Below are 64,743 nucleotides of genomic sequence, written 5' to 3' on the forward strand. Positions count from 1 at the left end.
CAGAGTCATATTAAAGAATGACAATGTTCTTTAAATAAGACCTGACTTTTAGAAGTCTGCTGTCTGGCCCAATGCTATCTTTCAGTGCTTAGATACAAAACTTTGTGTCCACCACTTTCTTCTGTCAGGATTTTCAGATGTAAACCATCAGGAAAAAAATATTTATATGTACCTTAGTTTAGTAATGTATTTAGCACCAACTGTTCTGGACCAAATTCTGTTCATTCTACAATCCAAATTTTCATTTTTCCCCACAAAAACTAAGGCAATATCTTTATTTAGCACCTTGACTATTTTATTCATTCCCAACTGAAGTCCCATGTCAAAGTAAACTATTCTGTTGAAACTTATGTCTAATTGGAAACCCTTTCCAAACTAGTACCTCCTTTTTCACAATATTTCCCCATATTCTTCTTAAATCTCTCTAATTATCTCTTATCTTCTTTATTCTTTAAAAGTTGTCCTGGTTTTGATATTGGTGTTCTGACAAGAGGAGAAACACACAGGAATTTTATTAAGTGGTGAGATAGGAGTTCGATAATTGTAAAATTAGTTACAATGTTTCACACACTAAACATACACAATATTTGCCAGACTGTACATGGGCAATGACATTTTATTTCAATTGTTTAAAAAAATCTCAATATTTGGATTTTGTGCACAGAAATTTCACAGCATAAAATGTCTGAGATTACAGATTATAAACACTGTGATGTTGGAGGATCTACAAAGTTTGTGAGGCAGTGTCTGCTCCACAACGGCTGCAGAAGGCACCTAGTTTTTGTCACAAAATTTGAATTTTGTGCATATGATACATTCCATGTGTCTGACACACACAGATTTGTGTTATTGAGTGCAATTTGTATCTTGCTAACGGTCTTGTAGTTACTCGAATGTCACAGCTACTGGCTAGAATCTGTCATTTGATCCATTTAAAACACTATCTTCCTTTCTAATGTTGGGAAAGGATATTAAAACATTTTGGTCGTCGCCCTCATTCAAAAATTGAATCAAAGTCTCTCTTACACTGTCAACTGAAGAAATTAGTAGATGTACCCAAATGCAACAAGAGGTTGAATAGAATTCATTGCACCGAACCAGATTCTGGACCCCTCAGGCCAGCTCCACCAGCTGATTGTGTGATAATCTCCTACCCCAGGTAAACAGGAATAATGAGATACACTAATGAATTTGTGCTGTTGCCAGGCATAGGAAAGAGACAGACATCACTAGGCAGCAGCATTGTTCTATGGCTAAAAGTTTAAATGAAGAAACCCAGATGAATGTCAGGGATGTCTCAGCAAGAGAAATAGCAGTGCAAATGAATAATCTGATGACACTAAATTTGAGTTTAAGAGCTTGTAGCTTCTGGAAGAAAGGAGGATGACAGATGGAAGTAAGGAGTCCCATCATTTGAATTATTGGTAAACAATAAGCTGAGTCCAAACATGTACAGATAGGTTTACCGTCAACAATATTGCAGGACAGAAAAGCACAAATTCTGCTGGTCTGTATTTGTGTTGTTGTAGTACCACATACTCAATGGGATAGTACAGTCTCCAGATTTCATTGAATCAATTGCACAGAATATGTGCAAGTCATATAAAGCTTTCTGATACTCTTATCATAAAAATAATCCAATATGTAACATGCTGGGCTACAGAACAATGCAAGTCAAAATATGACACATTCATTATTTCAATGAACTCATTACTTCACTGAACTGGCTGCTTATTTGTCCTTTCTAGTTCACTCAAGGTGCTGCCATTAACAAGACATTCTTCAGATGTCCTTTGCCCATCTCTGGAACCGAATGTTCACCATAGTCCATCATGTTTACACAGATAATATAATGAGGCAAAGCAGAACATCTCCCTGCACCAATAAGTCCATCAAATGTCACTATTGGACAAAATCACTGTGGTCAGGATGGCTGTCAGGAGGTTAAATGCAGTTCGGGAAAATGTAATGTTTAGATACCAGAGGTCAGCCTCAGTCTTGCACACACCATGAGACAGGATCCTGCTTTCAGTCTTCAATTCTTCTCACCAATCCCTCCCTTTTGAAACAAGAAATGATCCCATGTTTGCGCCACTGAAATCAGTCCCTTCAGTATTCTTCTTTATTGGCCTCATCATCTGGTACCCCAGCATCCTCTTCATTGGCTTCTTGGTGAATGAGTTCAGGATCTTCATGGTCATCCTCCATTTCCCCTCCATTGTCCTCCTATCCCAAGAAACAAAATAAGATGGAACAAATGCAATTGGAATAGTGTCAAGCCCAAGTCCATCCAATAGTAATAATGTGAATGTCAAAATCTGAATGAAATAAGGAACTCTTTTTTAACTGATCCTCTTCTCAAGGACTGTGTACTTTACACAAAAACACCTCTTATATTCAGACGCTTGCATTCTAAGTTTTACTCCAGTCCATGTTACAGCAGACTTTATAAATCAAAATGGATTTACCATGGAGGAGGTCATTTGTCCTGTCCCACCTGTGTTATTCATTACTAAAGCAATCAAACATTAATTCCAATATCCTCTGTACACCCCAGATACCTGTATCTTACTCTGCCTCAGCTCATCAGTTTTGCCAGAAAGAATGTCCTGGTCTCTACCTTGAACACAGCATAGCAAAGCATTCCACACTTCTAACTGCTCTTTACAAAAATAACATTTCTCCTAGCTGCTTTCTGTGATAATTTTAAGTTGATGGTGGTTCATCATTGATCTTTAATGACAGGAAGAAATCTTTCTTTATTGAATTTACTAAAATTTTTATTTTTACGAGCTGGATTGAACTTATTGTTAGCCTTCTATTCTCCAGTGAAAATAGATCCAATGATCTCATGTCTCCCTTTATAATTGTAATTTATCATCGCTGGCAGTGCCCAGTTCTCTACAGCTTTTCACCTACTCACACCTGAGGGAATTATCAAGGCAAATTCCTATGCTTCACATTTTATCAATGTTCTTCAGGGTCCAAATAAACTCCAAATCATAATTTTTCATCATTCCATTTGTCTATCCTAAATTATTACTACTGTCTGGATTAGAGTGGTGCTGGAAAAGCACAGCAGTTCAGGCAGCATCCAAGGAGCAGGAAAATCAATGTTTTGGGCAAAAGCCCTTAAATCAGGAATAGAGCATCCCTCTATTCCTGATGAAGGGTTTCTGCCCAAAATGTCAATTTTCCTGCTTCTCGGATGCTGCCTGAACAGCTGTGCTTTTCCAGCACCACTCTAATCTAGAATCTGGCTTCCAGCATCTGCAGTCATTGTTTTTACCTAGTTGATTATCACCACTGTCAATTTTATCAACCTGTTTATTCTTAATTTTTTTAAACAATCTTTGTTGTTTGATAAATACCTTTGTGTCACTTGTAATTTTTAATATTGTAGTCCTTGCATTCAAATCCAAACTAATGCATGCAGAGAGCAAAGCTGGACTCAAACCAACACTGACTGCTGGTGTACACCACGTTCAATCCTTATTCATTCCAAGCAACAGTCATTAGCAAAATAGAAACAGCAAGTGTTTAGAAAAAAAAAAATCAATAGGCCTGACAGCATCAGTGGAGAAAGAAACTGAGTTCACGTTGAGTCTGCTATGACTCTTCTTTGAGTTTCAAAGAATACCTGCTGAGTTTCTGCAGCTCTTGCTGTTTACACATCAGATACCCAGCATCTCCGGGATTTTATTTCTGACTCATTAAGAAAATTCTGGTTTCCTGTCAGCAACTCCATCCATGCATCTGCATTTCCTCATACCATGCATGATTCTTTATAATGTCTTATGCCAATCGATATATTTCTCATCTCAACTTCTGAGCTGAATCATGTTGCTGTCATTATTTCCCAAGTGTTCATGTATTCTGACACCTGTTACCTGCTTGACTTCATTTTTCAGGACTAACTCAAGTACAAGGATCTAGGAAGTAGTTTTTAATGCATTCTAAACAGTGTCCACTATTTGGATCACCTTTATCACAGGCTATATTACTGTCCTATTTCTCATCCATATCTCTCTGAAAGATCCATAGGTTCTCCACAAATCCCAAACCACAATCATAGAGTCATATAGCACTGAAACAGACCCTTCAGTCCAACCAGTCCCTGTCAAACATAATCCCAAACTAAGGCAGTCTCACCTTCTGCTCCTGGCCCATAATACCTCCAAACCTTTCCTTTTCACATACTTACCCAAATGTCTTTTAAATGTTGTAATTGTACCCACATCCATCACTTTCTCAGGAAGTTCATTCCATCTTCTGTGTAAAAAGATTGCCTCTCAAATCTTTTTTAAAATCGCTCTCCTCTCACCTTAAAAAAATGTACCCCTTAGTCTTGAAATTCCCCATCCTGGGAAAAGACAACTACCATTAACTGGATCTATACCCCTCATTATTTTATAAACTTCTCTAAGGTTGCCTTTCAACATCCTACACTCCAGTGGAAAAAGTCCCAGCTTATCTAGTATTTCTTTATAACTCAAACCTTCCATACCCAGCAACATCCTCGTAAATCTCTTTTGAACCCTCTCCATCTTAATAATATCCTTCCTATAATTGAGTGACCAGAAATGGACAGAGTATTCCAGAAGAGGTATCAGCAATGTCCTGTACAAACTCAACATGACTTCCCAACTCCTATTCTCAAAGGACTGAGCAATGAAGGCAAGTATGCTAAATGCCTTTTTAACCAGCCTGTCTACATGTGACACAAACTTCAAAAAGCTATGTACCTGAACCCCTAGGTCCCTCTGTTCTACACAAGGCCCTACCATTAATTATATCAGTCCTACCTTTGCCTTTTGTACCAAAATGTATCTCCAATTGTTGGAGAGTTTGCAATGCATACCAAGAACATACTGTTTTCCAGCTGAACCTTTTAAATCCCATGTTTTACTAATCCTAAATGTTCCATATTTTAATAATATTCCAATCCAATATCCCTGGCACAACTTTTATCTCCTGCATTATTCCTTTCTGTTTACCATGGGTCACTGGCTTATTAGCAACAATTGGTATTTTTCATTCCTGAAGTCTGTCCAGATTATCTAAATGCCTGTTTATGAATAACAGCACACATTTCTGGGACAAATCTTCTCAATCATCCATTTTAATCATTTCTTACTTCAGTTCAGCCAAACTCTTATTCACAGCATCACTTATCAATATCACGGTCCTCAGTCATTACAAATCATAATTGGTTTAAAATCACAACCAAACCATGTTGAGGGATTGGGAGTGACTGAGTTTCTTTTTCTCACTTATTTCAGAATTGGAATTTATTAATTGGATTTTAACATTTCTGAACTCATCAATACAGAGGCAGTGTCCAGCAAATTAAAGCAATAAAGAATTTCAGATACAAAATATCTGAAAGTGCTAAGCCATCTATTTATACCATACTAATTCACAAAATATGCTAATTGGATTTGAGCTGGACTGCATAAGGTTCAGGTGGGTGGATATTCAAATTAAAAGGAATTTACTCCTAGATCTGCTAAAGATATACCCTTTTCCTGAGACCCACTTTGATCACAGTTGAAGCACTAGATTTAAGAAATGCAAAGAGCCAGATAAAAACAGTCCAACCACAATTAATTCTTTGTGAAGAATTCTTAATAAATATTATCTGTATTGGTTCGCCTGTTGAACGTGGAGTTCCGATGGCATGATCATGGGGTCTGACTATAGCCAAGGTGGTTCATGATTATTGCTGGTGCCTCCAGAGAAAGTCTACCTCAGCCAACAGAGCAAATCCCCTGTCAATTCACGTCACTAGCCTTTGACTGAAAAAAAGCCTCTAGGTATTGCTTACATTTTCTGTCTCCACATCTTCCTGATACTCGTCCACAGCCTCATCTCCTTCCTTACTTGCAACGTGAACCCCCTGGAGTTAGAAAAGGAAGATAAGAAATTTTAAAACATACTTCTCCACACTCACTAAACTGGAGCGATTTATGATCTTCTGTATGCCAGGAGGAGCATTAACCTTTGCTCTTTCCACTGGCTAAAGTTGCAGAGAGAGGTTTGGGTTAATAGCGCGCGCGCAGTATGGGATCTGGGAGAACTGGAGAGTGGCAACTGGCGAATACAAGCGAGGAAGGGAGTGAGGGTACCAGTTAGAGAGAGTGTACAGACAAGGAGTAGGGGGATGGGGGTTGGGGAGGTGGACAGGAAGACTCACAAACAAGCAAAGGGAAAAAGGATATTGCCACACGTTGATTACTCTTTTTTTTTTCTCAACAATTTGTGGAAAATAAACTTCAGCATTGCATATTTGTCACCATTTCCAGCACAGCTTTCTGAACAGATAATGAATCAATGGTGATGAACTGCTGCCTTGTCTCAGATCCAAGATGATAAATGAATGAGACATTAGCATTCCATGCAGCTAGTGCCAGTGTAAGTGCACAGACCTGCTACGTGAGGCTCTGCATGCAGCTGTGTGCAATGTTTCCCACCTGCTCCCCTGCCTCCTGCATGCTGCAAAGGCTCCATCCTCACCAGATTACATTAGTGAAGACAGAAGCTCCCTCTGGGCAGGATCACAGAGCTTCAGGCAAACCTAAACACTTCACCCAAACCTACAGCAAACACGGCAGCGCCAGAGGCAGATATGACATGGAGGAAAAGGAGACATCCTGTACACAATTTCCTTTCGTGAGAAGTTAGGGATGGAGAATAAATTTAGGGTAGGCAACGTTCTAATAGTTTTATCGCAAGATTATTAAACTGACAGGCAAATCCCATCAGGTTCACTAATGTCCTTTAAGGAAGGGAAAACTGTCATCCTTACTTAGTCCAGTCTAGATGTGACTCCAGACCCACAGCAATGTGGTTGATTCTTAACTGCCCTCCGGGCAATTAGGAACAGGCAATAAATGCAGGCCTGGTCAGTGACACCCACACCACATGAATGAATATAAATACAGACCTCCCCAATGATTCCCACACCCCCTGAATGAATGAGTAAAAATACACAATGGTGAACATTGACTTTGAAAATGTTTCTGCTCTAGGCTTTCACCTACCCTTGGAATGGATTTAATGAGGAGCTGCTGCTCCTTCAGTCCTGGCACCTTCCCCGCAAAATCTGGCCTCTCAAGTTCAGCTTCCTCAAACTCATCTTCTCCCTGGTTATTGGGATCCTGAGCTGGATCCTGATCGATATCTGGGATCTGAAGAGATGGCAGGTTAGAACTGCACTTAATGATCGAGAGCAGGAAAAGCAACGATGGCTTTCTGGCAATATGTCTGTTGACAGCCCACTCTCCCAGAGATATTTGAAGAGGTTTCAAGAACATTGCCGCCTTGACACTAAAGTCCAAGACATGTCTATTTTTCCTTACGACTCTGTAGAATGAGATGCACCAATGCAAATGCTGTTGTTGCTGTGACAATCTTGAACTAGGTTGCAAGGAATTAGGTTGCAACCTGGTGAGAAGGCACAAAGATCTAAAAAGGGTTAATAACGAGGTACGCCTTATGTACTACCCACTATAATGCAATAAAATACGTCCTGTTTCATACACAAGCCTCTTATCATTAGAATTCCAAGTGATATTTCTTGACCATCCAAGTGCAAGCAGTCCCTTTAGATCCCTAACAGGATACAGGATAGTGGCAGTAAACCTATCAGATAGCTCACAGGACACGATGAGAAGTGGTGAGGCTTCATCTCATAACAGGATGTTGTGGCTACTTTCAGTTGAAGGAATAAGAGAGGAGCTCGGTGTCTAAGTGGATCCCAGAGAAGATTCTCAGAGAGGAGGAGAGAGAGGTATTAAAATTGATGAGGGGCTGTACCACAGAGACACCATGTAACAATGGTCTGGACTTTCTTTGGTACAAAGTAAACTTCTCTCTGAGATTTGAGGTTACATCATGGTGTAAGTGAGTCTGTGACTGGTTCAGCAGATTCTCTGACTAACCAACCACAGAGAAGGCTCATTTCAAACATCTCAAGTGATACCACCACAACAACATCAACCATTTACATAGCACTACCTTTGAAGCACTACAACATCTCCAGGTGTGGCATACGACATGCTAGTGAGTCACGTTAGGAGATATGAGGAGGCTAGGTGACCAAGACTTTCACAGGAGGCTTCAAAGAGGCGATTGAACTAGAGGGGTAATTCCATTGCTTTAGGGCACTCTGAGATGAAGGCTTGGCCCTCAGAATGTGGACTGATATTAAAACAAAAATCAATGTGATCAGATTTAAACCAAAACTCAGCTATGGTAAATATAATAAGTAGCAGCAGAGAACTGCTTTTTAATATGAAAATACCTAATATTTTAGCAGTGAAATGGGTAGATAGTGCAGCATTTCAGATCCTTTCTGCCTCGTTCATTCTAGCTCCTGCAGTTTCTGTATTTCAGGCAACTTTTCACGTGGGTGAGTTTAGCTCATTGTGGGTCTCAGGGGTGGCTTCTCGTCTAATTTACCTAAATGAGCTTCTGATGGGGAGTTCAGGAGAACAAACAGAGAACTGTTCCACAAATTGGTTTCGCTGCTGGATTCATCCTGTGTTTCACTTACACCTTCACAAAGATCTAAAGAACAGACCTTCTTTAAACTTAAAACAAACAAGAGAACTTTGTGAATAATGCATGAACAAGTGAATCTCTAACATATTTTCTGACAGTGATCTCTCCAAAATTACTGCAGCTTTCCGATTCTGCTCACTTGCACAACCGCAACCTTAATCATTTTAATCATGACCCACAGCCAGCCAAGTCCTACATTCTGGGAACTCCTCACAAAAGCATTTCTCTCCTCCTTTCAGACTCTTCTGAACCTTCTTTGCAGGGGAGAGACAGGCCCAAAATAATTTAAGATGGTCCTGAGGAGAGATTTCTTCTTTCAAAGGGTGATTAATCTTTGGAATACTTTACCATGAGAGTTGTACAGACCGGGTCTGTGGGGTATATTTGGGGCTGAGTTACTTAGTACTTTTTGATCTACAAAGGGGGAGTCACAATGGGGTAGGGACAGCAGGCAGGAAAGTGGAGCTTAGCAACAACTAGAGAAACCAAAGGAACGCAGCAAGTAGGTGGATAGTAGGCCATTTAGCCTTTTGAGCTTGCTCCACTGTTCAACCAAGTCATGGATGATCTTCAACCTCAATGCAATTTCTCTGCACTGTTCCCTCTCCCTTAATATCCATGATCATATTGAAAGGAGAAGCAGGCTTGAGGGGCCAAATGGCCTACTCTTTCCCACTTCTGTTTCTCAAGTTCTTCAAAATCTTTTTCAGCAAATTTTCATTCACCTGTCCCGGTACCTCCTTATGTGGCTCGGTGTCAAATTTTGTTTGACAGTACTCTTAGTCCTTCATCCCCTAGTCCCAAAGCATCACGCCTTGGGACACTTTACATTAAAGACACTAATTAAACACAAAGTTGCTGTTCCTGGTCTTTTATTACTGAAGTGTATTCCTGGTTCAAACTGACATAACTTCGCTGAAGTTCCATGGCAGCTGCTGCTGCATCTGAGCTTGTGACCCCAAACTTTCAGCTCACCGGCCCACCCAAGATCCCGACCCCCAATTTGGAAAGCCCTGGAACAGATTTTTAACACAGTCAGGGTACTCACCAGTGGTTCCTGTGCAATCATCTTATTCCTAGAAGTCATGGTGTGCATTAAGAGCTTTTCAGCATCATTTTGATCTGCTGTATCCGACTCATTGTCTAAAAATAAAGACCAAAACAGAAACAACCAGATTGCAAACCAACAAAAGCCCAGCAGGTGGCATTACAAGTGTATTCTAATGGAGCAGGCAAAGAGGGGAAGCCAGAGGCCAGGATTAGGGAAGCCAGAGGCCAGGATTAGGGATGAGAGATCTGGGCTTGTATAGGGGGAGGGGAAAACATGGTGCTGGGTGTTTTAACCAGGAGTGGAAATTGAGACAGAGGCAGGGAAAAGAACGAGGGAGACAGGAAGGGAAATGAGATGACAGAGTGGAGCAGAAAATAAGTGACTAGTTCAGAAAAAAAAAGAGAGGAGGGAGTGTTGAGTTTGTCATAAACGTGAATTCAGTTTGAAGACATTCTTACTAATCCAATATGTTGGGAGAGACTGAAATGGCAAAGCTCTGTAGAAATTATGTACAGGCTGGACAGTTTACACCTGAACCCAACTGGGACAGAGTTCCTATTTCCTCAGTTTCAATTCAAAGAGTAAGGTGCTAGAGCTGCTTCTTGGAATGAGGTGAACAAAAAGAGGCCAAGCGTCAATGGGGAGAACTTTTGGAGGGATAGTAATCACATTATCATAAGGCAATAGTGCACAACAATATCACAAATGGCACCAGCACAGATCCTGGATTTAGAAATCAGGCACTTTCTTTTTGTAAGAATGGATTATGAGCAGATAAAGGATTTTTTAAATATGGTGTGCCCATGTCATGATTCCTGACAGATAAAGATTGCAGTTGCTATATAGCATTCAGAATAATACTTGGGGATGAACTTGACAAAACAATCTAGTGAGAAGTTACCTTCAGTGGCCAATATTGATATACACGACATTGTGAAACAGCATAGAATATATCCAGCTATAGGAAAATTGCCACTAGAACCTTTGCAAACGTATAAATTGCTAGCTAGAGTGTGGCAGAGGCATCAGATTGATTGCACAGAATTTGAAGGGCTGTCCATTGCGATTGATAGTCAAAGTGGTTGATGGATTTCTGATTAATAGAAAAGAACTTGTAAATTCCAGGTGTTTTGCACAGATTAATTACTGCTGAAGGCTCCCAGATTACATTGTGTCTAACAGTGACTTCAAGTTTTTTTTAATCAAATTTCATGGAAATGCTACTAGGGTAGCAACATATCATTCAGCTTCAAATCAAGCAGTGGAGTGCAATGTGTAAATTGTTAAACTTGCACTTTGTTTCAATTTGTATCTAGCAATTGTTTTAACAATCTTCAGATTTCATTAAACAAAACATTTGCTAGTTTGAGATTAATTTATTGTAACACAACTTGCACCATGACTGGCTGAACGTCAGCAGAACTGCTTCTTAGAAGATAGCAGAGCACAATGTTTTGTTCCTGAAGCCATATTTACAACAGTCAGTAGATGAAAAACAATCCCAACAGAAAGAATCATGACATGAAAGAAAGATATCTTAAGTTGAACTCAATTTAGTTAAATTGAAACATCAAATATGGGTGTAATGGCTACCAAGAAGAGTCATGAAAAAAACTGTGACCCTCACACAATTTAGTCAAGATGCTTGGTAATGGAAAAAATTAGATTTGTACATTTTGATCAAAGTTTTATTTTAAGAGGTTCATAAAGAAAAAGGCAGTTGGGAAGAATCAAAGGAATATTATGGATAGTTGGGCTTTGAGAATCACCCTCATATGGTCACGTGTGCACAACAGAATAAATTGTTGGGGTTTGAATTTCTACAGGCTGTACTTTGTCTTATGTTTATTGTGCAAGGATATCACAGTGGCTGCCATTACTTAAGGGCATGCGATCAGCAGAACGGGGGTTCTTTTAAGTCAATTCAATAATTGATGGGGAAAAAATAAGATGGGCAACTTCTTAAAGGAGATGAAAACTGAAAACTAGATATTCAGGGGTAAGGTGACTTTTCAAAAGGACAGGCGGGAAAGAAAGGATGTTGGGGTAGCTCAATTATTTTGGGATGGAGTAAGTCCAATTATCTTGGATCTGAAGATATAGAATCCTTACAGGTGGAGGAAAGAAGTAACAAAGGGAAGACAATATTAGTGGGAGTAGTCTAACACTGAACAGTAGCTATAGGATAGGTCAGAGAATAAATCAGGAGAGAACAAGGACATGTACAAAGGCAACACATTAATCACAGGTGACTTTTATCTTCACATAGACTGGGAAAGTCAGAAACACAAATGCATATGATTCCAGAAACACTGCATGATGTATCATTCAGATTTACACTGAAAGGAACTGCAAGTGCACAGAAAAGAACATGACTGAAACAGTTCAGCAGGAGGTGGGTGGGTGGGTTGGATGGTGTGAATGAGGATGAGGAGGAAAGTGAGGGCGGGGTCATAGTCAAAACCATATAGTCATACAGCACGGAAACAGACCCTTCGTCCCAACCAGTCCATGCTGAACATAATTCTAAACTAAACTATTCCCATCTGCCTCCTCCTGGCCCATATCCTTCCAAACCTTTCCTACTCATATATCTGTCCAAATGTCTTTTGAATATTTTAATTGTACCCACAACCACTATTTCCTCAGGAAGTTCATTTCACATGTGAACCACCCTGTGCGTAAAACATTTGTCTCATAAGTCTTTTTTAAATTTCCTCTCACCTTAAAAATGTGCCGCCTGGTCTTGAAATCCCCCCATCCTAGGGAAAAGACAACTACCATTAATATCTCTCATTATTTTGTAAACTTTTATCAGGTAGCCTCTCAATCTCCTATGCTCCAGGGCAATGACTGGCAATGGGGCAGGCAAGCGATGGGCGATTGTGTGGGAGAGAACTGTCCCCCCCCCCCATCCACCTCCTTCCTCAGTTCCCCTCCCCCAATAGCCACCCCCTGCCTCCCTCCTTTACTCCCTTTTACAGGCACTTCATTCCCTCCTCCACAGCCCCAGCAAGCTTAAAGCTGAAGCAGTTTAAGTGTGCGTGTTTGAATTTAAGCAGTGCATACTGCACATGCGTGTGGTGGGAGTTTACTCCTTCTGTTTATATAGAGTTTCAGATTTAAGTTTCTGATCTGGCATAAACAGCAGTCAAGATGTCCAGTCCTTAAACATTTTGAAGGTTTCACTGTGAGCTTTACATTTTAGATGATAAATTTTAAATGTCTAAGCAAGTCCCCTCTGGACAGTCTTTTCTGGAGATGGTAATCAATCTCAGTCATTGCTTATTCATTTGGAGTGTTTCTGGTGGAAGGCGAACTCGAGGGATGGGACTGGAGGAGATTACAGAAGTAGAATTGAAGATTGTGATATGAAATGGACACTCTGGCTCCTATACATGAAATATAAGGATCCCATGGCACTAGTCAAAGAGGGCAAAGGAGTTTTCCTCAATGTCCTGGTCAACACTGAGGCTAATAATTTGATCATTTGTCTTGATGCTACACAAGGACTTTGCACACAAACTGAATTTCATGGCTTTACACAATGGTGACAACAGTTAAACAGTATATCATTGTTTGGGAAATCCTTTGGGATCATTTTAGTTATATAATATATAATAGAGTTTTACATTGAATTTCCAGCACTAAACAGGCCACTAGTCTGACTTTTTTTTTAATCCTTTAACCTGTGTATTCAGCTTCCCTTTAAATGGATCTATTCTATCTGCTGCAAATGTGATAGATTGTTCCATAATTAAATCTCTCTCTGGGTAAAGACATTTCTCCTGAATTCTCTGTTGGACTTTTAGTGATGATCTCTAGTTTAGGTCCCCCCCCCACCGTTTACCTTAATGAAAATATTATTATTATTATATTATTAATAATATACTCAATTATGTCATCCGTTAGTCCCCTCTTTGCTTAGTAGTCAGTCAGTGTCACAGTGATGTTTACATAAACAAACTCTATTATAAGAATGGGAATCAATGGAGGTGGGGGAGGGTGATGAATGATCAAAATGTTCCATGAAAGATAACAGAAAGTCTAACATGAGATTCAAGATCGGCCAAGTATAAGAGGTAGATAGATGAGTCTGAAGCTACTGGTTATCACCACAGACAGCATTCAACTCAAAATGCACAAGCCATGAGGAAGCTGTGACTCATCTATACCAGATGTCAGTGAGTTGAATCTCCAACAAGTGTTCCCTTAAGCTGCACGGGTGAGCAGCCATGCAATCAGGAATATGCTGCACACTGGGTACACAGGTTGCCCTCAATAGCAACCCTTCATTTTAGTTACTCATAGGTGTAGCTAAGCGTCAGTCTAAAAAGGGACCATGCAGTGCAGAGAACCAGCTACATACTGCAAACATCAGCTTCCATCCTGGGGAATAGATTGCCAAGTGGTTAGTTTCCAAGTTAGAACGCTGAAGGGACCAATATCAAACTGTTAGGACTCAGATGGGAAAAGGAAGAGTAGCTTTTTCTGAGGATGCACTAGCTACCTTGAAAGAGATGCAAGTGATGGCAGTCCCAATGTCAAAAGTATCCAGCTATGTGTGTGTGCGCGCGTGAGCGAGCGAGTGAGTGAGCGAGCGAGCAGGGTAAACTGGATCAGGAAAGGACAGAGTGGGAGTGTGAGAAAGAAGAGCAAGAGGAAACACAGAAAAAGGGACACACTGTCAACCTCCTTTTTTTTTGCCTGGGTTATTGTTAAACTTATCACAGTGAATGCTGGCATGGACAGCAGCGGTCCCCTACCTGCCTCCTCCTCCTCCTCCTCCTCTTCTTCCTCCTCCTCAGGCTCCTCTCCCCCTTCACTCACTCGGTCCACATGCTGGTTGGTGTTTCCACGTCCTGGACTCCACTGCCTCCTGGTGACATGAGGTGGGACTGTTGGAGGTTCTCGATGATTCTGCACCGAGGGGATTCGGAATTGATCTGTCTGACCGCGCAGTTTAAAATCATTGCCCGTGTTCACATCATTAATAATCTCGTCCCACCTGCCAGTGAGATGGGAAGAAAGTGAATAAAATGGTAGGAACCCAATTAAACAATGCATCAGGTCCTCAGAGAAGCTGTACAGTACAGGTCACTTTTTTTCACAATCATGACGACAATATTGTGAAGGAAGAATTTGTTACCATTTCAACGTACCTATTTTTAAATTTGTCTCCAGCAATTCATTTTCTTCTATCCTACTGCAAGGTACTGAATCATGCTGTGGACAAGTCCACCTTCTGGCTCATTATTCAAATGGGGGTCTCGACGGCAAGTATCGAAAAGGTGGCTTCACACTGGAATCCAAGCTTCTCTTGGAGTGCCACAAGGATCGGTGCTGGGTCCACTACTTTTCATCATTTATATAAATGATTTAGATGTGAGCCTAAGAGGTATAATAAGTAAGTTTGCAGATGACACCAAAATTGGAGGTGTAGTAGACAACGAAGAAGATTACCTCAGATTACAACAGGATCTTGACCAGATGGGCCAACGGGCTGAGAAGTGGCAGATGGTGTTTAATTTCAATAAATGTGAGGTGCTGCATTTCGGGAAAGCAAATCTTAGCAGGACGTATACACTTAATGGTAAGGTCCTAGGGAGTGTTGCTGAACAAAGAGACCTTGGAGTGCAGGTCATAGCTTCTTGAAAGCGAAAATGAATTGAAGGCAAATTTAAAAATAGGTATGTTGAAATGGTAACAAATTCTTCCTTCACAATATTGTCATCATGATCCTGGAAAAGAGTGGCCTGTCATGTAGATAGGATAGTGAAGGCGGCATTTCGTATGTTTTCCTTTATTGGTCAGAGTATTGAGTACAGGAGTTGGGAGGTCATGTTGTGGCTGTACAGGACATTGGTTAGACCACTGTTGGAATATTGCATGCAATTCTGGTCTCCTTCATATCAGAAAGATGTTGTGAAACTTGAAAGGGTTCAGAAAAGATTTACAAAGATGTTGCCAGGGTTGGAGGATTTGAGCTAAAGGGAGAGGTTGAATAGGCTAGGGCTGTTTTTCCTGGAGCATCAGAGGCTGATGGTTGATCTTATAGAGGTTTATAAAATCATGAGGGGCATGAATAGGATAAAAGGACAAAGGACAAAGGACAAAGTCTTTTCCCTGGGGTCGGGGGGTCCAGGACTAGAGGGAATAGGTTTAGGGTGAGAGGGGAAAGATATAAAAGAGACCTAAGGGGCAACATTTTCACACAGAGGGTGGTACGTGTATGGAATGAGCTGCCAGAGGAAGTGATGGAGGCTAGCACAATTACAACATTTAAAAGGCATTTGCATGGGTTATATAAATAGGAAGGGTTTGGAGGGTTATGGGCAGGTGCTGGCAGGTGGAACTAGATTGGGTTGGGATATCTGGTCGGCATGGACGGGTTGGACCGAAGGGTCGGTTTCCGTGCTGTATGACTCTATAACATCAACACATGATTCACATCCATGTGATCACAGTCTTTCTCTCTCCTCCCAAATCAGAATCAGAGGATTCCAGCAATATTCCCCTTCTCCCAAAGCAAGCACCTTCCTGTCAGTGTAATATCAAGCATCGATCATTTATCACCGAGCCTGGGAGACAGGGCTATTTATGGTTATTTATAGATTGTAAAAAAACCCCACACTCACATGGGCAAACACACATGGAAACAATGAGATCAGAACTATCAAAGCACATCATCATATCGAATGGAGATTTACTGTGTATGAATAATTGCAGATTGTAGTGTGTGCCAGTTAGGATAGAGTTGTGGCTCTATCTTTCCAAGGAGTTGCTGGTTAGTGATCAAGAAGGCCCTATAGGGCCCCAGACATGGGCGGGGGTGGGGGGGGGGGGGGGGGGGGGGAAGAGGAGGAATTAGAAATCTATCTGAAAGAAAACACAGAAATTGCTGCTGGAGAAGCTCAGCAGGTCTGTTCTGAGGAAGAACTAGTTCAGAAATGGTTTCTCTCCACAGATGCTGCCAGAACTGCTGCGCTTTTCCAGCAATTCCTGTCTTTGTTTCTGATCTGCAGTTCTTTCTGTTTTTATTTAGAAGTCTTTGTGACTTGGGCTAAACTCCTGGCTGATCATACCAGCCAGCTTCATTTGAAAACGTTATTGCCCAATGAACGTACTCCCACATCAGGAACCACAGAACAGGATCTTCAGGCAAATCAGGTCAGCCAAGGTTCTGAAAACATGACACTCTCAGCTTCCCGAACACAATCCCAGGAGCTTCCACTAAATCAAAACTACTTGTGAAAGGTGCTGCAGCCAGTGAGAGCCCATGTTCATGAGACCCATTCCACAGGCAGGGTTAGTGTCAAAGGTGTTGTAATATCACTTTAAGAGAATATGCAAATAATCAAGGAACCTGGAATATAAAGTATCATGTGATCAGCAGCCAGTTTGTGGTATGTAGGAGTACTAATGCTTGCTAAAACCCAACAGAATACCTGTTTGTTGAGGTCTTTGAGTAAATCAAACCTACTTATAGTTTACCAACCCTGCGTGGGTGCACGATGAGTTTGGCCCCAGCAAGGCAACAGATAGGACCTATATTCCAACAGGGGTCAGTGGAGGGGGCGGCTGTCTTTGGGGGAGGTACCTTTTCACCTTGCCCGGGCGGCTGATCAGGTGATTCTCTGACTCTTGCTCATTGGTTGGAAGATGTTGTTGGTTTCCAGCAGCGGGCTCTCCCTCCAGAAATATGTGATCTTGTTCAACATGATGGGTTTGATCCACCCCATTGGCCGTTACCTTTGTATTCTGTGTCAACAAAGAGAAACACAAGATGCTCATAACCAGATTACTGGGAGTGAAGAAAACTATTGAGCACATTTCTGCACATTACTGCACCTCACTCAAAGGGTGGAATAGCCTCCCTCATGCCATCTCTCACCCAATTCTACTTCCCTCTCTCTCACAGTTTCTCACCTCTTGCCTCTTCTCGCTCACTCACACGGTCTGTCTCCTACCTCTTGCTCCTTCTCTCAAACTTTGGGACAACACAAATTAGAAAAAAACCCTGCATGTGTTGAAAACCTGAGACAAAAAAAGTAAGTTGTTGAAACACATTGGTGAATTAGTGGCAGAGAAACAGTTAAACTAATCTTTGAGGTTAAGCATCTACACCTTAAACACAGATTCCTCTTATTTCCCTGACCTGCACGAATTAACCATTAATTCCCCAAACTGGCTCATTAAGAGGAAAATTAAATGTTTATTTAATTCCAAATAAAATGTTATTGTCCATTCAGAAATTCATTGTAGGTAAATTGGTGGCTCATGAAAAGGTATATAAATGAATAAAAACGTATATTAAAAAAAGTATGGCTCTGATTAAATAATGTAAGAAACTATACTTCATTTTAAAATCAAGCATTTAGATTAATCAATGATGCAATGATATCTGTAAAAATTTGTTAAATTTCTGAAGATCCCTAGATTTGAAGCTGTCTAATCATTACAGTTTAACATGCCTACACTATTCCAAAAAGGGAGTGCTGTGGACAGTAAAACAAGATTATGCTACAAAACTGATAATTTTCCAATCAAATCTCTCTATATCATCCAGTGTCTCACACAGCATTTAACAACAGAAAGAATATTCAGACTGCATACACACTCACAAATATGGTGCACGATCACCAGGAAGTCTCTCTTCTCTTTCAGCCGAACTGAGAGTATTATTTGTTCCAACAAGTGGCCTGACGTTCAAACAGCAGGGGTTCCAAAGACCCACACATACCCCAATCACCAAGCACCCACTTCATCCCAAATCACCTTCATACCCTATATATCTTTCCAAAGAAAACAGATGGGATTGAATTAAGTAGATCACGGGAGGCCTCCCCAGGTCAGCCAGAAGTGCCTGCTCCTCAGTATCAGCAAACAATGACTTTCACTTGGCATTTTATCAGCTACACTGCGCTCACTCAAAGTTTGTAATGACGTGCTTCCCTCAGAATTCCAACAGAGAGACTGACGTCACTTGGACTGGTGACCATTCAGAGAAGGTTCACCAGATTGACTCCTGGGATAAGGGAGTTGACTGAGGAGGCAAAATGGAGTGGATCGGGTCTATACATATGGAAATTTATAAGAATGTGTGGTGATCCTATTGAACTAAACTAGATTCTGAAAAGGTGCATGTTAATTTAGTTTATTCTTTCATGGAATGTAAGCATCAATGCCCAGCATTTTCGCCCATCCTTGAATGGAGTTGCTTGCCAGGATGTTTAAAAGGCTGGTTACGAACCAACCACAGTGGGATGGGAACCTGAGGGAGGAAATACAAGAGAGGGAAACAAAGATAAAGAAATAGAAACCAGAATTGAAGCCAGGGGAGAAACAGGACAGCACCAAAGACAGCCTTAGTACAGAAATGTGTAAAAATACAAATCTAAAGTTACTGAGGTGTTCTTTCAGATAAGCTAGATAAATTAACAATGCAGTAGTTATAAATGGGTACAACATGGTTGTAATTACGTAGTCATGGCTACAGAGTGACCAAAACATCTAACTGAACATCCAAAGGTTTTCTGAGATGTTGTTAGAGAAGGATGAAATCAGTGAGAAAGGATTACGGTGCTGAAAATCTCGACGTGGAATCAGTCTGGGTGCTGCTAAGAAATGGAAAACAGGACAGATGACATAGGAAGGAGTTGTCCATAGGCTTCTAAACAGTAGTGGTAAAGTAGGGAATGGCATTAAACAGGAAATTGGAGGTGCATTCAACAAGGGTGGTACAATAATCATGTGTGACTTTAGTCTATGTGTAGATCATGCAAACCATATTAAAAGTACTACTGTGGCAGATGAATTCCTGGAATACGTAGATGGTTTTTGAGATCAGTAAATTGAGGAAACAATCAGGGAAAAGATGATCCAAGATTTGATATTGTACATTGAGAAAGGGCTAATTAAAGAATCTTGTTGTTCAGGGTTCTTTAGGGAAATGTGACTATAAAGATGATGGAATTTTTCATTGGGATAGAAAGTGGAGTAATCCAATCCAAAACTAGGATCCTAAATCTAAACAGAGGAAACAACAAAGGTATTGAAACAACTCCACAGAGGCCAGTATCCCATCACCAAGTCACTCTTTATTTATATGTGGAGAGTTCCTGATGCTGATACAGCTCTCTGAGGTAGCTCTCAGAGTAAGTGTCGAGTGTGTGGTGCTGGAAAAGCACAGCAAGTCAGGCAGCATCCAAGGAGCAGGAAAATTGACGTTTTGGGCAAAAGCCCTTCACATCAGGAATCAGAAAGGGCTTTTGCCTGAAATGTCGATTTTCCTGCTCCTCAGATGCTGCTTGACCTGCTGTGCTTTTCCAGCACCACACTCTCAACTCTAATCTTCAGCACCTGCAATGCTCACTTTCACCTCTCAGGGCAAGTGGTCCAACTATAACTAATGAAATAAATTCAGGATAGTATTTGATCCAAAAAGGAGTCTTATAAGAAGCAAACCTGAGGATTGGGAGCAGTTTCCAATTCAGCAAAGAGATTGAGTAAGAGTGGTTACATTGCATAGGGACAAACTTGCAAGGAACATTAGCTTCTCCATGAATAAAGAAAAGAAGTGAAGAGGAATGTAGGTCCCTTACAGTCTGAAATGGGAGAGCTGATAAGGGAGAACAAATAGGTGACACAGCAATTCAACAAATATTTTACTTCTGTTAAGTATGTAAGTTAGCTCGCTGAGCTGAAAGGTTTGTTTTCAGATGTCTCATCATCCTACTAGGTAACATCATCAGTGAGCGTCTCTGGTGAAGTGCTGGTGGTACATCCCACCTCTCTATTTACAGGTCTTTGTTTCTTGAGGTGGAAAATGTCATTTCCGGTTCGTTTTTTCAAGGCGAGGTAGATAGGGTCTAAATTAATGTGTTTATTGGAGTTCTGGTTAGAATGCCATTCCTCTAAGAACTCTCGTGTGTGTCTTTGTTTCGCCTGTCCAAGGATGTGTATGTTGTCCCAGTCAAAGTGGTGTCCTTCTTTGTCTGGATGTATAGAAACTAGTGTTAGGTGGGTTGTGTCTTCTGGTGGCCAGTTGGTGTTCATGTATCCTGGTGGCAAGTTTCCTGCTAGTTTGTCCAAGATCATGTTTTTTTACAGTTCTTGCGTGGTACCTTGTAAATGACATTAGTTTTGCTGGTGGTATCTGATAGATCCTTTAGGTTCATTAGTCGCTGTGTAAGTGTGTTAGGAGGTTTGTGGGCTACCATGATGCCATGGGGTCTGAGTAGTCTGGAAATTATTTCTGATATGTCTTTGATGTAAGAATCGTGTGACTATAGTTTTTGGTTGTGTTGTGTCTGCTTGTTTGGGTTTGTTTCTGAGGAAATCGGCGGATTGTGTTTATTGGGTACCCGTTTTTCTTGAAAACATTGTATAGATATTTTTCTTCTGCTTTTTTGTAGTTCTTGGGTGCTGCAGTGTGATCTCAAAAATCATTAACATTTTACTTCTGTCTTCAGGGAAAAAGTCACAAATAACTTCTCAGAACTGTAAGGGAATCAAGTCTATAATGAGAAGGAGTTACTGAAGGAAGTTAATACTGGTTTTAAAAAGATGCTGGATAAATTAAGCTGAAAAATATCCATGATCTGATAATCTAATTTACAGGGTACAAAAGATGACATCCATGGAAATGGCAAATAGCAAATGCATTGTCAGCTCCCAAAATTCTGTGGATTGTAGATTCTTGGAGGGTTGCAAATGTACTCCCACTGTTTCACAAAAGGAGAGAAGAAAAATGAGTATTACAGTCCAGTTAGTCTAATATCAGGAATAGGGAAAATGCTGGCTATATAAAGGATATAATAATATCAACAGGATCAGAAGGCCAACGTGAATTTAAGAAAGGGAAATCACATTTGCCAAATGCACTGTAGGATTTTCTTTTGAGGATGTTACTTGTAGAACAGATAACAGAGAACCACCTGATGTGGTGTATTTAGATTTCCAGAAATTTATGGATAATGTTCCACTTAAGAGATTAGTGTGCAAGATAAAAGTACATGAAATTGGGAGTAATATACTGGCATGGGTTGAGAATTGGCTGCCAGATAGGACCTAATTCATAGTGGAAGGTGATGAAGAGTGAGGTATTGCAATGCTTGTGCTCCAGGTATTCACAAAACCTCAGCAATGAAGAAACAAAATATTTCCAATTCTGCACAGGACACAAAACCACTTGGAATTGTGAATGGTGCCTAAACTGTAATGAGGCTGCAGAGTGATTACACAAGCTGGGCAAGTAGGGATATACATGCCAGATGCAGTGTGACATGAATAATTATAAAGTTATCCACTTCAGTAGAAAAACAGAATGCAGTAGCAGAGTATTATTTAAACGGTGAGAAATGTTGATGTTTAAAGAAAGTAGAATGTCCTTGTACACTTGTCACTGAAAGCATGCACACACAGTGGGCAGTTAGGAAGGAAATGGCCTGTTGACCTTCATTGCAAGAGGGTTTGTGTATTGGAGCAAGGATGTCTTACTGCAGCTTAACAGAGCATTGGTGGAATATTGTGTACAGCTCTGGCCTCTTTGGCAAGATATACATGCCATAGAGGGTGTTTTGTTTCATTCATTTACGGGGTGTGGACTAGGCTAGCATTTATTGTCATCTCTAATTGCCCAGAGGGCAGTTAAGTGTCAATCACATTCCTGACAGTCTTGAATCACACATTGGCAGATTTCCTTCTCTAAAAGGGGATTAATGAACCAGACAGGTATTTCTGGCAATCAACACTGGTTTCATAGTCACCATTAGACTCTTAATTCCAGATTTTTAAAAAGAATCGAATTCAAATTCCACCATCTACCATGGCAGGATTTGAACCCAGATTCCCACCAGGTTTTCTGGATTAAATCAGCACCACACTCTCAATCTCTCAATTTCTGAGTTAGTAGTCTAGCAGTAATACCACTAGGCCGTTACTTCCTCATAGTGCAGCAGAGGTTCATCAGACTGTTTCCTGGGTTGGCACATTTATTCATTGAGGAGAGATTGGGTACACGGAGCCTGTATTCACTAGAGTTTAGGAGAATGAATGGGGAGATCACTGAAACATATAAAATTCTAACAGGATTGTACAGACTGTTTGCAGGGATGATGTCTCCTATGTCTAGGGACACTAGAATGGGGTCACAGTCTCAGGATGTGGGATAGGCCATTGAGGACTAAGATGCAAAGTAATATCCTCACTCAAAGAATGGTAAACATGGGAACTTCCCTAACACAAAAGACAGCCAAGTCACTGAATATTTTTAAGAAGTAGATTTCTAGAGGCTAAAGGTTTAGAGAGAAAAATATGGTATTAAGAGGGATGGTCAGTTATGATTCCACTGATCGACACAGCTGGTTCGATGGACTGAATGCCCTATGTTTCTTTGTTTTTAATGTCGCTGTGGCTCTGGAGTTACATGTAGGCACGGCCAGGTAAGAATAGTAGATTTCCTTCCTTCGAGGATGTTAGTGAACCAGATTTATTTTTGTGACTATCAATGATAGTTTCATGATCATCATCACAGAGACAGATTTAATTTAAAAAGTGACAGACCCCTCCCCTCCCTGTCAGGTTTATATTATTAGAAAGACCACTGTCTTCCCTCAAGATACGCTGTTCCCCACCCTATCATCCCTCTGTACAAAACTCCATTGCAAAATGACAACTTTAATATTTCTGAAGGACCAGTTCGATCCACTCTCCCATTTATAAACTTGCTGCCACTCCACCCACTCAGTTCTTACATGCCCTTCACCCCTCCATTAAACCACAACTCTTGGACTAGTGACATTTACCCCATCTCCATTCCACTCCATCCAACTGCAGACTCTCCACCCCTGCTTGCATCAAGGTTTGAGCTCTCACCTGCCTGTCAGGCTGGAGGCTATTCACTGTCCTGGTGAATCGCAGCACTCGATTGGCTCCCTCAATCTGCAGGCTGTTCGAATCCCAGGCTGGCACGTTCCTGAAGCCAGCATGACCCTGTGGCAGCTCTTTAAGCTGGTCCTTCACCACAGTTTCTTTTGCTTCTCGCCCACCATCATGCTGGGAGGTCAGCATTTGTTCTCCCATGCTCACCAACCTGTCTCGCAACCACTGTTCCTATAACAGAGAAATTCAGCAAATGTTACAGTAAAATGGGAATAAATAGGAATTTCAATGTATATTATACACAGGCCTCCCAATTTTACTGGAGCATGGAATCTGATTCAACCTGGAGTCAGTTTACCTCAGTACAGCCTGTAGCTAAGAGATTAGGGGTTGAAGACCTGCTAAAGGATTTGGGTGTTCACTCGAGACAGGGGACAGGGCTATCACATGGAGCTGAGATCCACATGCCAGCAGCATTTTCCCCAGACTTAAAAGGCCAACGTGTAACCTTCTGCACGATAAACACCACTCTCACCATCCCAGACAGCCAACACAGCACCTACACAGAAGTCTCAGTTTGAACCCTCTGCCAGTCAAAAAGTGGGAGCCAAGGAGAGGTGAACTAAATGAGACGAACCAGTCAGTGAATAGGGAGTGGCATCACGGGAAAGTAATGGGATGAGCTGAACTTGGAATTGGCTGAAACAGCCATGTTTCCCCCTTTTTGTCACCAATCATCCTGGAGTGAAAATCTTCCCAAGATCAAAAGAAGCAAATGATGGGACTAGGCATCCTCTGTCACCTTCAGATGTCAGTTTAATTCAGTTGTTAACTCATGGTCGATGGATTTGACTTAAGCTAAGCTGACAATTCAGTGCAGCCCTGAGGACGTATTGTATTGTCAGATGCGTCACCCTTCAGATGGAATTAAGGCAAGTTGTGGTTTTGATGGATACTACAGCACTGAAGGGGTCAGGGTTAGCAGATGTTACTCTGGGAGGAGAGGAGAGATCGACAATGAGCCAAGGGCCCAACTTTATCCAAACTGCCTGTGCAACCTGAAGACAGGACATCAGGAAGTAGAATCCCATTGAAAAATATACCCAGCTTCAGATGCCCCAGCATTTTACACCAAGTCACTGCAGAGCAAGGAGGCGAAAGGAAATGGAACAAGCAAACAGGGCAGAGAGTCAAATGTTCAGCCTTTGCCTAAAGGGTAGATTGATTCCTCATTGCAGAGGTCACTTATACAATCGAGAGAAATATCCCAATTCTCTCAACACCAATAAAGGTGTGGAATAAGAAAGATGCCTAGCCTAGCCTTGACTTCACTGCCTGGATCTGGGCCTGCAATCCTATTCCCTTCTTGTCGCTGACTCAGATATGTCTCCGGGGCAACACATCAAATCCAGGCCAATCCACCCCACATGGCAAACACCGAGCAAGACAAAGTTCTTGAAAATCAGAGAATTTATTTTGAAACAAAACAGCATTTGTCTGATTCTTCCTTCAAGTTCTCCTTGTTAACAATTTTACTAACATTACCGAAAAATATTTTATACAGTGCAGTTGCCAATTTTCAGGAACTTAGTCTTGACAATAGTAGGATTGCTCAGAGCTTTGATTTGTCATTAATATTTGTGTCACTCAGCAACCTTGAATTTTGTGAAAGATTTTGTCTTAAGTTAGCTGTACCTTCTGTTCAGTGACCTGCGACTGGTTTCTGTCAGGACCCCGGGGATGTTCTTGTCGTGCCTGATTCTGTTTCTGCAGTGTGCCTGGATTCAGTCCAAGGTTTTTGAAGCTTGGCATTGCATGAAGAGCTTCCTTCAGCTGCCTGTACTCTTCCACCTGGCCCTGCAGGAGGAGTCAATCGCAAAAATACCTGACAAGGATCATTGAAAAAGGGGCTGAGGCCAAGGTTGGTATACAGCCATGTTCAAGATCAGTATTCACCACTGGACAACAGCGGGGATCTGTGTGGAGTGAATCAGCTCAGGAACTGTCATGGTGGAATCTTCCCTTCAATGTAAGCCAGATTACCAGATCACCACAGACTGAACAAAACTAACTGGCTATTTCTTGACAACCAAACGGCAGCGTATTGTGGGCCTTTGCTGAACTGTTAGAAGTCAGCTCGTTAGCACATTTGTGCAAGTGGTAGTAAGGCTTCAGATAGAAAATTGTCCTGTACACAAGGTTAGTGACTGAAAGCCTTAATGTATTGGTGTTGTTGGGATGTTGTTAAAGAGATGCTAAATTAAATACTTCTTGAGTGTCAACACTACAATGTAGATTTAAGAAGAAAATAAACAGGAGTGATACAGGATTGTAATTGGGACACATTTGCCTTCCATTATGTTCAGCATTATTAAGAAACAGAAGACAAACTGGGATAATACTTGACTAGAAGAATGACCCAATTGCTAGATATCGGGTACAAGTTAAGACTGAGTCATTGTAAGGATGTCAGGAGCATACTTCTCATTGGTCAATTATTATAAATACTTCGGTAAAAAACGATTAGTTGTTGAGCTACAGGTGCACTCCCTGGGCCAAATGTTGGAGACACTTCCTGAAAAACTGAACAAAAAAGGACACTTGCCAGAGATCTTTGCAATGGCCAAGGGGAGTTATTTGTCAAAAGGAATAGAACTTGTCAACAGCCACTAGCTGAGGGGCTCTCACCAGGAGAAAGGCAAGGTGCCCACAATGGATCACCTGCAAGGAACATTGCCAGTCAATCATTCATTGGCATTGATTTGGGGGTTGCCATAAGAAATCTAGATCAGGCTAAGAATAAAGTGTTACAGCTAAAGACAATTGCCTTAAGAGAAAGTGAGCAGAATTTATTGAAAAGTTGTTTTCAACGGACAGCAATCAGCATCAGTTGTGAAGTTTAGCGGGGGGGGGGGGAAAGAGAGAGAGAGAGAGAGAAGCACTCAACAAGTTCCTGAGAATTGAAGCTACTAATTGATTTTATTTTTATGTTAGAGTTAAGTTGATCAAGTTAAAATCTTGAAGAATGTCTTGGGTCAAGAGAAGACCACAGAAGGCTTGAGATCCACAGAAAGACAGACCAACCCATGTTGGACTTATGCATTAAACCATACCTCGATAATAGAATGTTAAGTATTAAAAACTTTATTGATGGGTAAATGTTGTTACTTACATTCTAAATTATTGATTGTCCTTTTTGCCAATAAAGTTGATCCTCCAATATTTTCTTACTCTGATGTTTTGTACAGAATCCAAATACCAATCTGTACTGCAACCCAGCACCAGAACCTCAGACCTATACTGTGACAATGTGTCCTCACTGTAAGTCTGCATCCCAATACTGCACTGGAACTGCAACACTGAGCCAGAATTCTAGCCATGCAAGATTGCGTTGGGGACCATAGCACTGCATAAAAACACTGCACTGGATCCAAGCCATGCATCACAACAAGGAGCCAGAACCACAACGTTGCATTGCAACACTGCGCCAGAACAATAGCCATGCATCACCTTCACCACACTGAAACCACAGTCATGCTTTGCAAAACTGCATCAGATCTAGAGTGATGCATTACAGCTCTGTACTGGAACCACAGGCATGCATTACAACAGCGAGCCACATCTACTGCCATGCATTGCAACACTGCATTGGAACACTGGAATGAAACTGCAATAACAAATCATAACATTTCACCAGAATAGTAAATCCTCTGCTGCAACACTGTTTTATACTGCAAACCTTTAATCACCAGGATGTATTGCACAAAGTTGCCCCGTTTCTTAGCAGACTCCAATCTGTAATATGATGGTGCTGTGCTGAGATGTGAGAGTCATGTAGAATTTAACCCTCCCCTTCCATTATCCTCTCTTCCATTGGTGTAAATTTAGGGCTGTTCAATTCATGGAACTCCCTACAGTGTGGAAGCAGGTCACTCAGCTCAACAAGTCCACACCGTCCCTCGAAAAAGCATCCTGCCCAGACCCATTCCCCATATCCTATCCCTGTAACCCTGCATTTCCCATGGCAAATTCCACATAGCTTGCACATCTCTAGACACGATGGGCAATTTAGCATGGCCAATCTGTCTAATTTGACTGTAGGAGAAAACCAGAGACCCAGGGGAAACCCATGCAGACACAGGGAGAACATGCTAAATCCACACAGTCGCTCAAGAGTGGAATCGAAACCAGAGCCCCAGCGCTGTGAGGCACCAGCACTAACCACTATGCCATGCCAACAGATTCCTAGTCTCGGACAAAACGTATTCTGTATTTGATGATTACTAAATAGAAACATGAAGTGAAAGCCTTTTGAATACCACTCATCAGGACTGACACAGCGAGAACCCAAACTTGGAAATGGAACACCAATTTATATGGCTGATTGGTTGGACCATGATTGGAATGGAGACACAGCATGAACTGTCAACTTTAGTTAACAGATAAAAAAACTCAAACCAGGCAGGTAGACTTCTGCTTCGGACCGGAGTCACAAGAGATAGACGAGGCAACGGCAGCACCTTTTTGGTGCTTAAAGAGATACCAGCAGATCATTTGGGATTTTATGGCATAAAATTCACTAAAGAGGAGGAAAACAACTGCAAACTGCCATTCCTAGATGTCACAGTAGAGTGAACAGCCAATGAAGAACTTCAAACTAGCGTCTGCAGGAAAACAATACATACGCACCAAATATTGAACTACAGAAGCAATCATCCCAACCTCCACAAACATTATTTCAATGAGCCAATACACACTGCAGCACAGAGGAACTACGCAGAGCAGAGGAAAATCACCCATACCGTGTATTCAAAAAGAATGGGTACCCATCGAACACAGTACGCCGATTTCTCAGCAACAAACCCAAACAAGCAGACAAAACACGTCCAGAAACCCTAGCCACTCTCCTACGTCAAAGACATCTTGGAAATGACTGCCAGACTACTCAGACCTCTTGGCATCATGGTAGCCCACAAATCCACCAACACACGAAAACAGCAGCTAATGAACTTGAAAGACCCTATACAGACAACAAGCAAAATTAATGTCATTTACAAAATACCTTGCAAGAATTGTAACAAACACTATATTGGACAAACAGGCAGAAAACTAGCCACCAGGATACATGAACATCAACTAGCCACAAAACGACATGACCCTCTCTCACTAGTATCCTTACATACAGATAAGGACGGACACCACTTTGACTGGGACAACACATCCACCCTAGGACAAGCCAAACAGAGACACACACAAGAATTCCTAGAAACATGGCATTCCAACTGGAATTCTATCAACAAAAACATTGAGTTAGACCCCATCTACCACCCCCTGAGAAAAAGAACATGAAATGACATCACCGACCCAAAGAAACCCAAATATATAAATAGAAAGCAGGAATCATCAGTGCTTTACCCAGAGGCCCACTGAAGGTGTTAACCTAGTGGGGTGACAAAACATCTGGAAATGAACCTTCCAGCTCAGTGAGCAAACCTACACCTGAGCTACAAATCTTCTCAAATCTCGCTACAATCCTTTGCCATCAGAATGGTTTGAGGAGGCAGAGAGTCTGCAATACCAGATTGAATTATTGGAGGACATAGCCTTCAGGATTGGCGGGGATGGGAGTACAGGGTTAATGTTCAAAACTGGGAATTTTCAAAAAGCGGTGGGCAAGTGGCCAAGTGGAACACCATGAAAGAAATTCAATCTGGTAGGATGATGGAACAAGTATCAAGCTGGATGAGCAGCAGTTTCACAAGATTCAGTGTTGGGACAGCTGCCCATGTTCATAAAACCATAAGACATAGAAGTGGAAGTAAGGCCATTTGGCCCATTGAGTCCACTCCGCCATTTAATCATGGCTAGTGGGCATTTCAACTCCACTTACCCGCACTCTCCCAGTGTGAGATATCCTTGTGAGATCAAGAATTTATCAATCTCTGCCTTGGAGACATTTAATGTCCCGGCCTCCACTGTGCTCCATGGTAATGGCTTCCACAGTCCACCACTTTCTGGCCGAAGAAATTACTTACATATTAGGCAGTCTGCCAATATTGGAGACAATCCTCCAAAGGAACTGAACGGGGGCATTGGAGGAGTTTGGCACAGAGACAAAACATGCTCAGGGTTAATAATTTAAATCAGTTCACAACAGCGATGGTTAATTTAGCAAGGGCCAGATATAGTTTCTGAGAAATTTTTCAAATCTACTCCTGCTTTACCAAACTTGCAGCAAAGTAATGTGGGAGTGGATCCAAAGTCGTTCCCAGCCAGGGAATCCTGAGAAATTAACAGGAGAAATTCACAAAAGGTCCTTAGGGGCATCTTCCAAGCCCATGGCCACTTCCACCTTGAAGGTGAAGATCCCCAGCAGGTCTCCCTCCAAGCCACTCACCATCCTGACTTGGAAATATACCATTGTTCCTATAGTGTCACTGGGGTCAAAATCCCTAACGGCATTGTCGGTCTACCTACCAAACATGAACTGTGTGGTTCAAGAAGGCAGCCCACCACCCCCATCTTAAGGGCAATCACAAAGGGCCAATGAATGCTGGCCAGCCAGTGATGCCCACATTGCATGGATGAATTTAAAAAGGTAGCAGAGTGGAACGGAGAAGACTGCTGAAGTATTCTGCCCTGCGGTAGCTATAATTGATCTGATGAGGGAGCAGCGCTCCAAAAGCTAGTGCTTCAAGTAAAACTGCTGGACTATAACCTGTTGAGAGATTTTTAACTTTACATCAAACTATAATTACATTGAATTATGCAATTGTGCTGATGAATCTACTCTCATGAGGTCCTTTCATAAAGTCAGAGTTGAGTTGGGGGGTGGGGGGGGGGGGGGGGGGGGGGGAGGAGGAGGGGGAGGAGGAGGAAATGGGCTTCTTCAGGGGAAATAATGTCACTTGTTCATCACCCCTTTACCTGTGCCTTGGCAAGCTGTTCATGCATGTCCTGATGGGCTCTCCGCAGTTGCTTGCTCTCATGTTTCAGTTTGTTGATGGCATCTGGAAGGTAAGGAAATAAAAAGACTTGTCAATGAGGAAACAGTAGCAAGAAACCAAAAGACAGCAAAGGAGAGAGAACGACCCAGGTAACAGTCCGAGTCTGATGACAGAAATTACAAGAGGCTGGTAGGCAGAGATGGAGGTGGCATGTGTTGGTATGAAAAACAAAAGAGAAAAATAAACAGAAAGCAAGTGAGCGAGAGGGGGAGAGAAAGTCACATTCCCTCCCGCTGATTCACATTCTGGCTTTAAAAAAATGCCAATGATAAAAGTCACCCTCATATTCCAATAGCTCTAGTTTCCTGCACTGAGCTTTGCTGAAACAGTTCTGTTAAACACAACAAACAGATCATCTCCATTCAAGTTCAAACAGTGAAGCCAGTGCTCAATGCTTTTTTAGATTTTATTCTGAAATCAAAAATACAAAATCTTCATAAAACAATTTGTCCTCCTTTTGGAGCTTTTCTCCTGCTGCCTAGATCCCAGAGGAAGATTCTAACAGATATAGCATCGTCACAAGGTTCTGCCAAGTCCAGTTCCATGGAAGGTCACAGTCAGCATCACGTTCTCAGGTTTACAGCAGGTCACATGAAAGTGCTTAAAAAGGAGGACGTTTTCACAAATCAATTCACATTCTCTTCCAGCCACTCCAACAGAAGGGTGCTTTAGTAAGTTTTTATACAAGTTATAAACTTGTTCATGATCAGTTTGCTGTGTTAAAGATCCCCTACATGACTACAATAACAGAGAGAGGGAGAGAATGTGAAAGACAGCATGAAGAGGAATGAAAGAGAGAGAAGTCACACACTCAGACAGGCACATTATGTTGTAGTGCAATACGTTATTGGACAGATATACACACAGCTCCAAGGTCAGAGGGCCCCAAGAGCCATGGTGAGTCAGACACTTTCCACACACCTTGTAAAGTGCCAATTTCTAGGTCTTTCTGCTGATGCAGTTGCAGGTAGCGCTGGTTGTGGGTCTCTGCTGCTTTCCTGTGTTCTAACCGAAGGCTGTTGTGCTGAAGCTGCAGATCCAGAAGCTGTTTTTTAATTTCATCGTGCTGGTTCTGTAAAAACAGCAGTCAGGGTCACATCCAGGATCAGTGTCAATATTTCACTCTAACAGCCCTGAGCATCAACTGTAGCACCTCTGCCCTGACCTGTCTGTCTTTCAGGGAAGGAAATCTGCCGTCCTCACCTGGTCAGGTAGGAGGCTGGAAGAACACAGCAAGCCAGGCAGCATCAGGAGGTGGAGAAGTCAACGTTTCGGGTATCGCCCTTCTTCAGGACGGGGTGGTGGGTGTAAGGGGAGCTGCAAATAAAGGGGGTGGCGGGGCCAGGGTGGTAAAGCGGGAATAGGTGAAGACAGGTAGAGGGCACGAACTGGTTGGTCAATGGGAGGAATGAATCCGGTTGGTGGCAGGGAACAGTGGAAGGGATGGGGACAGGCTGGGAAGAGTGTCGGGGAAGGGAAGTTATTTGAAATTGGAGAGCTCAATGTTGAGTCCACCAGGCTCTAGGCTGCCCAGGCAGAAGAGGAGGTGGTGTTCCTCCAGTTTGCGGTTTGGTTCGTTGTGGCAATGGAGGAGGCCAAGGTTGGAAAGGGAAATTAAAATAGGTGGTGACTGGGAGATCCGGTCAGCCTCTGTAGGCCTAGCTGAGGTGCTTGGTAAACCAAGCCCTGACATTTGGTCTTCCCGATGTACAGAAGACCACAGTGGGAGCACCTGGTGCTGTAAACTGGGTTAGAAGAGAGGCATGTGAATCTGTCTCAGCTGGAAGGACTGTTTGGGGCCCTGGGTGGAGGTGAGGTGGCAGTGGTTTACTAAGAGGTTTTGCATCTTTTCCAGTTGCAGAAGGTACCAGGGGTGGTTTGGGGGAAATGGGTCAGTGGGGAGAGTGGCACAAACCAAGGATTGTCAGAGGGAATGGTCCTTGTTGAAAGCAGAGAGGGTTGAGGAGGGGAAGATGTGCTTGGTGTTGGGGTCTAGTGTGGAGTTGCTGGAAGTGTTTAAGGATGATGGTTGGATGCGGAGACTGGTGAGGTAGTAGGTGAGGAGAAGGGGGAACTTTGTCTTTATTGTATTTTCAGGGAGGTTCAGAGCAGTGGAATGGGGAGTGGAGGTGGTGTGGTGGAGGGGTATCTGGATGACAGAGGGGGGAAAAGCACATTGTTCAAAATAGATGGACAGGTGGAATGCTCATGAGTGGAATGTCTCCTCATCTGAACAGATGCAGTGGAGGTGGAGGAATTAGGAGAATGGGATGGAGTCCTTGCAGGATACTGGGTGGGAGGAGGTGTAGTCCAGGTGTAGTCTGTAGGTTTGTAGTCTCCAGATGGATGTTAACTGTCACCAGACATAGAAATGGAGATGTCAAGAAAGGGGAAGGAGATGTCCTAGATGGACCAAGTGAATTTGAGGGAGGGGTAGAAGCTTTGGGCAAAGTCGAACTACTCCAGTTCCGCCTGGGTGCAGGACGCTGCACAGATGCAGTCATCGATGTAATGGCAGAAGACTTGGGGCACAGTGCCAGTGACGGTATGAAAGAAGGACTGTTCGATAAAGCCAAAGAGACATGCATAGTTGGGGCCTATCCGGGTGCCCATGGCCACTCACTTGATTTGGAGGAAATGGGAGGAGTTAAAGGCAAAAGTTATTGAGGATGAGGACTAGTTTAGCAAGGAGTCGTTACCTAGTCTGGCCTATATGTGACTCCAGACCCACAGCAACGTGGCTGACTCTCAAATGCCCTGTGAAATGACCTAGCAAGCCACTCAGTTGTCTCAATCACTACTAGGGATGGGCAATAAATGATGGTCAGCCAGAGACGTCCATACAAAAAACAACTTTACCACATCATAGCCCAGGTAACAGAACACTGAACCAGAAACTGGAATGAATGGTCTGTGATGTGAGCAACCTCCAGCAGGTACCTTGATCAGGACAGAAGGAAAGGGAAGATAATAATCAGAGTGAGATATTCAACTCCTGAAACAAGGTTCTAGTGACCTTTGCTGGACACGGAGGGCATGTGGGTGCTTGTGAGAACAGGGCAAGGGTAATCCTGAATGGCCAAGCACTAGCTCATCTCATACACCATGAATGGACATTTGGAGGAGGTTGTTGTTGTAAGGAGTGAAGAGAAAGATGTTCAAATAATGATGGCTTTTGGATTATAATTTAAGATTTAGTTAATCTGGTATTCTTGGAGACTTTTAACAAAGCAAGTATTTTGTGAAGTTTAACAGTAGTAAGGGACCATTAATATCCATCTTTGAAAAGGTGCTATTTTATGATAACACTGCCAATCTGAAGCCATTTTATAACTCTTTACACATGGCTTATTATATAATTAGCAACCAGTCAGAAATGTATGGTTGACAAAGTAATGTAGCTCAATTAAACTTTAATTGGAGTGATATTAAAACATTTAAATTATTTTAAAAACTAAGGCTAGGTTACATTTTCAAATAGCTTTTAGATTAAAGTGTGCTAATTTACTTCTGTAAGATTCTGCTATCTTGGAAGAACACAGAGTCAGATAAAATAAGCATAAAATAAGATATTATAGTCTTAATATCTCAATAATAAAACTGGACAATACTTGGTTGTGCAAATTCAGATGGCCAAAGGTGGAATGTAGATAATAAAAAGAGTCGTCTAAAAGGACAACATATGTATGCAGTCAGTCAATCTTCAACTAAAATGGTCAGGGGTCACATGACATCAGGTTATAGTCCAATCTCTGAATGAAGGAGCAGTACTCCGAAAGCTTGTGATTTCAAATAAACTGATTGGACTATAACCTGGTGTTTTGTGACCCCTGACACCAGCACCTCCACATGATTCATCTAAAATAAACTGATAATTACATCGACAAATTATAAAGTTTGCAGAAAAATTATCTGAGATGAAGTATTAATAATTTAAGGGATAAAAGTAAATGTTCCCCACAACATCCTTGCTAGCTGGTCACATGCTGGATGCTTCTAAAGGTAGAATCTGAGAGAATTGATGTCAATAAGGTAACTAGAGAAAACTACAATTTCATATCACCTGATCATGACTAAAGCTGTACAAGACTGTTGATAAATTAACTTTTTCTTTTAATAAAACTGAACAGCTTTGCTCCCCTTATCCGAGCGAAGATATCTGGCATTGAAGGCTGCCATCCAATGGCGGTGTCACTAGGCTGATACCAGGTACGAAAGGATCACCTTATGAGGGGAGGTTGAGTAGGCTGGATCTGTGCTCATTGGAGTTTAAGAATGAGAGGCGACCTTATTGAAACATACACAATTCTTGGGGGGCTTGACAGGGCAGATGTGGGAGAGTTTAGGATGAGAGGGCAAAATCTCAGAATAAGGGGTCATACTGTTAAAAGCAGAAACAAGGAATTATTTCTCTCAGAAGGCAGTGAACCGGTGGAATTCTTTACTAGAGAGGGCTGTTGAGGCAGGGTCATTAAGATAGACAAGAGACAGCAACAACACAACAAGAAAAATGAGGAGCGTGAAAGAAAAAAACCAAAACAGTCGAGTGAGATTCAGAACAGAAGGTTTTCAGGTGGAAACAACACTCAGTGTTCAATTATCACTCAAAGCTACCTCCACGGGTCATCCTGCTCCAGCTAACACTGACAGTGGGTAATGTGGAACAAATCAGTTGCAACTTGTACAATAAAAAGGCTGGTACTTTGTAAAGCACGAGCTCCAGGCAATTGCCACAGGACCCTCTGGAGTCCATGAAGGACCTTCTTTCTCAGCAACACACGATGTGTTGGGAATTAGGCTGGTATGACGCGGTTCCTAAATTCCACACGTTAATGCACTTTTCACAGAATCTCTAGTGTATAAGCAGGCCATTCAGCCCATCAAGTCTACATTAACCCTCTGAAGAGAATCCCATCCAGACTCACCACTCTACCCTATCTCTGTAACCCTGCATTTCCCATGGCTAATCTACCTAGCCTGCACATCTTTAGACTGTGGGAGAAAACCAAATCACCTGGTAGAAACTCACACAGACACAGTCACCCAAGATTGGAATCGAACCTGGGCCCCCTAGCGCTGTGAGGTAGCAGTGCTAACCACTGAGCCACCATGCTACCCATTTGAACCTTCAACAAACAGACTCAGTACAACCAATCTTATTGACACAAAATCCCACAGGGTTTGCTGTACGAGAAGAAATGCAGATTTGTCAATGGTTCCAGTAGTTAAGGTGTCACTCACCTTCAGTATCTTATGCTGGGAACTTAGCGCACCATACCGGTTCATGGCATCTTGCTGCAAGAGAATTGAACAACACCACCTTCAGAATCAGCAAATAATACAATACAAAAAGAGACTATTTGGTCTATCAAGTCTGTGGAAGATTTCTGAAGAGCAATTTCGTTTGTTCCTGATGAAGGAACAGAGCTCCGAAAGCTCACATTTTCAAATAAACCTGTTGGACTACATCCTGGCGACGTGCGATTTTTGACTTTGCCCAACCCAGTCCAACACCGGCACCAACACAACATTCCATTTTTCTGCTCTGTCTTGATTTTCCTCCAACTATTTCCTCTTACGAGCTTCTTTGGAACCCCCGGCTTTCCCAGAGACAACAGAAATAAGCACGCGCCAAATGGTATACAGAGGCACATCCTCCACAACCAACCTTTCAAATCTGGTCAATCTAGTCCTAAAATAAAACCAGTCATGATAATCATAGACTTGCCTGTGACAAATGGACTTTTGTCAGTTCGATTGCAGTGAGAGTTGCATTTGTAGTTTGAATTGTGACCTTGGATTCTACCCTTTGTTGGTCTGCCACATGGATGTGGCTAGCATAAGATGAGTGTTTAATCTGCACTCTTGATGTTGCTCTACGATTTTTACACTAACTTTTCTCAGAGTCTGCTGCTTCTTTAACTCCACCTGATTCAACATTGACTAATGTCAAGACTTTAGAGGAGTTCCATCAAACTCCTATTTATATTCCACTGGAGAGAATACTACAATTCTTCCATTGTTGCCTTCTCAGCATCTCTGACTTCTGCCAAGGCCAGAGTTAAATCATTGTGTACTTTAATCATCATTGATATATACATTTAATTTTCCTAACTAGTGGTATTGTATCAAACTTCTTCTGAAAACTTATTTCTACAAAATCAACTTTGTTACTCAATCAAAACAATGATCAAATTCATCAAAAACAATCTGACTTTAAATCATTCTTGACTTTCATTTATTACTTTTTCAACAATTATTTAATTTTCTTCAGAATTACTGCTTTCAAATGTTTTCTAAACATTTACATTAGGTTGGGTTTAATCCTCTTCCCCTTTCTCAGCAGCAGTGGTACACTGTTTACAATCCCAAAGTCCTCTGCAATAGCTCCATATCCAAGGAGGATTAGAGAATTGTGGCTAGAATCTCCACTATTTCTATCTGTACTGCCCTCAGACACCATGTGTGCATCTGATCTGGACCACATGACTATTCTACTTGGACTACTGCCAATCTTCTAAGTAACTTCTCTTTATTTACATCTTTTCCAACATCATAAGTATCTTCTCTCTTGCTGCTACACCAGCAGCAGCCCTTTCAGATAGCTTGATGGATAGATAATTGGTTTATTAAAAAAAACATCACGATGACAGGTGCAGAATTGTGAATACAATACGAATAAGTAAGTAGCAATTCAGGACAGTTACAATTATTAAAATAAATATAAAATAATAAAGGATAACACAATTATGATAATTTCAGCACATGAATAGTTACGTTATGGCTTTCATTAATTTACAGGCTAGAAATGAACAGTTTATTTTGCAATAAAGTCCATTTATCATACATTGTCAGGTTGATTTCATTGAATCCTCAAATCATTTACAAACTGTTTACGAGCTTGACAGAGGAAATGTTTATCTATTTTGTGCTAGTATACTATAAAAAGCTGCACTGAATATCATACAATGCCACCATGCACAGAATCCTATGTATACAGTCACAGACAGTCATAGCCCCCTGTTCCCCAGCCTTCCCTATGCACAGCTTCAGCTCAATCCAGATCTTCCTTGCAGCCTCGCCCTGTTTTTTTTTGTGAGCAAAGTACAGTTACACAGAAAGGGAAAGTGTCCTTGGTCAAAGGTATAAAGGTCACCAGTTCAGCTACTGTGTCATCACATGAACTCAACTGTTCCAAAATCTGCCCAAACAGAAGTTTATTTGAAGCCTCCCCATCTCCCTTGTCTGATCTCCAAACTGAATCCGTGAAACTCAATCGATGGAAATCTGCAGTTAGTTTTCAACTAGTAAAGACTGGAATATAATCTCAGACACAGTTGGTCACAATATCATTTGAGGTTTAAGGCCCATTCTGGAGTAATCAAAGTCCAGACTGAGACAACAGTATAGGACTGATAGGTAGCATCTTCGAAAATGCATTCTTAGGAACAAGCATGGACTCTTCTGTTCCACTGACCTGTTTTACTAGTCAACCAGATCACCACAATCATAATCATTTCAACACAATCTACCCACTTTGATTCTTTATTTCTGAACAATAGTGCCATAATAGTGATGAAATATGGACAATTAACTTCCAATTTTCATCATCTGCTTTTAATACCTGGGACTTCATGGACTGAAATGGTTTTGGAAATGTAAGCCAATCACAGCTTGAGCCAAGCTCAAGGAAATCAATGGTGGAATAAACAATACAATATGAACTGAAATTAACACTTATCAAAAATGACTGAAACAAGTCAGGCAAGAAGAAACTCTCATCTCCTGTTTTCAATTTACACTTCTATGTTAAGGTTCCTATGTTGGAGATGCAAGACTCACCTGCAATTGTCTTGTTTGGATACAATGAATCTAGACATCAGAATATACTGATGAACTATTTCAAACAACTGTTTTAGCAACACTTGGGAAATGGATATTTAACAGTAAAAGTGGAAGATGCTCTCTTTCTTTGCTCTTGGTCATGAGGACAAAGCACCACTGACACCACAATTTGGTTGAATATTCAAACATCAAGAACTCAAAGATTCACATCTGTTATATCATGCCAATTCACCATGGTCTCAGGTTAATGCCTCACACCATCAGAACACCCTAACAACTTTCAACTGCATATTCTTTTATCTTCCCTTTTGAATTAGACACCAACCTCTTTTTAATTTTGTACTTATGTTTGATGTCAGTCTTTTTCCTCACGGTTAAAAAATAATAAATTTCCTTTCTCACTTGAGAAAAACCCTGTAATCAGCTCTTTAATATTTCTGGTGAACTACATTATTACCTTGAAAGTGGAGTCGTAGGTCGATAGGATAGTTTAGGCGGCATTTGGTATGCTTGCCTTTATTGGTCAGAACATCCAGTATAGGACTTAGGAGGTCGTGTTGCAGCTGAACAGGACATCGGTTAGGCCACTTTTGGAATATTTTCTGCAATTGTGGTCTCCCTCGATTGGAAGGATGTTGTGAAACTTGAAAGGGTTCAGAAAGGATTTAAGGATGTTGCCAGGATGGTGGGATTTGAAATACAGGGAGAGATTGAAGAGGCTGGGGCTGTTTCCTCTGGAGCATTGGAGGCGGAGGGGTGACCTTATAGAGATTTATAAAATCATGAGGCGCATGGATAGGGTAAATAGACAAAGGTCTTTTCCACAAGGTGGGGGAAGTACAGAACTAGAGGACATAGGTTTAGGGTGAGGGGGAGAAGACTTAAAAGGGACCCAAGGGGCAGCTTTTTCACAGAAGGTTGTGCGTGCATGGAAGCAGCTGCCAGAGGAAGTGGTGGAGGCTAGTACAATGACAAAATTTAAAAGGCATCTGAATGGGTATATGAAAACGGTATGGTAATCCTAGAGATCCAGGATAGCCGCCTAGGGTCACAGGTTCAAATCCTGCTATGATTCAGGTGGAATGTACATTCAATTAATTAGTAACATCTGGAAATAAGAGCTAACCTCAGTCATGGTGGCCATGAAACTAGCTACAACTGTAGTAAAAATAAATCACCTGGGCTCACTCTTTGGAGAGGGAAACCTGGTCTGACTCCAGACCCATAGCAATGTGCTCAACACTTAACTGACCTCTGGAATAATGTACAGGTGGGTGAATGTGTGGAATGGGGGGGGGGAAGGGGCGGGGGAGAGGGCGAGGGCGGAGGGGGAAGAGAAGGACTTGTATGATGATGGATGGAGACACAGAGAAAGAATGAAAAGAAGAGAAAAGCACATAGGCTGGATCCAAGAGGTTACTGTTTGTTGGTTCAATATCTCAGGTTACTGAGAGTCTCACAATGGAATCTATGTTAGGATAAAACAAATCCCAAATCCTTCTACCTAAACAGCACACCCAGAATTGGCAGTGAAACGGAGTAGAGACGTTGGCAGAGAAATAGGGAGAGAAACAGGGAGAGAAACAGGGAGAGCTAGAGGAACAGGCTACAGGGAGTGAGGGGTCAGTGCCATGCTCCAGAATCAGTCCTGTGCTCTCTTACATGTGGGAGACCTTGTGGCCAAAGGACTTGTCCTGACTTTCTCACAGGCTGCATTAAGCCCAGTATCAGTTCCTGATTGCTCTGGTTTGTGGTTACTCCTCAGCCAACCACAAGATAATCTGTTAGAATCCCCAGGACATTTCCTCCCTTCGAAGGTCTGGATTTGATTCCGGTCACAGAGACTCTGTTGAACAGCTGTCAAGTTTACTGGTTTGTTTCTGTGTGCAGTCTCCCAAAAACCAGAATCTCCTTCAGTGTGAGGCAAAGGCCCAGTTCACTAAAAAAAAATGATTCAGAACCCCTTGAAGATTTATTCAGTTCGAGGGCATGCAGCTGCTCTGTGCACCACTAGGTGTCTGTTATGTAAATCTCTGGCTTAGCAGTGTGCTCATAGCCACTACTACACCATCGTTCAACATTCAACCACACACACAGTCCCATCAGAGAGAAATAATGATGGAATAAACTAGGCCTGAGCCAGAACAAGTTCAAAAGAAGCACAGCAATACCTCAGATTTGAACTGCAGTTGAGCTGGACTTCAATCACTGCTTAAATATACACCTCCCATTCTACATTCCATCATTACAAAAGGAGCTGGGAATGAACAACAAACATTGGGCAGATGACAATACAGTGAGAATCCTCTGCTCACACATCGGCATGAGCACTAGTTTAAAAAAAAATCAGCATTCACACTGTCTCGATGTGAATTCCAGAAGCAGTGCCAATCAAACTTGAAGATTCTTTCATTTAATAAACAAAGCTCACTAGACCTACCAATGACCTATTTATAGTGAAGTCACATTACCTCAATGTCACTTCTGTGCCAGATATAAACTTCATGGGACATGTCCGAGTTTTTAAGGGCTTTTGAAGTGCAGTGATATGTCCCTGCCTCTGAACCAGGAGTTCAATTCCTGTCTGCTCCAGAAGTGTGTCAATAACATCACTGAAAAAATTGATGTCAAAATATCTTCAACCAAACTGGAAAGGGTTTAGAAAAGATTTAGCAGAATGTTGCTGAGAATGGAAGGTTTGAATTATTAAAATAGACTGGGACCTTTTCCACCGAAGCACAGAAAGTTAAGGATGGCCTTATAGAGGTTTATAAAATCATGAGGAGCAGGGATAAGCTGAATAGCAAACATCTTTTCCCAAAGGCAGGCAAGTTCACAACTGGGGACAGATTTTTAAGATAAGGAAAAAGTTTTAAGGAGGACATGAAGGGCAATTTGTGGAATGAACTGCAAGAGGAAGTAATGAATGCAGGTACAGTTACAATATTTAAAAGACATTTGGTTAAGTATATGAATGGGAAAGGTCTGGAAAGATATGGGACACATGCAGGCAAGTGGGGCTAGTTTAGTTTGGGAATATGGTTGACGTGGACTAGTTGGACCGAAAGGTCTGTTTCCTTGCTACATGACTCTCTGACTCTATAACACAAGAAACTGCTAAGAATAAAAACAGCAGGATAAAAGATAATGTGAATCAGATTATGGTGACTAGGCATGTATTTTGAAAGCCCTTTAAATGGTAGAAATTTGAAGATAATCAAGATATCAGTTCTAGGATACTGTCATCACTGACCTTCTCTTTGTTCAATGACTCTTGAGCTTCCAACTTATAAACCAAAAAATCTGCAGAGGGGGAAGAGAAAATGAGGAAGAATTTACATTCAAACTGTCACAAGAAGATCATTTTAATATTCTAAATATTACACTGACAGTCACCAATATTCTGACACTGAATCACCATTCTGAAGAACTGGTGCGGGGGTTGAAATTAGATGGATGTGGATAAACAGGAAGCTATTGCTCAAGCTGCTAACACTAAGCCTGCACCTCACAGCACTCTCCCCACAATTCTATCACAATAACATTTATTTATGTAGCATCTTTAACATAGTAAACCTATGCAATTCTAACAAGACTAGGCAGGTGAGATGCAAGAAGCAAGAGTCCAGAACCAGGGGTCTTGATTAAGGATAAGGGGGGAGATGAGGAGAAATGTCTTAACTCAGAGGGTGGGGAATTGATTGCCACAGGAAGTGCTTGAGGCCAGATAGTGTCTTTCTAAGAAGGTGGTAGATTTAGCTCTTGTGGTCAAAGGGATATGGGGGTGGGTGGGATTTGGGTATTGAGCTCGATGATCAGCCATGATCATATTGAATGGCCAAGCAGCTTGAGGGACCAAATGGTGTACTTCTGCTCCTTTCTTCTATGTCTTTATGTAAAGTGAATATGGAGCCTCACAGATGTATTTTCAAACAGAAGTTGACATTGAGCGAAAGAGTGAAGTGTCAATACACTAAACAAATTTTCATGTTCATCGAACTGACAGTCTACAGACAGAGAAGTGAAAATGAGGAGGAATTTAGATGGCCAGAGGCCAACTTCGAGGAGCAACTGAAAAGGAGGAAACTGAAAGAGCGAGGTTTTGGGCAGGAATTCTGAAGGTTAGGGGTCCAGGCAGGTTTGGCACAGCCATTAATGGTGGGAAATCTCTTTAAAATGGAAGTCCTCATCTGATGAGGAGCCAACCAGCATTGTGTACAATAAACACCTTCATTCATCTGGGCTCATTCGCATTTTTGGAGAGCTGGCACACAGCAGGGGTGGGGAGGTGCAAACTCACAAGGAAGGCAATTGCACAGAACGAGAGTGTAAGGCTGACACAAGAGACAGGCAACACACACTTCTCTGAGTGGTCATTGCGAACGCAACAGTTCCCTGGAGATTAGCAGCCCTGAAACAGGCCAAGAAACCCAAAGAACCTACGTCAGGGTTTATGTTAAACATTTACCTCCTCCCACCCTACATCACGGAATGTCATTAACATAACCTTCTGTCCCGTTCTCTCATATATTTATTGAGCATCCTCCCTCTTCCATACATCAACGCCATTCCCTTCAATCGCTCCTTGTGGTGAAACAAAGTTACATATTCTTGTCACTCTCTGGGTAAAAGAAGCATATTCTGACTTCCTTAGTGAATTCATTAGCAACTAACTTGTATTTATAGCCGCAAATTAGAGGTGTTTACATTTCACTACAACGTGAAGCAGGGATCTCATAAGCATTATATCCCATTTGCCTTTCAGATGGCACTGGGCTTGCTGTGAACCCCCCGAATGTCCTATAGCAAGAAGCAAAACTAACAGATCTTCCACCTGAACACCAAGAGTCCTTCAAAATTGGCTTAACATGTTCAGAGAATTTCCTTTTCAAACGAATAAGGAAATGTGTACTTTATTAACAACACGTTGTGTCCTGTGCAATGTGGGACAACCAGGAAGGGCGGGCAAAAATTTAACATACGTATTGGGACATAGAAAATAAATGGAAGAAAACATTGTGGAGTTTAAACTTTTATGTTTGCGGAACTTACCCTTCAAACACTAACATTGCACAGGAACTGCTGCCATGGGAAAGGAAAGGGATTGCAGTTATATTGCAACACTCACAACCTTTGGACATTGCAGAAAGCTCTCGAAAACTAATGAAGTAATGTTGTGGTGTGGTCAGTCAGAAAACACCGCAGTCAGTTTAAACACAACAAGAACTCTCAAGCAAGCAATCAGATAAAGGAGCAGATGGGTCTGTCTTTCAGTGACTTTGGTCGAAGGATAAACATCATTCAGAAAATCAAGAGAACTCCACTATTCTTCTTCAAATAGTGCCATGGGATCATTCTATGTCCATCGGAGGGGGCAAATGGAGCTTCGATTCAAAATGTCAACCAGAAGATAGTACTTCCAATGTTACACCATTTCCACCATGACATGTCAACTTGGATACTGTGCTCAGGTATTCGGGGCAGGGTATGAACCCACAACCTTGTGGCTTGGAGGAAGCAGCTTTGCCAAGGAACCAAAACTGACCAGAGACCCATACAAAGATACTGTCACAGCCTTGAGGATTCTCCACCCAAAAGGAGCTGTGTTGGACAAAGTCTGCTACTCATGGGAGAAGAATTTAAGAGGGGAATTAGGACACAGAGGTGAAACCAACTGAGAACGTGACGAGTAGTGTTCCTCATCTTTCCCAAATGACTTGGACGAAGGAGTAAAGAATTTCAGAGCCAACCTCTTCCACACAGCCTGGTCACTGGGCCCTGGTTACTGTTGGGAGGAAGTTCCAGGATTTTGTTGCAGTAGCAATAAGAAAAACACAGTTTCAAGTAAGATGTGTGGGGCTTGGAGGAACATTTACAGCTGAATAGTATCATGGGTGGCTCAGTGGTTAGTGCTGCTGCCTCACTGCACCAGGGATCCACGTTCAATTCAACCCGAGGTCAACCCTATCCAGGGATGTGCAGGGTAGGTGGACTAGACATGGGAAATTCAGGATTTCAGGGATAGGGTAGGCACTGAATGGTGGCAGGGTGGCTCAGCTGCTGCCTCACAGTGCTGGCAAACATTGGTTCAATTCCAGCCTCAGCCGATTGTCTCTGTGGAGTTTGCATATTCTTCCTGTATCTATGTGGGTTTCTCTGTGTGCTCCAGTTTCCTCCCACAGTTCAAAGATGTGTGGGTTAGGAGGTTTGACAATGCTAAATTGCCCCACAGTGTCAAGGGATGTGCAGATTTGGGTCAGCCTTGGGAAATGCAGGGTTACAGGCATTGGGTTAGGGGGTGGATCTGAGTGGGATGCTTCTGGGAGGGTCAGTGTGGACTAGATGTGCCGAATGGCCTGCCTCACACGAAGGGTTCTATGATTCTCAGACATCTGCTGCCCCTGTCCTTCTGGTTGGAATATTTCCCAAAGTGAGGAGATACAGCCAATAAAAGTTTGGATTTGGAGATGCCAGTGTTGGACTGGGGTGTACAAAAAGTTAAAAATCACACAACACCGAGTTTATTTGGAAGCACTAGCTTTTGGAGCACTGCTCCTTCATCAGGTGGTTGTGGGAGTATAAGATCATAAGACACAGAATTTATAGCAAAAGTTTACAGGGTGATGTAACTGAAATTACGTTTTGATAAAGATCTGGATTGTTTGTTAAGTTTCTCATTTTTTGGAATGAATATGTTGGTTTCAGTTCTTCCATATGTAAATTGCAGAACTTTTTTAAAGCTACGTTCTCAACTGAACTTTAACAATTGGTGTCAAATAATGCATTGAAGATGTGGGGTGCCAATTGTGAGACTGTCTGTGCCACAATGGTCAGGCTGATTCTAATCTAAAAAGGAGATTTACAGAATCTTATGTGGATTCATGTAGTTTTTGAGCAAAATAAAATGTAATTCTGCAAGTGCAAATTCACCCCACAAACTTATATGTGCGTGTGCGTGAGTGAGAGAGTGTAAAGGGGTATACGTCTGAGAGGGTGCATGAGAGTGTGGGAGTACATGTATGAGCCTATGAGAGAGAGCTTGTGTATGAGAGAGGGTCTGCATGAGTGCATGTGCGTATGTAGGACTGTGCGCACGTGTCTGTAGAAGTGTGCGCGTCTCTACGTGTGTAGTGCAGTGGGGTCACCTGTAGTGTGACACGAACCCAAGGTCACGGTTAAGACCATCCCCATTGGTACTGAACTTGGCTATCAGCCTCTGTTCGGCCACTTTGCGCTGTTGCCTGTCCCAAAGTCCACCTTGGAGGATGGTCACACAAAGGTCAGAGGTCAAATGTCCTGGCAACAGATGAATGAATGCCGCACAACAATCAACAGACAGGAGTGTTCCCGCTCAGTCGGAGAACACATCAGCAGTCTGGGACATTCGAACTTGAACTTTTGGGTGACCGCCTTCCAAGACGGACTTTGGGACAAGCAACACGCAAAGAGGCCGAGCACAGGCTGACAGCCAAATTCAGTACCGATGGGGATGGCTTCAACCAGGACCTTGGGTTCCTGTGACCCCAGATGACCCCACTGCACTACACACACACACACACACAAATAAGTTTGTGGGGTGAATTTGTACTTGCAGAATTACATTTTATTTTGCTCAAAAACTGCATGAATCCATGTAAGATTCTGTAAATCTGTTTTTTAGATTAGAATCAGTCTGAACATTGTGGCACAGACAGTCTCACACAGGGCACCTCACACCTTAAATGCATTATCTGGGCCGACATGACTCCAATGTTACATTCTCAAGTGAACTTTAACTTTAAAACGTTCTGCAATTTACGTATGAAAAATCTGAAACCAACATATTCATTCTAAAAGATGAGAGACTTAACAAACAATCCAGATCTTTTTCAATACATAACATCAGATACATCACACTATAAATCTTTGCTATAGATTCTGTGTCTTATGATCTTATATTCCACAACCACCTGATGAAGGAGCAGCACTCAAAGCTAGAGCTTCCACATAAACCTGCTGGACTATAACCTGGCGTTGTGTGATTTTTAACCTAAAAACATTTTGACGTCCTCTTGTTACAGTAATGTGTGTCCACCAGGTGGCTCCACGTTGCAGTGACACACAATTCAATGGAATTTATCTGCAGCAGACCAAACACCCAGAAGCCTGGATGTTTACTTTGAACGCAGAAACCCAGGATCAGTCTTGCCTTCGTTCCCCACCCAAATATAGACATCACAAATGTCTCCAGTTCTGTATTATAATCCTATAATTAGCTGAATGTCAACAAAAATACATTCTGACTGCATCAAAAACCAAAACATGTCTCCTCTCATCCAGCAGACAGGGATAATGGCAGCCTGGGTGATTTCTCTCTCCTACAGCCCTGACCAATTCCCAATAGGAAATACTTTACTGGGCCTCACCTTGGGGACTCTGTAGCCCAGGTAGAGATTTTGCTGGGGAACCGGTGTTCCATTGCAAAAAAGTGAGAGAGTCCAGTGTTAACAGCATTTCCCATTGCCTCAAACATTCCCAACAGGAGTTCAGGATAATAAATCAGGATAGTTTTCACTTTGGCTTCAGTTGCATGGACCAGGAGTAGATCTGGAACCTTCTCTATGAAGAAGCGCCACAGGGGCTAATGCAACTATCCCCATGCAGTCAGGCAGACTACAGTTTTCTCAAAACATCTAAAAAATTGGAGCTTTCGGTGTGTGATGTTAAGCAGGCGACACACTCAGTTTTACTTCTTAAAGATAATAGAATCCCTACACAGTGTGGATGTAGGCCATTTAGCCCAGAGTCCACATCAACCCTCCAACGAGCATCCTGCCCAGACCCACTCCCCTTGTCTACCTCTGCAACCCGGTATTTCCCATGACTAACCCATCCCTGGACACTATGGGCAATTGAACATCGTCAATCCACCTAATCTGCACATCTCTGGACTGTGGAAGGGAACCAGGAAACCCACACAGACAATCGCCTGAGGGTGGAATCAAACCCAGGTCCCTCGTGCGGTGAAGCAGCAATGCTAACCACTGAGCCACTGTGGAGAATTGGTGAAGAGCTAACCTGATTGAACTGAGGAATGAGTGGGTTATTCCCAGGTGAGGAAGTCTAACCCAGGAAAGGAACACGATCCTGCAGGGAAATAAACAATAAAACCCGACGGCGAGTCAAACCTTCTTTTGTCTTTTTGTGCTCCCCTCGTTCCTTCTGCAATGAACGCTCCAGCCTTGATCGGTGCTCGTACACCACTGCAAAAAGAAACAGATATTACTGACCATTCACCACCATATCAGCTCTCTAAAGACCGCACTGTGCACTGAAGGCAACACCACCCCTCCCAACTCCAATCACACAGAACCCTGTGCATTCAGTAACCCCACTGCTCGCAACCTCTTCTCCTGAAAACTCAGGCTCATTCACTCCTGAGGAAGAGAGAGTGGAGACGATGGGCTGAAGGGCCTCATCTTGACAATATGATTCCAGGAGGGAAGGAGCACAGGGTGAGGGAGAGGGCAGAGACACTGGGAGGGACAAAGGTGTGGGTGGGGTGGAGATGTGAGAAGGCAGGTAGGGAGAAGGGGGAAGGGGAAAGAGGAAGGCAGACGGACATGGAGAGGAAAACAGGAAGAGGGTAAAGGGGAGGGCAGAGGGAGAGATGGGGAGAAAGGACAGGAGGAAGCAAGGTAGAAAGAATGAAGAAAGAGAGAAGGTTGAGAGAGGATGTGGAAAAGTTTGGAGACTGTGTTGGTAGACAGCGAAGGAGCAAAAATGAAAGGAAGCAGCTTCCAAGGGGGGGGAAAGTGAATCAGAAGTAGAAGAAAAACAAGTGCATGAAAGGAGTGGAGAGAAAGTGGGAACAGCAGTGTAGGTTGGTGTCGAGAGTAGAAAATCTGCATGGGGCTGAGTGGCTATCAATTCACTCAGCTCCCGGAGACAACACATGCTCATTTGTGACAGCAAAGTGCAAGACACCTTTGCTTCAGAGTTTGAGCAATTTTCATTAATGCTGCAAGTTTTAGTTGAGCTGAATCATTGAACAACATCACAAATCCTTGAACTGATTGCATTTATATAGCACCTTCAAAACAGTGTAAGATGTTACTTAATGCCAGCCCCTACAAATGCCATTGCTTAACAAATAGATTCAATTAGAAGGCCCATGAAGTAAACAGGTTGGGTTGCACATCTGATAATAAATCCCAGCTGTAGGTTGACACACAAGGGTCAGACTTTGATCTACTTAAGGTTCGGCCCTAAATGTTGATGATTGCACTTGTTTCTGACCCCAATTCCTGGCACATTACAGTCTGGACCCAATTAAAACTAGGCTCAGAGTTATTACATGTCACAACTTGTTGCTTAATGGTTCAGAATGTGAACATTGCTGAAGAGAGTGACACATTCCCATGACAACATACATTCATACACAGTGACTGGTTCTGTGTAACCAATTGGAACATAGTCAAGCCTTGAACCTTCCTTGAATTACCTGGGAGTTTGGGAAAACTACAGCTCCCCATTGCTTTCCCAATCAGAGTTAATTTGCCAGCCAATCAGCACCTTTCTCTCTTGTGGCAGAAATGGTTGTGACCACTTCTGATGTGGCATGCTTGCTTTCTTGGGCAACACAAGAAATGTTGACAACATTCTCCCTCCTGCTCACCACATTGGTCCTCGTCTTCAAAGCAACTGTGAACTAAAACATCGCAAATCACTGGTCTGCCACTGCCAGGGAAGAACTGGTCCAGGAACAATTTAAATGGACCCAATATGCACAATGCAGACACCAGAATGATTGACATCAGATTAAAGAGCAGCACAGAGCCAGGTTGAAAAGAGAATTTAAAAAGACAAAAGCGAGGCCCAACATGAAATGTGAACAGTGATGGAGTTCCCCTTGTCCTCAATTCATACCCTTCTGCATTCAAAGGATCATCCTCAGCCATTTGTACCATCTCCAAACACACCTTTCCTCCACTCCACATTCCACAGGGAGTGTTCCCTCTGTGATGCGCCGGTCCATTCACCCCCACACCCAGCTCATAGCATCTTGCTATGCAATTGCAGCAAGTGTAACATTGGACAGTGAGGAGAATTGGCAAAAGTCCCATACACACCTTCTGGGTGAATCAGTGTTTTACTTTGAGCCATAGGGATTTACAGCACGAACACAGACCCTTCGGTCCAACTTGTCCATGCCAACCAATATCCTAAATAAATCTAGTCCCATTTGCCCATAGCCCTCCAAACCCTTTCTATTCATATACCCAGCCAGATGCCTTTTAAATATTATAATTGTACCAGCCTCCACCACTTCCTCTGGCAGCTCATTCTATACACGCACCACCCGCTGCGTGAAAAAGTTGCCCCTTAGGTCCCTTTTATGTCTTTCCCCTCTCACCTTAAACCTATGCCCTCTAGTTTTGGACTGCCCCATCTGAGGGAAAAGACCTCAGTTTTTCCTATCCATGCCCCTCATAATTTTATAAACCTCTATAAGATCACCCCTCAGCCTCCAACGCTGCAGGGAAAACAGCCCCAGCCTGTTCAGCCTCTCCCCGTAGCTCAGATCCTCCAACCCTGGCAACATCCTTGTAAATCTTTTCTGAACCCTTTCAAGTTTCACAACATCTTTCCAATAGGAAGGAGACCAGAATTGCACTCAATATTCCAACAGTGGCCTAACCAACATCCTGTACAGCCACAGCATGACCTCCCAGCTCCTATACTCATTGCACTGAATGATAAAGGAAAGCATACCAAATGCCTCCTTCACTATCCTATCTACCTGTAACTCCACTTTCAAGGAACTATGAACCTGCACTCAAAGGTCTCCTGATGAAAGGCTATTGCCGGAAACGTCGATTTTCCTGCTCCTCAGATGCTGCCTGACCTGCTGCGCTTTTCCAGCACCACTTTAATCTAGACTCTGATTTCCAGCATCTGCAGTCCTCATCTTTGCCTACTTTTTAAAATCTAATCTACTGTATTTGTTGCTCACAATGCAACGTCCTTTATATTTTTGACACCAAATGCAAACGGTGAGATCACTTTGCAGAACATTGTTTGGATAAATGGCCCCACCCCTTCCAGTTGTTTGCAATTTCAATAAACCATCTTGCTCACGTGTCAATGTTTTGCAACGTTCCAACAAAGCAGAACAAAACCTGAAGGAAGAGCACGCCAATTTCCAGGCGGGCCCTTTACTACCTGTAAGACTCAACATTTCAGTTCAGCAACGTCACAGCAATTATCTCAGCCCTCCATTTTTGTTACAACACCCAATCTCCTTCCCCAATCAACCATGTCTTGTTGTCTTTGCTCTCAGCAGAGTAGACATTTCACACCTATCGCTGACACATAATTTACATCACTGTCCTTTCCATCTCCTCGTCATTAGAACTCCGTGTCTTTTTCTCTGGGCATCCACACCATCCAATGCATGTTATGAAAGTGCTCACATTTCCAAAGGACTTTCAAAGGGAAGCGAATCAGACTTCAGAACTAGAGTCTCAAGCATACTTTCTTTAAAACTACACATACACAGGCTGGAAGTCAAGGCTTGGGTACTGCTTGGCTGTGTTTTTTAAATCATTCTGTGTTCTATCTAAGCCAAACGTGTCCAGTTTCCTCCCACAGTCCAAAAATGTGCAGGTCAAGTGGTTGTAGTCCAACAGGTTATTTTGGATGCACTAGTTTTCAAAGGACTGTTTCTTCACCAGGTGGTTGTGGAATAGAATCGTACGATACAGAATGTATAGCAACAAGATTGCAGTGACATTGGAATGCTCCACAACCACCTGATGAAGGAGCAGCACTCAAAGCTAGTGCCTCCAAATAAACCTGTTGGACTATAACCTGGTGTTGTGTGATTTTTAATTTTGTACTCCCCAGTCCAACACTGGTACCTCCAAATCAGGTTGGTTGGAATGGCCATGCTAAGTTGCCCATAGTAACCATGTGCAGTCTAGGGGTATCAGCCATGAGAAATGCAAGTTATAGCATTAGAGTAAGGGAGTGGGTCTAGGTAGGATGTGCTTTGAAGGGTGAGTATCTCTTCAATGAGCTTGGAAAAGGTGGATGCTAGGAAATTGTTTCTGTTAGGCGAGGAGACTAGGACCCGTGGACACAGCCTTAGAATTAGAGGGGGTCATTTCAGAACAGAAATGCGGAGACATTTCTTCAGCCAGAGAGTGGTGGGCCTGTGGAATTCAGCGGAGTGCAGTGGAAGCCGGGACGCTAAATGTCTTCAAAGCCGAGATTGATAGGTTCTTGTTGTCTAGAGGAATTAAGGGCTACGGGGAGAATGCTGGTAAGTGGAGCTGAAATGCGCATCAGCCATGATTGAATGGCAGAGTGGACTCGATGGGCCGAATGGCCTTACTTCCGCTCCTATGTCTTATGGTCTTATGGAGCTGAATAGCCTGCTCTCACACTGCAGCAATTCTATGATTCTAGGAAAAGCGTGGAAAGACAGCACCCACACTCCAGAAACCCTATCGGAATGCTCAAGTGTATTGTAAACAACTACAGAAATTGTTGGAAAGGCTCAGCAGGTTTGGCAGCATCTGTGGAGAGAAATCACAGTTAATGATTCAGGTCCAGTGACTCTTCCTCAGACCAAAAACATTAACTGATCTCTCTCCACTTTGCTGCCATATCTGCTAAGATTTTCCATCAATTTCTGTTTTTGTTTCTGATTCCCAAACCATCTGCAGTTCTTTCCGTTTTTAAACGAGTGCACTGTAAGGTATTTCCAGCTTCAATATAACCTGAGTGACACTAGCACTGGAACAGAATCTGTAGGACAGGAGGATGACAGACTTAAAGGATGAACACAGATACATGGGCAATCATAAGAGTTTACCAGGATATCAGCTACAGTATGGTCACAAACTTATTCTTACAGCTGGTTATCCACATTCCCATTCTTAACTGACAAATCTGGATTCACATTTGTCCCAGCTTTCAGAGCAAGCCCTGGATATTAACGATCACAAACTCAAAACCATCAACTTCATGCACTTTATCTAAATCCAAAACTACCTTAATTCAGCTATAAATCATCCTTGAAGTAAAAGTCAGAGAGGAACATTTGATCTTCACATCCTGGATGTTAATTGTGTTTAATTGTATATGGGTGGAGGGCATTAATTGGAGTTTCAATTAAGCAGATATAGAGACACTTACTGAAACTATGTAGGTGAGTTATGTGGTGCATACATGTAATGTTTCACTGTAAATAAACATTAGACTGAGTAAAGATAGAGTCTGGTTTAATTTTTCACTGTTTAACTCTCTGGAATAATACACTAATTTCCCTTCAGATTCTGTTAAGTGCCAGAAATGTGGTGTTGGAATGTTATTGTGCTGCGCCACACATCTCAAAACTGCACTATGAGCTGAACAGCGTGATCGGAGATTGTTGCAGAGCATCTGGATCGCTGCAGAAAACGCAGCACTTTTCCAACTGGGGCTGTCAGTCTGAAGTTTGGAACCCACTTCAAACAGAGCTCATTCTTTCCCATTCCCGGCCAGGCAGTCAGCCGCTGGGAGGTTTTTCCAAGCTTTATGAAGGAGGAAAAATGAAATATCAAATTGAAAAAAATATTTATTTTGAATAATAACTACGGTGAGGAATCTTTAAAACGTAGATATAATCAAACACTTCAATAAACGGCATGACGATTGTCTTGTACTCCAGACAAACATCTGAAACATGTATTAGGTTTTATTTGTTTTATTAAATGGACAAAGCTAATCTCAAGCAGAGTGAGTAAATGCAAACAGTTTGTTCACAGACGTGAATACAACCAACCAAGAGAACAGACCTACAATAGTCATCTGGGATGTGAATGAATGTAAATTATACTAAAGTTAACATGTTCATCTCTTTCCCTATTCTACATCGTTTTTGAGTTCAAAAATAACATGTTCATTCAAATATTTGCTACAGTATTTGGAAACAGTTTGTTTTAGCACCTCAGTTAAATATAACAAATTATCACATGCATATGGTGGACACATATGCGGCACAGTGGCTAGCACTGCTGCCTCACAGCACCAGGGTCCCAGGTTCAATTCCAGCCTTGGGCAACTGTGTGTGGAGTTTGCACATTCTCCCTGTGTCTGCATGGGTTTCCTCTGGGTGCTCTGGTTTCCTCCCACAGTCCAAAGATGTGCAGGCCAGGTGAATTGGCCATGCTAAATTGCCCATAGCGTTAGGTACATTAGTCAGAGGGAAATGGGTCTGGGTAGGTTACTTTTCAGAGGGTTGGTGTGGACTGGTTGGGCTGAAGGGCCTGTTTCCGCACTATAGGGAATCGAATCTAATTTGTCAAATTATATTCAAAGCTCTAGTTTCAAAATGAATCATTGATAAGACATTAGCCAACCATAAAACAGTACAGGAACCACCAGTCAGTCTTATCACCTTTATTGACTTGACATCTGTTTATTTGTTTCCTTATGGTTCAGATGTTATTCTGAGAATCTCAGAAGGGAGGAGGTGATTCATTCAAGTTTACAGGTTGAAATACCAGTGGTTTGAGGGGAGGGACAATGCTACAGCATCTCTTTATAATTCTCCTAAAGCTTTATCATATCACAATTGTTCTTTTTTCATTCTTGCTCGTTTTTATACAATAAACTCCATTTCAATTAATTAAAAACAAAAATGGAAACTTCTGGAAAAGCTCAGCAAGTCTGACAGCCCCTGTGGAAAGAAATCAGACTTACCATTTTGGGCCCAGTGTCTCTTCCGCCGAACTGGTGCACTTCTGAACATAGTTACTGTCGCAGTGCAGGGGAACACAGTAGCTAGTTTGTGCACACAATGTCTCACAACTAGCACTGAGGTAACAGGGATAAATGCTGACCAGTTCTGAGGAAGGGTCACTGGACCTGAAACATTAACTCCGATTTCTCTCCACAGATGCTGCGAGACCTACTGAACTTTTCCAGCAATTTCTGTTTGTGCTTCTGATTTCCAACATCCACAGTTTTTCAGTTCTTATTCTGAGTTAATTAGATCTTAGTTACTTCTACAAAGTATAAAATGAAGGCTTTGCAATCTGTGGAGGAATAAGTGTAAAAGGGGAGATGATCCAAAAATAATAAGATAACAAGATAATAAATGGGGAGAAATGACTTTATAAATCTGGAATCATTCAGCTATTTGGCTGAGTTTGCCTACTCAGCTCAAGTTGAAACATTAGCTGCAGACGTAGGGTCAGCTTTGGCTTAGAAAGGTAGCACTCTCACCTCTAGAATGGGAAGGTCATGAGTTCACGACACAATCCAAAGGCTGCAGCTAAAGAGTTAGACTCCAAGTATGGTGTGAAGGGAGTGCACATCATGGGAGGTACTGTCAATCAAATGAGAGCTTAAACTGAGGCACCATCTTCCTGCCTGGTTATTGTAAAAACTCCAAATGGCACTATTTTGAAAACAGGGAAATATATGCTATTGACCTGTCAGTTTTTATCCCTGTACTGATGTCATTCATGCTGTCTGTTACCTCAGTGCTATTTCTAAGACAGTGTGCAGAGAATAGCTGCTGAAGTCCCCTGCATTACAACAATAACTAAATTCAGAAGTATATCATTAGCTGTTAAAAGAGATTGTAAAGATGCTACATTACAGTCCTCCCCTTCTGCTCGTGTCAGTTATTCAGACAGTTCTACAACTGCCCAAGCATAGAAGCTCAAAGACGCCAGTTTCAAATTACTCTTTCAAACTGGTTACTCTAAACTAAGACTTCACCAAATAAGTCTTCAGTAAGGTGATTCTTTGCCCTCAATGAATAACTGAGAACAGAGGAATACAAGGTAGTGATGATAAACCTTAACTGCAGGACACCTCAATAAATGTCCCCTTTTCCAGGATGCATCCAACATTCCTGACTCATCACAAGGCACTGGCACCTCAACATTCTCACCACCATGGACAGCACCAAACACCGAAACATCCTGTAAATATCAGCCCAATGTAAAAATCACCTTCTTAGAAATTACTTAAGCCACCCCATTCACTCTGAAAAGATCAATCTTCAATCCTACGTGTACTGAACAGTGGTCAGACTCCAAAGAACAAAGATCTAATCCATGATAAAAGATAATGCAATTTGCTTCTCACTTGATTTTGTCAGTAAACAGTTGACTGTTTTTGTAAAAAATGTGTACAATATTCTGGTCTTCTGCCAGAGGTGTGAAAGATACCCTGCCCGCTTAACATCCCCACTGCCTTATTTTTCCCCACTGAAGATGCTTCATCTTTCTGCCTCCTTCAATCTTCTATCATGGACCTGTTAAGCATGTTTGTTCCTCTTGAAGACACTGACAGATCTGCTGTTTATTTCCAATTGTATTAATCTGCAAATTTCACCACAGCAATTTCTTCAGATTTGGCACCATCCCTCCCTTATGTGACCCACAAGTTCTTTCTAATCCAGTGGATTTTGGTGCTTAATGGCAAATTAAACAATACACGGAGACAAAGATAATAATGAAGAACCCTTCATCCACATACCAGCTATTAGAATATATCATGTGCTGTCTCAAGAACCCTCCTCTCTTTGGTGGAAAGTAGGCTGAACAAACATACCATCCAAATTAAAAACAAACTGCAAGCAACAACTAATTAATTTATACAAAATATGAAAAAAAATATAAAAGTAAAAAATTGTTTAATATCAATCATTGAGAGAAAACATTCCCTCAAAAAAAAAACCTTCACCATATTAACAGTTTTTTGCTACTGGTTGGAAAATCTACACAAATCCGTGACTGGGAGAAATTCACTCCCGCTCCATTGAATCTGAGATGAATAGAATCCCTACAGTGTGGAAACAGGCCAACAAGTCCACAATGACGCTCTGAAGAGTAATCCACCTAGACCCATTTCCCTACCCTATTACCCTGTATTTACCCCGAACCTTCACATACCTGAACACTATGGGCAATTTAGCATGGCCAATGCATCTAAACTGCACATCTTTGGACTGTGGGAGGAAACCGCAGCACCCAGAGAAAACCCACGCAAACACAGGGAGAATGTGAAAACTCTATACAGACAGTCACCCAAGGCAGGAATGGAACCCAGGTCCCTAGCACTGTGAGGCAGCAGTACTAACCACTGTGCCAGCAAGCAGAAAGCTAGAATGACAGCATGCTTCAGTCAACCAATGGCCAGTTCCTATCTACAAAAAAAAGTGTCAAGGAAATTTGTAAGTGTCACAATTAGGTCTTTCATTTCACTTCAACATCAGATTAGATTAGATTCCCTACAGTATTGGGCCGAAGGGCCTGCTTCCACTAGTCCACACCGACCCTCTGAAGAGTAACCCACCCAGACCCACTACCCTCCGACTAATGCACCCATCACGATGGGCAATTTAGCATGGCCAATTCACCCGACCTGCACATCTTTGGACTGTGGGAGGAAACCCACGAAGACATGGGGAGAATGTGCAAACTCCACACAGTCAGTCGCCCGAGGTTGGAATTGAACCTGCAACCCTGGTGCTGTGAGGCAGCAGTGCTAATCACTGAGCCACTGTGCCATCCTGTATCTGCCTGGTTAGGTCCTCTTCCCCTGCTGCACAAACTGCACTGCAATAACATCTTAGATCTCCAGGTGTAGCCATTGACCATTACTCACAATGGCACAAATTGCAAATAATAACTCTCCTTCCTATGACTGATCTTCCCTTTTGTTCTTTCAAACACTTTCCCTTCTTCTGTGCTTCTTTAAAACACCTTTCCATCTCTAACTTTCTATAGTTTTAAAATAAAATTAATTCTGTTCTCTTTCCACATGTTGGTAGGTATGCTGAATTTCTCCAGCACTTTCTGCATTTATTCCAAATTTCCAGCATCAGCCATCTTACTTTTGTATTGCTTTTCCAATTTTTTAATGAAATATATTCCTTGACAGGAAATGCTACAAAATGATACACAGCCCCCAAAACACAGGCTGCCATGATTTATAACGATTGTGTTCATGCTGGATTGACATTCTGAACGATAAACTTAAAAAGAAAAAGTCTTTTTGTTAACATTTTGTGAGTTTGAAGTCAGGTCATTGTGTGCAAAATCAGCCAATGAGACATATTTTCAGAATGTGAAGGAAATTGTCTCATTAACTGAAAATGTCATTCATTATAGTTTGATTATACAAACTATAAACATTTCTAGTCTGTTTCTGACAGGAATGAAAACACAACTCTGGAAATATGATCAAAGCTAATATTTTTACTCCAGACACAATCCCTTATGTGATTGAAACGGAGAGCAGAGTTGACTAACATTGGAGTAATGCTGGCTGGTTTACATCCCCCTCAGTACATACAGCACCCTACTCACATTGATTTAAACTTAAACATCCTTTCTTGAAAAAGGGCGGAAAATGGATCTTAATCTTTACCCATATACAAAAGGTTCCTCCGACTGTCCAACTGCACAGAACCCCTCTCCTAGCTTTTCATGCATGTTTAAAACACAAATTAAATCAACCTATTCACATGCATTGCGACACACCTTTGAAATAAGTGGGATTTGAACCCAGTACTTCTAGTTCAGAGATAGGAACGCTACTACTGCACCACACAAGCCGCCAATTTTTTTGATACTTACAGAAAGAGTCAAATACTTGTATTGAAGTCCAGTTTGACAGCACAGGGTGGGTTTAGCCTGCACAAAAAGTACAAATCCGCCTTCTCTCCGGCTCATACCAAGGTCACAGTAACACTTCTAGCGCCACTAAGTCTGTAGAGTCAACAGAACTGAGGAGGTAGGGATTCAGAACCGCTCCGTGTACTCATCCACAAAGAAGCAGCAACCAGTCAGTGGGTCCAACAAAGGGCCAACGTTACCACCACCAAATGCTATTGATCAGATCACTGACAAAGAACTTTTCTCCCCCAAAACTATCGCCGTTCCTTTCACCGAGGCTTTCGAGTAACGAAAGTATTTAACCGGTTAGATTGGCAACTTTCAAAATTCTGAATAAGTCCACAAATTAGCTACAGCAAAAACTGCCTGGCCGCTGACTTTTGACTGGCGAAAGGACGGGGCCCACCCCAGGGTTTGAATCGAGCCGAGCACATTTGCCCCCCACCCACCACCCCCTCCTGAGGTGACAACTCACCGAGACCTGGGCTGGGGACTAAAACCAACTGAAATGTCTGTTGGTTGATCAAATAAATTCTCTAAAGCCACCCGCCACCTTCCAAACTAAAAGCATGAGGCGAATCTCAATCTCTAGGAAAAAATTAGAAGAATTTTTCATCTTCTCAAACCACTCATGAAGGTTCTGTATCGCTTTTCGGTTGGAGGTTTTGATGTAAATAGGGCAACTCTGAGGGTATAAGTAGATGTGAAATTTAACTTTACTGGAACTCAAAACTTCTCGCAATGAAAGGACAAGTAATGCGGCCCCCTTCCCCACCTTGTGTAAGAGACAAACTTTTCACCCTCATACAATCAGATGCGAACAAAGTACATTCGCTCTGTCTGAATCAAAACAAAGTTACTCCGGTCCAAAATGTTACAATCACCGGATACCTCTTAACCCCGCCCTCCATCATTCCGCTGTGGCCGCAATGTTACAAACTCTAGTGGAAAGCAGCTCTCCCAGCACACCCACCTTGTAACTGAGCTGAGACGGATTCGTGCTGTTGCTTGTATTTCTGGGCCAGCAGTTCGGCGCCCCTCACGTTCTCCTTCAGGTGGATGTAGGTGTAAAACCCGAACCCAAAACAAAGTGCAACTAGGACGCAGAATCCCGTCTGGAGCATTCCCTTCTGTCTCCTGGAACACATCCCATTGCCCATACTGGAAGAATTCAGCCCCTCTCAGATCCCTCTATGCAGCCACCATTAGTCTGGTGTGCTTCAGTAGCAGGGAGTTCCCCCTCTCTACAGATACTTGCCCCCCCCCGGCTGGACACTGAAATAGTGAGAAACAAACTCGCTATAACCAAAGCGCCGAGACTCAGCTCCAATACATTGACTTGATACATTTAGGAAGTAGCGAGACTGACACAGAAACTAACCAATAGGCAACCCGCCGCTGACGTCGCGTACGCCCCAACTCGGGGCGTGGAGGCAGGCTTTCTCAAAAGAAGCGGGGCCTATTTGCAGTTTTCTTCAATTCCGAGGATTTTGTCCTGTTTATGTTTCGTGCTGTTAACCAATGTTTTTAAAATTGCCACGCACTGTTCAGTCCACCTCGCAGCCTCCAACAATGTCGTGCTCACACTGAAACTTTGCACTCCAGTACAGTTAGTCACTTGAAACAGTGCAGTTCCCGACTCTTCGAATCCATGCGAGTAGCTCTTTTTAGAATCAGTTTCACCTGCTTCCCAAACCACTCGACGAATTGTGATAGTTTGTATCAGAATGCGCGAACTGTTTGCAGTCGTGCAGACAGCAAATATTGGAAATGCACAGTTGGTAGGTCAGTAAGTGGTCACTGATCGTCAGGGTCAGGCTGAGTAATCTAGGTTGGACAAATCACTTCAAGTGTTACACTGAGAGAATTCTCCAAAAAAAAGACTAGAATTAATGTAGTACGTTTTGCGACCATCAGATGTTTCAAAATGTTTTCCAGATAAATAAGTACTTTTGGGGTGCTGTAGGAAACATGACAGCCAATTTGAATACCCCATAAACAGCCATGTGATAATGAACAGACAGTATGCTTTTTGATTTTGACCGACGGATCCACATCCAGGACATAACAAATGTTTACCTTGCCCTTCATCAAAACTATAGGAGCCAGAAAACAAGGATGATAGAGGCTCAGTTTAACAGCTTTCCAAAAGGCCGTGCTTCCAACCCTGCAGTGCTCCCGTTGTATGACACAGAATATTAGGCTTAATTATCTGAGCTCAAATCCTGGAATAGACAACCTGACAACATTTTACACTCAGAGACATGAGTAATACCATCTGAGTCATGTTTTCACACATATCAGAGTAAAGGTTAGGATTAGGATTTTATGTAAAACAGTTGGGAAAAGGTCATTCTCAAGGCCTGCACATTAAATAGAGACATTGTAAAGTGCATACATGGATTAGGCATTAGTTTAATGTCATTTGGTTAAGTCTTTTTGGGTATTTTTGTAATTTATAAATTTGTTCTGTGCTAGTACAATAGCAGTTTTGTTTGCAAAATTTGAGAGTGTGTGATTCATGCCTCTTGACGTTTTGTAGACACATTGTACATTGTAGTCTTTTGATAAAGAAATAGCAATGAGTTAAAGATTATTAGTTACAGATGAGGCAGTCCATTTTATCTTGTCCCTTTGGTAATATCCTCCAATTTCCCCAATTTTAGGATAAAGGAATCATTTATAGTGTAATATTTATGAAATATGTGTAAAGATGCCTTAATGAAGGATTGGTGCAAAGTCAATTTAACACTGATATCAGGAAATCTTTTACATAAAGTGTGATCACATGTAGAATGTGCTTCTTGATAGGGTAGTTAAGGTAAAGCTCAGGAATCAATGAAAAGCAAATGGAACATAATGAATCAAGTAGGAAGGCACATGACTAGAAGCTTATAAAATTTTCAGCTTTCCTCATCAAATTGTAGTTAGGATGAAATAGTTTAATAGAGACATTGTAAAGAGACATATCTACCCATAGCAAAAATGGGGTAATATTATTTATTTATTTATACCATATATCTAATGCTGAGAGATATTGCATATTTTAAAGACCTGATTGAATACAATAAATAAAAAGTTTAACCGGCAAACTATATTTTATGCCTGGACAGACAGTCATCATCAGCTGTCCCTAAATTCAAGGATGATGTCTACTCAGAATTGTGTGTTTTTGCTATCAGCCTTCATGTGACTGAACAGGTGAGTTAGAGTCAAAGAGTCACAGACGTACAGCACGGAAACAGACCCTTCGGTCCAACTCGTTTGTGCCAACCAGATATCCTAACCTAATCTAATCCCACTTGCCAGCACCTGGCCCATAATCCTCCAAACCTTTTCTATTCAAATAAGCACCTGGGTTCCTTTTAAATATTGCAATGTTTACTGGAGTCATAGAGATGTGAGTTTAGATTAATGAAGTGGATCCCATAGAAACCGCTAAGATTCTAACAGGATTAAAAAGGGTAGATGCAGGATGAATGTTCTTGATGACTGGAGAGTTCAGAACCAGGATCACAGTCTAAAAGATAACAGATAAGTCTCTTAGGATAGAGGTAAGGAGGAATCTCTTCACCCAGAGTGGTGAACATGTGAAATGGTGTCACAGTAAACCACTGAAGACTATCAAGAAAGGTGTGGATATAACTCAGGACTAAAGACAAAAAAAAGGATACAGGGAGAAAGCAGAGTTGGAGGATCATCCATGATTTTAATGAATGATGGAGGAGGCTTGAGCAGCCAAATGACCTAAACCTAAGTTATGTTGGGGATAGCCTCCACTGCCTTGTGGGAAATCGCCATTGTACTGAAGGGATTAGGTTTTGAACAGATCTAGCAATATGTGAGTAGGCACCCTGAGGCACTGCGGCTCATCAGCAGAATTATATTTAATTACAAATCTGCAATCCTGACTATCATTATCAAGCCAGGGTATCAACACTGGTTCAAAGCAGAGCTCAGGACAGATTGCTAGGAGCAACTGCAGGCATACCTAAAATTGAGGCATCAACCAGATTCTTGAAGATCTTTAGGCAAATGGGCAGGGCATTCCTCAAGTGTGTTCCAGAATCCAGGATTTGCTTCCTTTCCTTTCCTCAGCTGCTGCTCTGCCTCAGCGTTAGGGTGTTTGGACTCGAAGCATATTGCAGATTGCTGGACATAATGTTGCCATTTTGAACGATTACAGCAAGCTGCTCCAGTCATCAAGTCAGTATTGCCAGGCTTCAAGTAGAGCTACAGAATGTCCTTGTAGCATTTTTATTGTCTTCATCTGGAATGCTGACCTTTTGAGAGTTGAGGGAAAAAATGGACCTGGAGATGGATGTGATTTTTAGCCATTCCCTATTTTTAATTTGTCTATTTGCACCATTCAGTAACTGAATATTACCATTATTTCCAGTTTGCTTAACTTTTGGCAAGTAAATGGCCAATATCTGATGGTAAAGCCATGGCACTAAACAGAATGTTTAATTATTTCATATACACTGGTCAACAGGAGAGCAGTGGATTTCTCAACATCATGTGCTGATATCAGAATAAGGCAAGTTTATATTTATCAGCAACGGAGATACCATCAAGAGTGTCAGAAATGCACATACAAAAACACAAAATGTTCTTGCAATTTCAAACATGGCTTCAGCAAATATTATACAGAATCCTTATTCATCTATTTACTTATTCACTCATGAATAACCAGTTTGGAGATATATTCATAAAATTCTTTATTATTATACAATTGCCAAAAATTGGTAGTTGAAAGTCTGCACAGAATCCTTAGAAATGTAAATGTCAGCAAATATAAAGAAATCTGTTTGTAAAAATGTGTCAGGATAGAGCTCCGCAGTTTGATACCTCCCAGCTCGTCACTCTGTGTGCCATAGAAACATCTATGCTGCAACCTATTCAACATCTCTGCTTCCCAAATTGTCTCAACATTTCCTGTTGGTTTACAAATTTTATAAAAATGAAGTATGATCAGGATTGAATATATCACTTCAAAATGAAAACTGAATAAAACTGTGCCTGTTCAAATTATTCCCTTAATCCCCAATTCGCTTGTATGATTCCCCATCTACAATGCTATGAAAGGTTAATTGGAACTTAATAAATGAATTTTGTATTTCTAAACCAATTTAAGTTATTTCTGTATGTATGGTCTAAAATCCTTTCCCAAAAGTTAGGTCAGTAAGAGATTTTCCATTTTCTGGGTGAAATTTAATAGAAAAGTTCTCTAATGTTTAATGGATATACTTCCTATTGTCTCCATGAATATTCTTAGTACTTTGTTCCTTTGTACCTGCTGTCCAAATGCAACTTAAATATAAGAGGATTTCATGGCTGTGATAGAATCCTTTCAATATTCATCCTTCGGAAATGTCAAAAATCATTGAGTCTATAAAATTAAGCCATAAATTTAGCCTCAACCATGTAATCTGGAGGAAACATTGGAGAACATCCATGGGCAACTCCATCAGGCCATTATGTAGCATTAATGGGACTGTGAAGAGGTTGATTGTAAATCTGTGTCGGAGAGACAATATTGCACGATAGTACATAAACAGGTTGTGTACACGCAGTGTACGGTGTGAAACAGATGATCCCACGAGTTAATCAATCAGAAACTGGCAGCCATTTTCATTGCTCTGAGGTGTTCCATGGTTCCTATCAAAGTTAATCTCCAGAGGTTGTCAGGATAGCTTACTGTGCCACTATTGCTTCTCATCCATGTTGTGATCCTGTCGATAATTCACCCGTAGTATATTGGTAATCAGTGACGTAATAGTTTTGTGAAAAGAAAATGTTAATATTTCTTCAATTAAAGAATTACATCTTTTAAACTTTTAAAGTCCTTTAAATAAATTTGGTGAATTTCAAGTAAATTTTGACAGTCATGCATGTAAAATTAGTAATTAATACTTGTAATTAGTTGTATTTAATAAAGCTGTGTATAACAACTGTAAATACAAGAAATGCTTTTCTTAATCCAAGAAAACTTGTGTGTACTTTTCAACTAAACAGCTTATTTTTATGCGCTCAATGTCTTATGGCTTTGCTTAAACCACATCCACTACAATCTATACTCTCAATGTAAATTAAAAGCTTTCAGTATGTTACCTAGTTATCCTGTATGATGCAACTCAACAGTTTTGCTGCTTCCTAGTTGGGTAATGACATTGTATAAAACAGGAAGGTCCCAGATTCAATCCCTTGTCTATGGAGAGTTAGCTAATATTAGCTGATGGGACACTAATATGAGCTTCAGTACTCCTGAGCTCAGAAAAAGACTTGCACTTACGTAATGATTTAGATGACCAGTGTCCTTAAGTGGTTTAAGGCAAATAAGTACTTTGGAAATATTGTCACTGCTGTACTATTTGGAAAATGACAATGTATTTTCACATCCCACAAAGGGATAACACCAATCAAATGAACTTTACCGCTCTACTTCAAACATTGCCATAGGAACATTCACATTCACTTGAAGGGTTAGACGGGACCTCAGTTTAACATCTCAATCAAAAGACAACACCTCTAACTGTGCAGTATTTCCTGTGTTACACTGAAGTGTGAACCTCCATTTTGTACTCATGTCTCTGGAGTGGAGATTAAATGCACAAGTTTCTGATGTTCAACGTACTGAGTCACAGATGCCATTTGTGAAAAGGGAGTAAAATCAACCACATATTCGCTACTGCAGGTTTCCATCCAATAATTCAGAAACAGC

General features: G+C 41.8%; 1 protein-coding gene across 3 annotated transcripts; it reads right to left on the reverse strand.

The window, feature by feature from the left end:
- Window positions 1-586: 586 nt before the first annotated feature.
- On the reverse strand, window positions 587-59,374 carry LOC140487069 (uncharacterized). Of its 3 annotated transcripts, XM_072586510.1 has the most exons (14): window positions 58,993-59,371; window positions 47,520-47,594; window positions 41,606-41,655; window positions 35,749-35,802; window positions 31,429-31,579; window positions 30,428-30,510; window positions 25,196-25,357; window positions 23,495-23,731; window positions 17,217-17,377; window positions 14,383-14,624; window positions 9,614-9,708; window positions 7,044-7,190; window positions 5,828-5,899; window positions 587-2,226 (listed from the first exon to the last, which is right to left on the reverse strand). In XM_072586510.1, the coding sequence occupies exons 1-14, from the start codon at window positions 59,177-59,179 to the stop codon at window positions 2,110-2,112; spliced, it is 1,833 nt and encodes a 610-aa protein (XP_072442611.1). In that variant the 5' UTR covers window positions 59,180-59,371; the 3' UTR covers window positions 587-2,109. The 3 variants fall into 3 exon arrangements, with proteins under 3 accessions (XP_072442611.1, XP_072442612.1, XP_072442613.1); XM_072586511.1 differs by lacking the exons at window positions 41,606-41,655; window positions 58,993-59,371 and adding an exon at window positions 57,981-58,398; XM_072586512.1 differs by lacking the exons at window positions 587-2,226; window positions 5,828-5,899 and adding an exon at window positions 12,341-12,378 and having other exon boundaries at window positions 58,993-59,374.
- Between the last annotated feature and the right edge of the window lie 5,369 nt (window positions 59,375-64,743).

This window comes from Chiloscyllium punctatum, chromosome 16, assembly GCF_047496795.1.
Source record: "Chiloscyllium punctatum isolate Juve2018m chromosome 16, sChiPun1.3, whole genome shotgun sequence".
Lineage (NCBI taxonomy): Eukaryota > Metazoa > Chordata > Chondrichthyes > Orectolobiformes > Hemiscylliidae > Chiloscyllium > Chiloscyllium punctatum.

Excerpts from the sequence above, each read along its gene's own strand:
- LOC140487069 (XM_072586510.1), bottom strand. The coding sequence starts at position 59,179 with ATGGGCAATGGGATGTGTTCCAGGAGACAGAAGGGAATGCTCCAGACG. Across the intron at positions 30,511-31,428 it reads AGAAATTGGCACTTTACAAG|ATGCCATCAACAAACTGAAA; the intron begins GTGTGTGGAAAG and ends CTTACCTTCCAG. Across the intron at positions 25,358-30,427 it reads AACAGCTTGCCAAGGCACAG|GGCCAGGTGGAAGAGTACAG; the intron begins GTAAAGGGGTGA and ends CTCCTCCTGCAG.